The sequence below is a fragment of the Amblyomma americanum genome, chromosome 1 (assembly GCF_052857255.1).
Source record: "Amblyomma americanum isolate KBUSLIRL-KWMA chromosome 1, ASM5285725v1, whole genome shotgun sequence".
In the NCBI taxonomy this organism is placed as follows: Eukaryota; Metazoa; Arthropoda; class Arachnida; order Ixodida; family Ixodidae; genus Amblyomma; species Amblyomma americanum.
In genome coordinates, this window is record NC_135497.1 from 407444746 (window position 1) to 407504023 (window position 59278).

At 44.1% G+C, this 59278-nt stretch overlaps 1 protein-coding gene across 1 annotated transcript; it reads left to right on the forward strand.

The window, feature by feature from the left end:
• Window positions 1-384: 384 nt before the first annotated feature.
• On the forward strand, window positions 385-58830 carry LOC144115768 (uncharacterized). The gene is made up of 5 exons (XM_077650273.1): window positions 385-456; window positions 30005-30119; window positions 36991-37124; window positions 39635-39730; window positions 56879-58830. Exons 2-5 carry the CDS (start codon window positions 30015-30017, stop codon window positions 58137-58139), a joined length of 1596 nt encoding a protein of 531 aa, XP_077506399.1. The 5' UTR covers window positions 385-456; window positions 30005-30014; the 3' UTR covers window positions 58140-58830.
• The last annotated feature ends 448 nt before the right edge of the window (window positions 58831-59278 follow it).

The window sequence follows — 59278 nt, forward strand, 5'->3', positions numbered from 1 at the left end:
TTCCTACCATTTTATTCTGTGAATCTTTTGTGCACCTCTCTTGAAGACGAAAGGCATGCGAAACCTTTGCACAGTTAGGTGGTAGCAGCAGCACTACCATGTTTATGTTGGAAGGCAACCTTACCTTCCTTTGAAGTCGAGCTACAGGAAAGCCATTTTTTGCGGCACTTTTGTTTGTAAACGTCTACCCAACTTCTTTTACACTGTGGTCTTGCTGGTCATGTTACGTTCGGCTACGTTTTCTTTTTCCTGTTTCATGTCCGCAAAAGCAAACCTTGCTTTACGATGGTGATCGCATTACATTCGGGTAAATATGGCATCTGGCATCTTGGGTGTACATGTTCATGGTTGTTATACTTGTCTTCTATTTTGTTTATTTTTCAGAGAGAAGGGCGGTGCTTATGGAGTGGGTGTTGCTGTTCGCCCCGCTGGATGTCTCAGCTTCTACTCGTATAGGTAAGCCCATGAGCTGGTGCACTCCTTCCTCTGGTTTCGTTGTGTGCACATTTCGTATGCATATTCTTCCATCTTTTTTCTCTTGCTGGCATCCACCAATTTTTGTCCACTGTGAAACAGATTTTGCAGCAGAATTTGAATTTCGGATTACAGATGTTCAGGTACTGTCTTGGACCTGAAAGAGTTGTGTTAGTGAGCTACCTTAAACAGTATAAGCTCTTGAATGTTTTTTAGTTTCTTGATGCAAAACACTCATGTGACACCTCTCGATGAAACATGGAACTTCATGACAGAGAAGCTGCAAATTTTTTGGGAGGCAACCTAAATGTTATCATATTAATAAACCTGTGTATTTTCATTTTATTTAAAATTACCTTGTCAACTATACAATAGGTTTTTCCGTCTCTTGTGCCTATCTTCCTTGCGTTGCTTTTAATGCGATAGCATTAGGAAAGCCATGAACATGAAAACTGTCTCCGCCTGCCTACCGTCTCCTCTCTCCCCCTCCTCCTATAGGGGAGAGGAGGAAGACGCTGGTTCAAGAATGACTCTGCAAAATTGAAAATGACGTGGACAACAGCAGGCATATGTGCAAAATACAACAGCCTCCCGGAGAACTGTCTGTGTAAAAATGAGGCTTGCAAGAGACATTCCTTCTCCACATTGCTCGGCTTAGGCTGACAAAACTTTATTGCGCGTAAGTGTAGGGGATTAAGGCAAGTTAGCTAGCATGCCACAGGCCGTGGAGACCTTTGGTGATGCCGGCCCATTCGACGGCCTTGGACTGAATGTCGGGGTCATCGCTGGACCTTAGCTTATCCCATGCTCCTTTGGAGGGATCAGGCAAGAGTTTGGGGGAGGCTTACGGACTTGGCACACCCATATCATATGGTCGAAGTTATCTTTCTCAACACAAAAGCGGCAGGAGGGATTGATATCCTGTTCGTGTTCGTTCCGGATAACAACGTCATTCCTCCACTCACTAATATAATTTCTTCTCCAGCAATCAGTGATGCTGTCATAAACACTGATGGCATCCTAAATCTTGTATTAAACCTCGACGTTAAGAAATGTACCGGCCCAGATGGAATACATAATGCGTTCCTGGTTCGTTACTCCATGTGGTCTTCGAAATATCTGACCATCATATTCAACAAGTCCTTATCATCCGCTACAGTTCCTTCTTCTTGGAAATTAGCCAAAGTGCTCCCTCTTTTCAAATCTGGTGATAGACAGTGCTTGTCGAACTATAGACCGATTTCATTGACATCACAGTCATGCAAAATGTTGGAACACATCATTCATAAACACATCATGCTTTTTCTTGAATCCAATAATTTGCTATCTAACTTTCAGCATGGGTTTAGGCGCGGTTTTAGTACGGTAACACAATTAACAGAATTTGCTCATGATATATTACATAACCTCGATGTCGGTAACCAAGTTGATGCCATTTTTATAGACTTCTCGAAAGCATTCGATACTGTTCTACATTCCAAGCTTCTTGCTAAACTAAATGCTATACTAAACAATCCTCACTTGGTTGATTGGATTTCTAGCTTTCTCTCATCTCGTTCCCAGTTCGTATCCTATAATTCTTCTCATTCTACTGCTGTTGATGTAACGTCAGGTGTGCCTCAAGGCTCCGTCCTTGGACCACTACTCTTTTTAATATATATAAATGACTTGCCACATAACATTTCTTCTAACATTCGTCTTTACGCTGATGACTGCGTTTTATACGAAGTAATTAATGGCCCTAATGATCATCGTCACCTCCAAGAGTCATTTGCTATGTTTTGTAGTTGGTGTAGTACCTGGCAAATGAGAATTAATTTCGACAAAACCGTCCTCATGTCCTTTTGTAACAAATCTTCCGTTTCCCATTTTAGTTACTCTTTCAATGGCCGTGTGGTGGATAGGGTCTCGCAGTACAAATATCTTGGTGTCATATTCACGCATAACATGTCTTGGTCTAAACACATTGATTACGTATGTAATAAAGCACTAAAAAAACTAGGTTATCTACGACGCACGCTACCCAATTCACCAAAAGACACAAAGCTACTGTTGTATAAATCTCTAATCCGCCCTGTTCTTGATTACGCAGCTGTAGTGTGGAACCCGTACAAGCAATTCGAAATTAACATGTTAGAAGCAGTCCAGAAGAAAGCTGTGCGTTTTATATGTCATCGTTATGATCGCGATTTCTCACCTTCTTCTACACTTCTCTCATTGAATTTAACCACGCTGTCTGTCCGTCGCCACACTGAATCATTAAAATTTTTACATTGTGTCGTCAATTCCTCAGTAAGGCTGTCAGCTAACCACTACATTAACTTTGCACCATTATCATCTACAAGAAGTCATCACGAGCTTAATTTGTTACCGTATTTTGCGCATGCTAATTTGTTCAAATTCAGTTTTTTTCCCCGTTCAATAGAAGCCTGGAATTCTCTACCCGGGTCCATTCGTTCTTGTCCATTTCAAAACTTTGTTACTGCCATTGAAGACGCATAATAGCTGTGTATTCTTACCCTGTCGTTAACAGTTCCTTTCTTGTTTGATATTTCATTTGTGATTTTAACTTTTTGTAGTGCTCACTTTGTACATTTTGCTGCATTTTTGTTTCCTTGCATTTTTGTGTTTTCCCACTCCTGCCATAGCGCATATAATTGCGCTGCAGTATGTATAAATAAATAAATAAATAAATAAAATTTGTGAATTTAGATATGTAGTTTGGGTTGGGGAGGGTCCCCGTCTGTAGTAGTCGCCACATGGCCTGTTGTCTGGTCAGTGTTTTATGGGGTGCTGGGAGTGTTCTTTTTAATGCTTTGTAATGTGCTGTGAGCTCTTAGTATGATATGAGTGGCTCATTGAATGGTTCCGATTCTTGACTTTTGCGCCACCGCTCGGTCGGCTAATTCTCGAGCGTGTTGGTGGGAGCCTCATTTCCCGGATTCCCCACGTGAACAGGGGTCCATATGAGTTCAATATCTTTCAAGTGACAAGAGTCTCTTATTTCTGTGAGTATTTGAGCGGCGGGACCGGTGACCCTACCTCTAGCGAAGTTGCTGATCGCCAACGTCGAGTCGCTTACTATGGTAGTGGCGTCTGTAAAGGCAATGGCCGGGGCGATGGCAGCCTCCTCCGTGACCAGCGGTCTAGAGGTGGAAACTTTCTCCACCATAGCCAGTCTTGCTGGTTGATTGCTGGGGTGTGTTACTCCGCATACAGAGTACTTGTTCTGGTTCTCCGTGTCTTCTGCGGCATCGACGTAGAGGACATCCTGCAGTCGGTTCAGGTTCTTGTGCAGGCTCTTCGCTCTGCTTCTTTTCGGCCTTGGAGTGCGTGAGGGTTCATATTTCGGGGGAGAGGTTTGACGGTGATCCTCTTTCGGATGTTGCTTGGGATAACTTGGGGGGGATCTTGTAAGGGTTGACCTTCAATCCCCAGCCTGTCGAGTATTCTCCTGCCGGCGAGGTTGCTAGACAGGCGCCTTATTTGGGCAGTTTGTTGAGCTTCCTTCAGTTCCTCGTAGGTATTGTGGACCCCGAATTTAAGAAGCTCCTCGTTGGGAGTCGAGTGAGGCACGCCCATGGCTGTTTAATAAGCCATTCTGGTGATGACGTCGACTCTTTCCACCTCGTCCCTTCTGAGTCTTAGGTACGGGACCGAGTATGTAATTTTGCTTATGATGAAGGCTGTTAGCTTGAAGAGGTCGTGTTCTTTCATGCCTCTTTTTCTAGTAGTAATTCTGTATATTAGTCTGGCAGTTTGGTGGACTGCTCATTTAAATTTATTTATCATGGAGGCGTTGCCCGAGTCCGTTTGCAGCCTGATCCCCAGGATCCTAATCTCCTGGACCTCTGATTTCCATGCCTTGTATAATGACTGTCGTCAAGGGCACGTTTAATTTATTTTTGTGGAAGTCCATAAGCTCCGATTTTTCAGGGGAGCGTTCGAGGCCTGCTTTCCTGGCCTTGGACGCACAGCCTGGGTCTCACAAGCCCAGCCTATGGCTGTGTTTGAAACAGCTACATGCTGATGCTGTGGCGCATTGTTTAATCACTGCACCACTGCGGGGGCAGTGGTATGAGGACTCCTCGCAATCTGTTAACGTTACACGGTTTGCGTAGTTACCACAGGCGGAGCTAACAAAGAACCAGAGATGACAAAGGAGCGCAGAAAGGAACCACTAGAGAAAAAGATGACTTTCTTTGTATATCAGATGCAGATTTGGAATAGAATGTTTTAGGTTGGCGATGAAAAGAATGTGATTGCATTTCCTCCGCATCAGTCCTGTTGATCGCCTCTAAATTTTCTCAGTCGCTGTTCTTGCTTTCTGGGGTTGTGGTCTATCCAGGTTGTGCCCCCCCCCCCTATAATTTTTGGTTTGGTTTATGGGGGTTTAACGTTCCAAAGCAACTCAGGCTATGAGAGACGCCGTAGTGAAGGACTCCGGAAATTTCGACCACCTGGGGTTCTTTAACGTGCACTGACATCGCACAGCACACGGGATTCTAGAATTTCGCCATCATCGAAATTCGACCGCCGTGGCCGGGATCGAACCCGCGTCTTTCGGGCCAGCAGCCGAGCGCCATACCCCCATAATTTTTAGTTTTTTCCTCCTCATCCAACCCCTCCCCAGGCCTGCCCTGCCTCGGTGGGTTAGGCAACGTTTTTTTGGAGCAGGCTATTGTAGAGAAGTGCCACGTGTTTGGGGTTTTGTCCCGCACTTTTGTTGTGAGGTCTCGCCCCCTATGCAATCATGTCCTTTGTTGCCCTCCGCATTTCTGCACCTCATTGTATGAAATAAATCTTCAGTTGCAAGTCAGCGTTCTTACATACGTGTGTCTTTCACTGTGTTCAGTCTCTCCCGTGAACTCTTCGCTTTCCTTTCGAGACGAGACCTAGCTTCAGAGTTTGTGCGTCGTTCCTTTTGATCGAATTTCTTTACCGCGAGGACGTGGCAGCAGGAAAAGCGCAGGCTGGGCAGATCGCTTGGTAGAAGTCGGTATGTGCGATGACAGTGAAACTAGCCAGGGATGTGGCAGGCAAGCGATTCTACTTCCGGGGTCTGATACATTGAGTGCACTGATGGTGGCCCCAATGATGCACGGCCCAAGACCGCTGGCATCTGTGACACCACATCTGCCCCACGGCTATCACCTGCAGCCCGGTACTGTTCCTTGCGATCCCTGTGCTCTCCCAAACCCTTTCTTTGTCTGTGTGGCTCGATCTCTGCATCTCATCTTGTCCTTAGTTTAGTTTCGTTCAGTCGCATCACATTTATGCATCTTTTTTTAATCATTACACCGGTATTACTCATAGGTTAGTTTCACCATACCTTCTTTTTCCTTATCTATGCGACTTGGTAAGTTGTTAGTCGTCTATGCTCCACTGCCTTGCCTTTTGGAAATTACGTTGTTACTCTTTAGCACTATATGTGATACAGTCGAGCCCACTTATAATGGCTGCAGATGTAACGAACACTCGCTTATTATCAATAGGTGCGGTGCTACCTTAAAAATATGCAATAGGGCAATGGCAATTCATCTCAGATACAACGAAAAACTTTAGTCCCACCACTCAGCTTAGCTAACAAGGAGATGCCGCAAAATCCTCCCCGAAGTTGAAGAGGTTGCGTTTTCACGAACCGCGGAAAATCAAACTGTCTCTCAATCCTCGTGACTCCACCCCAGATAAACATGTCGGCCTAAAAATGCGATAAAATGGCGGTATTGAAACAGTAATTGCCAGCCAAGCCCGCGCCGATGGCCTACAAGCGCGGTCATTGCCTGCGTGTTCGCCAGCTCGGCAAAGCATTCCAAGTGGAAGAAGTGCAGTGCGAGTGTAAAAGGGGGATTGCCGAATGCGAAGCTACTGACCATGGTTGTGGATCAACTAACAGCAGTGATTTGAGAACTTTGAATGTCTCGCTGTCCAGATGTTTCCTCGGGTGACTACGTTCCTGTGGACCACAAAATCGCAGAGCCGCGTGCTCTGATGAACCTGTTGAACGCCAAGTACAGGGAGTCCCCTACCAACAGGAATCTGATTTATGTGGCCGACTTGCCGCCAGCTTCCGTGGACGCTTCAACCACAATTAGATATATCCCATCCCTAAAGTTGATAGTTGGCAGCAAGGGTCTTGGCAAGGATAAAATAACCACCCTGGAGAGCCTAGAAAGAGCTGCAGTAGGCACTGCTTTGCACAAGTAGGTGCGCATAATGCAGTGTTATAAGAAATGAATGCCACTTTTGACGGCCTTAGTATTTTTGATGACTGTTATACAGAGAGTCCACTTACAACGAATAACAGATATAGCGAATGGAATCCGCGTGACCTCCAGGTTCGTTATAAGTGGGCTTGACTGTAGTCATTTGTTACAACTTGATTAAATATAACGTTTTTAGTGTGCTAGCACTAAATAGGTCACTAACGAAAAAGCTGTGATGTGCGGACGAAGCCTCGAAGCAACTTGAGTAAACTGGGAGGAGCATCGTGCCAGCTGCAGCCAATGGGAGGAAGCTCAGATAAGCTTGGAAGAGTGTCACTCCAGCTGCAGCTTACTGGAGAGAGGGCATGAAGATGAAGAGTGAGAAACAGGGTTGCTAGCACATGCAGATGCCAGAAATAAGCTAAGGATGAAGTCGCCGAATGAATGTGCACTGAAGCAAATCATGGGTGCTTCCAATCCTTTGGCCGGTTATGAAGCGGAATGACGTACATGGTGAGTTGAGCACCAGTGCAAAAGAAGAGAGTGCCAATGTGAGTCAACTGATTCAGTGGATATAAAGAGGCGGCAAGCCAAGGCAGAGTGGCAAAGACAGTACCAACTTGCTAAATGGGATGCAGAGACAGTTCTAGAGGAAGAAAGAAGGGGTGAATGATGAAGTCGCAGGAGGAGCGTGCAGTATAGAGACATGTACAAGTGTATTTAGAGACCGCCAAACATGGGGAACGGTGACTCAAACCTCGAGTAGCTCATGCGGCTTATCGCAAGAGGAAAGCCAAGGAATGACTCCAAGAATGTTTGGATGCTACTCGAATTTTCAAGCTTATAAAAAGCTAAACAGAGATAAACAAAGCTAAACAAGGGCAAACATGCTGGCAAACCAATTCACATTTAACTGAACCAGATAAATTGGGGGCCATTTTTTTGTAGTTCAATCTGCTGCGTGTGCCCCATGCCTCTGGTCAGTGGCTAATCGGGCATTACCCCTAGCACCGTTCAGCAGTTTCGATCTCCCATGTTCTACACATAGAGTAGAGCAATTTGTCAGTCTTCCCCCTCCAAAGTTGTGGAGTGTGCAGTGTTGGGCAGATCAGCCCGATTAACTATCGCACTGTATATTCTACTGGCACTCTCTTCTAATTTGCTTCTTAGGGCTTTGTGAGAATTTTTTTGCACTCTTCACAGAATCTCCCGGCACAGTTCATTTTAGCCGCTGCCATATGTACCAGACTGATCCGGCTCTACCAGTGATCGGCTACAGCATGACCATGGTCTCTGTGTTATTTTTTGCAGCCAATCTACTGAGGACTTCGAAGTGCTAAGCAGGATCCATGCGGCTCGACACAGCGGAAAGCAGACGCAGTGAACAGTAGTTTGCACCTAGTGAGGCTCAGTAATTCGACACATATCTGTAATAAGGAAAAGTAACTCGAATGTTAACAGTGCCTTTTGTGAGGGCGAGGGTGAGGGTTACAACGAACAGAGGGTGAGGGAGGGCCAAGGATTTAGTGACGAAGGTGAGGGAGGAAAGGCAAAAATAAGGGCATTTGCCCGCCGCTGGCATCTACTAGTACAAGAAACATCTTTCCCTTGAAGTGTCCTGCATAGCCCAGGTACATGGGTTCCCAGTATTTACTTTGCTCAGACAGAGTACTGATTCTGCCTTTTGTAGCATATCAGAAATCTTCAGGCACTGTGCACATCGTCGAGCACAGTCTTCTGTCTCAGCATGCACCCTAGACCACCAGACCAATGGCCTTGCCATGCTTTGCATGATAACCATCCCCTGGTGGGTCTCATATTGGAGGTCGAAGATATGATTCTGTGCAGGAGGTGGCATGATGACCGGGATGTCTTCTGGCTATCCTCCTTTCACCCACTGCAGCACTTGGCTTAGAGTTTGTTCACTGCTAGTGAGGGTACTGTTGCAGTTGCTTGACTGCCACTGTCAGCTCTTCCAGCCGTGAGAATGAGATGAACAGCTTTGGCAGCTCTGGTGTATCTTTGTATATAGCATGCTCAGTGGCAAGCTGCTTGTAGCATTTGCTTTCCCACTTAGGCGTTGTTGTAACTTGTAGCGGCTCAGTGATATACGTGTAAGCTTCAAGAGGGAGTGCCGAGCATTGGTGCCTTGAAGCCGCCATGAGTGGAATGTCCTTGTCTCATCGAAAGATGCCCACTAGCAACTTGCACTCAAGGATCAGGACAAAGAGTGAGCTTAGCAGACATTCTCTGAAGTGCATAATACCAGAAATTACAGCTAGTAATTCCTTTCCCAGCTGCGAGCAGTTTCACTTCAGTGATGTGAAGGCAAGATAACCGTTGGTCCTTTAAGGGTATTTTATTTATTTATTTATATAAATACCCTAAAGGCCCAAGTGGGCATTACATAGGGGGGGAGGGCATGAAAACAACACAATACAGATTATTGGCACACAGTAGTTAACAAATACAAAGAATAACTATATATACAAATTGCAAGTACACATCACTGCAGTCGCTGAAAGATACATAGGTTGAGCGTATGAGACTTAATGCTTCAACAATACTGAAAATATCACGGTGAATTTTGTAGGCCAAGGTGCGATGAAAGTTTTGTTTGGAAATGTGATAACTCAGTTTCAGAAACTATGTCAGCCGGTAACGAGTTCCACTCTGCCATAGATAATAGTAAGGGTGATGTTTGATATTTCAGTGTTCGTGCGAAGATGGGTTGCACTTTGTGGGAATGATCAGACCGGGATGAAACATGATGGGCAGGGGCGATGCGATCAGCTGTGAACGGGGAGCCATCGTAGTACAAGGAATGAAAAAACGATAAACGAGAGAACGGAGCGGATTCCAAGGGAAGGCAAGTGTAGCAGGGGCGGCAGAAAGTTAAGTGGGCGGACGAGATTAAGAAGTTTGCGGGCATCCGGCGGGTGCAGCTGGAAAAGGACAGGCTTAATTGGAGAGACATGGGAGAGGCCTTTACCCTGCAGTGGGCGTAGTGAGGCTGATGATGATGATGATGATGGTGATGGTGTGAGGATTCAGTCAGTTGTAAAAGCACTGCACCAAAATTATGTGGTGACATATAGCAAGCTCCCAAGTTCTTTTATGGGTCATATTGCAGCAACACTTTTGCTTTCGGGATGACGTCTTTGGTCTTGACGAAAGCTTTTTGTTCCTCATCTGTCCACCTCCAGCAGCTGTTCTTGTGTAGCAGTGGATATAAGGATGCCATGAGTATGGATAGGGTTAGGAGAAATTTTCCACAATGCAAGAGGAGTCCAGTGCAGGATTTTACTCTGCTCACAGACTCCTTGGGCTTGGATGCTTGAATGATGGCTTCTGTGTTTTTCTTCAATGCGTGGAGTGCAGCTGCATTGACCTTAAAGACTAAAGTTAACAAGAGACTGTCTGGACTACTCGCAGATCTTCTGTGTGAGTTTCACCCCTAATTCTTAGATCCTTTGGAGAACTTGGGGCGCTGGTTTCAGAGACGCTCAGTGTCTCTGCCTATCGCTGAAGTGTTGTCCGCACACGTATATATGCTAGGAATGTCGTGAAGGGCTTCCTTCATTCCTTGACCCCGCAGGGGGGTGTCTGCAGGTTTCAGGCGTTGGTGAGTGGCGACACCACGGGTTCCCGAGCATCCGCAGGGATATCCCCGCAAGGGGATGGTGGTGAACAGTGCATCACCACGGACCCGAGCACCCGTGCCTAGCCGTGCATGGCATCGCCGTGTCCGGGGAAAAGGGGGTCCTGGTGGTTGAGCCGATGCCGAGCGTTTGGACCCTTAAGGCCCCTCAGCAGAGGCAACACACCACTTTGGCCCTAGCTTCCTGTAGACGGCACCTCCGGCCTGACCTGACTTGGGGGGGGGGGGATGCGGCAGTCGCCTTTTCCTATTTTCCCCTCCATCTTACACTTTCCTATCTCTTTCTCACAACTCTCCTGTCTCCTACTCACTTCTTGGTTTTCCCTTTTTCCTGGCAGCGAGGGTTAACCTTGTGTGACCAATTACCCTGAGTTGCATCATATTTGGTTATAGTTGAGGTGTACAGCTGGCGTGGGCAGGACTTGCTTTCAAGTTCCTGTCCCTTCCCTTTGTTGGACTTGGTGGTGGGTGGTTGGCACCATGACCGAAAAACAAATTTTTTTATGGCTCCCCTACTTTCGAAACCAGATCGCTCTCTCAAAAGAGGGCGGAACGAGGCAGACGAATTCTTTTAGAAAAGAAAAGTAACTTTTCCCAAATATCACGGGATCCACAGTGAAGAACAAGATAAGCAGGCAAGAATAATATCTCCCTTCATTGTGTCAAAGTGCTTGACAGAAACCTTAGGCATTAGCTGTAAGCTCTCAAAAATGGCCAGCGACGATTTATTGCTCGAACTGTGCGACAATGTCCAACACTCCGAGCTCTCCAACCTAACGTCCATAGGGGAAATCCCTGTCTCCGTGACTTCTCACCGCTCACTTAACACTGTCCGAGGCGTAATATCCGAAAATGATTTTGTTCACATCACTGAAAAAGAAATGCTCGAAGGGCTCACCGACCAAGACTTCATAGATGTGCACCGAATCAAAATCCGGAAGGACAATAAGGAAAGACACAAAACACTTGATCCTCACGTTCAACACCAGCACATTGCCCGACAAAATCGACGTGGGATATTTGAAAGTCAATGTAAGACCATACATACCCAACCCTCGCAGATGTTTCAATTGTCAAAGGTTCGGCCACGGCTCACAGAGCGACCGGGGTCACAAAACTTGCGCAAAATGTGCTTCAAATGATCACCAATCTGATGGATGTGACGCAGCCCCACGCTGTGCAAACTGCGAAGGAGACCATGCTGCATACTCCAGGGCATGTCCGTCCTGGAAGAAAGAAAAAGAGATAATCACCATAAAGACAAAGGAAAGCATTTCATTTAAAGAAGCGAGAAGGCGTTTTGCGCTTACAAACACATTCTCCTTCACAGCAAAACAAAACTTCGCTGATGTGGTGCGCAGGGGCGTAGCACCACACAGCACTCCGGCACCTGCCAAGGCCGATTTCACAGAGCCTATGGCAGGGCCATCCACGCCCCAGGCAGGGTCAGCGAAAGCTGCCCTGTCATTGCCAAAGCAGGGAGCGCCGGTTCATGGGTCAGCATCCCGCACGACCTCCCCCCATCGGGAGAGGCCTGAAACTAACACAACCGCAGCTGTGCGGTCCTCCAGCACCTCTGGCAAGGTGATGGATATAACCCGCAGTCCACCCGCTTTACAGTGGCAGAATAGCTCTCCTGAGTGAAAAAAAGACAGGCCCCTCATAACGGGCCCACCACATAATTAAATCCCCTTTCATTTACTCTCAAAAACATAGACATGGCTTTTTTAATTCAGTGGAATTACAGAGGACTTATGCTGAATTACGGGGACATAACACATATTTTAGGGTCAATGTTACAAATAGTTTTATGTCTTCAGGAGACTAATCTTGGTCCACAACATGTGCATATCCTAAAACATTATAAAACTTTTAGATGCGATCGAGAGCAGGCAAATCGACTCGGGAAGCGTCGCGATTGTCGTTCAAAGCGGCGTCCCTGCCCAAGAAATCAAGCTCAAAAAAAAACTTGAGGCGGTAGCAGTCAGCATCGTCAGGTACAAAACACTAATAATCTGTTCCGTATACATTCCTCCACACTTTACATTAAGAGTCCATGACCTACAAGAACTGATAGATGAACTTCCAGAGCCATGTCTGGTAGTTGGGGATTTTAACGCTCACTCCCCTTTTTGGGGAAGCGAGCGCTGCGACTCTAGGGGACAAACAATCGAAGATTTTATTCTCACAAACAATATATGTCTTTTAAACACGGAAAAGGCCACATACTGCTCTCAAACCTCAGGCAATATGAGCTGTTTAGATTTGTCTTCTAGTTCACCATTTGTTTTTAACGATTTTAGATGGTATGTTATCGACAACCCATATGGCAGTGATCACCTTCCTGTGTTAATAAGTTGGACATCTGCACCAAAAATCGTCCCATCTAAACAGCGAAGATGGAAGCTCCATTTAGCAGACGGGGAAATTTTAGAGCTCAAGCCTATTTAGAATATATAGTTTTAGAATATATAGTTTTAGAAAACCTCAGTATCGATGAGTTAAACGAAATGTTCACGAACTGTATAACTACTGCCGCACACTTAGCTATTCCTCGGTCTTCAGGAGTGGCGCGGCAAAAACACAAAGTGTGGTGGACAATGGAATGCAAGGAAGCAAAAAAAAACAACAAAATAAAGCTTGGGGCAAATTTTGCAGGTACCCTACACATGAGAACCTCTTACGTTTTAAAAAGGCAAGAGCAAAAGCTCGGTACATCCGTCGTAGTGCCGAGGAAGCCTCTTGGCAGAGTTACATTTCATCTATAAGCTGTCAAATAAAAATAATGTGGGAACAGGTTAGGAAATTGAATGGCAACTTCTCACCATTCACGATTCCTCTTTTGACAACACCTGGCATACAAACAAGCATAGGGGAACAGGCAGACATTTTGGGGGAACACTTGGCTGCAGTTTCTAGTTCATCTGACTATACGCAGTCATTCCTGAAATACAAAAGTATTGCCGAAAAACAGACTTCCAACAAGTGGAGGTGCAAACCAGCAATACAACAATTTAATCACTCTCTAAGAATTCAATACTGTACTGTCTGTCGGCAAAAAAACTGCTCCAGGACCCGACCAGATACACTATCAAATGCTTTCCCATCTTTCCCAGCCTGCCATAGAGGCACTCTTGAATTTTTTTAACAAAATATTCACAGAAGGAAAAATACCTAAGGAGTGGAAGAAAGTCGTCATAGTGCCATTCCTGAAACATGGAAAACCACTGACTTCGCCAAGTACCGTATTTACACGATTGTAAGTCTGCTCGAATGTAAGTCGACCCCCCCAAATCGCATGTCCAAAAAAAAAAAGTCGACGTGAATGTAAGTCGACCCCTGCAATCGCATGTCCGAAAAAAAAACACCGGTGGAGCGCTTCAAAAATGAACATTTATTGCATAGATGGGCTATTCATCCTCACTTGAGTCATCTTCAGTGGTACTGCTGTCATCGTCGTCGTTGTCGCTGCTGCGATCCCACAGCACATCGTCCTCTATGGAAAGCCCGGACTTCCTAAATGACCGCACCACGACATCGCGTGGAACGGCCTCCCAAGCGGAAATCACCCACCCGCTCACAGCCGCCAGGGAGGCTCTCTTCACGCGCCCCATTGGCGTAAGTTCCCGCCCTTCTGCCGCCAGCCACTCGTTGCACTCACGCTGGAGCAAGTCCTTGAATGGCTTGTTAATGCCAACGTCTAGCGGCTGCAGCTGCCCTGTCAGACCGCCGGGAATCACCAGCATATCTGTATCTTCTTTTCGGAGAGCTCTGCCTTCACTTTCGCTGTAAGGTGGCCGCGAAATGAGTCCAGCACGAGGAGGTTCGGATTGCGATTTTTGAGGGATGCCCTTGGCCTCAAAAGCCACACCCGACGGTACCAATCAATAACTAAGTCGTCCATCATAAAGCCTTTTTCGTTCACTCGCACAATCACACCTTTCAAGAACATTTCCTTTGGCATAGTTTTTCTTTTGAAGACCGGATCGGGCACTACTTAAGCAAAGTGGCTGCGCCAGCCACTTGGGGCCCGACACCGTTCGCTGCACCATGTTTACGGCCATCCTCCTGTTCCAGGTTGGTTACTTACCTTGTAAAGAATACCGAAGTAGCAACCGCTGCCTTGTCGCGGTGTCGTGTCCCAATTTTGTCGACTGGCGTGGTGTTATGCGTCTTAGTTGTGATATGCTGGCGCTTGGAATGTTGTCGCGATTATTGCTCTTGCTGTCAGGTGATGTGGAACTTAACCCAGGCCCTCCCAAGAAGGATGATAAAGCTATCCTGGACGCTCTGCAGCGCCTTGAGGAACAACACGCAGCCTTCAGTACTGAGCTGAAACAGCTACGTACTACCCAAATAACCCATGAAAAGTTAATATCCTCACTAACAAACCGCGTGCTTGCGCTGGAAACATCCCAACAGAACCTGAGCATACACACCAACCTGAACGAAACAGGCGAACTTAAACATGAAATAGCAGTCTTAAAGGCCGCAAGTATTGATACCAGTAATCGAATGCGACGAAACAATTTGCTCTTCCTAGGCCTTGAAGACACTGAAAATGAATCCTGGGCAGAATCTGAAACACAAGTCTTGTCATTCTGTTCGAATGAACTTGACATCGAGATAGACCCCACCAGCATCGAGCGTGCCCACCGTTTAGGTAAATTTAATGCTGAAAAAAACGTCCTATCATTGTTAAATTAGCACACTTTAAAACCAAAGACACCATCCTAGCCTGCGGTCCCAAACTGAAAGATACAAGTTACGCCATCAGAGAAGATTTTGCTTTTGCCACACGTCTCGCTCGCTCTAAATTGATACAGTTTATTCGGCCTAAAAAATGCGCATTCAAGCTTTACGTTGACAAGCTTCATGTAGGGCATAAATGCTATGTGTACGACCCTGTGTCTGATAGCGTAATTGAGTCTGCAAAACAGCCAGCTGGTCGTGCTCAATCCGAGCACCTCTCCTACAAACCATCACAAAGCACCGATTGACACCCCGCAAAACATGCTACGCCACCAAATCGCCCCCACCCTTCACGTTCCAAGCATCTCAATATCGTCCTCACTAACATACGGAGCATTTTACCAAAGCGAGATAAACTGCACAGCCTTATCGACGACACTGGTGCTGACATTGTCCTACTAACAGAAACGTGGCTACACGAAGGCGTGAAAGATACTGAAATCCTCCCTTCAAACGGGAACTACGTTCTTTATCGTCGTGATCGGCGCGGACGGAGGGGCGGAGGAGTGCTTATCGCCATCCGAAACACCCTATCATCATCACTCATCTGTCACGACACCAAACTAGAACTAACCTGGGTATGCGTGCACAACTTCGGATTGAAAGAAATATTGGGCATTTGCTACAGGCCACCAGACAGCGATTCATCCTTCTGTGACTCCCTTCATGACGCATTAACGACGATTAAAAACACATATTTGAATTCGAACATCTTTCTGTTCGGTGATTTTAACTATACACATATAAACTGGGCTTCCCTCTCTGTATCTAGTCATTCACCTTCCAAAGAATCGAAACAATTTCTTGACTTAACACTAGACTTCAACCTGCATCAAACCATCACACACCCCACAAGAGGTACTCACACTCCTGACCTGTTACTGACATCTTGCCCAGACAACATTCACAGTGTAACTCTGCTTCCGGGCCTCAGCGATCACATGTTTCTGCACATTTGCACGTCATTACATTCCAACAGGCGATCACCTACGAAAAAATTAATCACTGACTATAAGCGAGGTAATTTCGATTCCATAAATAAGGAACTTTCATTCTTTTTCACCGACTTCCTAGGTTCTTATCTAACCAACACAGCTCACGAAAACTGGGAAAGTTACAAGTCAACAATGTTGCGACTAAAAAATAAGTACATCCCAACCATTGTCGTCAAATCGGATTCCAACAATATTTGGTTTAACAAAAACTTGAAGCACCTTCTTAGTAGGAAAAAACGGCTTTATCGTTCCGCTAAACTAAGCCAAAAACAAGAAGCATGGGAAAGATACCACGCCTGCGCGAGTAAATATTTAAATGAATTGAGTGCTGCGAAAGATAAATTTTTCTCTGTTGACTTGCTATCCATTCTCAAAACAAATCCCACCAAATTCTGGCGTATCCTCTCCCCTAAACATAAATCTAATCGGTTCGATCTTGTAGGACCTGATGGCGAACCAGCTGATACTAATCAATGCGCAAAACTTTTAAATGACTACTTCTCATCTGTGTTTTCGCCTGTCAGCAATTCTACACCCAACGTTTTGCAAACCAATAGTCAAAAAGAAATGCCGGAAATTCAAATTAGCCCCGAAGGAATCTCCAAATTAATCAGTTCACTCAAGCTGTCATCATCTGCAGGATGTGACCAAATAAACAGTAAACTACTTAAAAACACTCTATCATTATCAAGCCAGATACTACACCTAATATTTACCCAATCTTTGGACACCGGAAACATTCCTGACGATTGGAAGATAGCCCAAATTGTTCCCATTTTCAAAACAGGTGATCGCGCATGCCCAGCTAACTATCGTCCAATATCCCTTACTAGCATATCTTCTAAACTTCTAGAGCACATTATATCATCAAGCTTAATGTCTCACCTTGATTCAATAAATTTCTTTTATCCTCATCAACATGGCTTCAGGAAATCATTTTCATGCGAAACCCAGCTGGCAGAGTTCACCCAAGACATCCTTAAGGCCATAGACGATAACCTCCAAATAGATGCAATCTTCTTAGACTTCTCGAAGGCATTTGATCGCGTACCTCACAACCATCTGCTTGCGAAACTTTCGTTCCTGGGAATTCCTGCTAATCTGATATGCTGGCTCGAACATTTTCTAAAAGGACGCTCGCAGTTCACATCCGCCAATAACATCTAGTCACCCTTAACAGATGTAACATCTGGTGTCCCTCAAGGGGCCGGGTTATCACCATTACTCTTCTTAATATACAACAACGACCTGCCCTCTAATATTCAATGCAAATTGCGACTCTTTGCGGACGATTGTGTCATCTATAATGCAATAAGTAACCCAACCGATAACCTCACTTTGCAACTGGACCTTGACGTTATTGCATCATGGTGTGAAAAGTGGCAGATGCCTTTAAATCTTACTAAGTGCAAATCGTTGTCCTTCACTCACAAACACACCTTGACGAATCACACTTACAGCATTTCATCAGTCCCTATAACCGTTGCAAAATCTTACAAATATCTAGGTGTACATCTCACATCAACACTTTCTTGGGTCACCCACATTAGAACCATTTGCTCCGACACTTCACGCACACTTGGCTACCTGAGAAGGAATCTGAAATCTGCATCCCCTAACATAAAACAACTCGCGTATGAAACATTTGTGCGGCCAAAATTAGAGTATGCATCATCCATCTGGCACCCATGGCAATCGTATCTCACCATCGAATTGGAATCAATTCAAAATCGTGCAGCTCGGTTCATCACTTCATGTTACTCAAGAGAAGCCAGTGTCACCGCCCTCAAGCAGTCCCTCCGTCTCTCAACACTGGATTCACGCCGCGTCGTTTCCCGCCTATGCTTACTTCATACATTTTATCATAACACAAGATCACGGCACGCTCTATTAACCGCCCCACTACGAACGTCCTCCCGGCTTAGTCACGGTAACCCGATAGCACGCATCAGTGGCCACACGTCAGCTTACAACTCATTTTTCCCCAACGCAATAGCACTATGGAATTCACTGCCTAACGACATCGCTGCATGCACTGATCACAAAACATTCCGCGAGAAAATAAAAATTCACCTAACATAAATCTTGATCACTTCTGCGCCCTTTTGTAGCGAGTATTGCTTGACATATCTTTGTTAAATGATGTATCACTTGCTGGAAAACCCTGATATGACTACAACCCCTTTTATGTTTGTTTGTATGTTTGTTCTTTTTATTGTTATGCATGTTCCCATCATCGCCGTTGGAAACCAATATGCCCCCCCTTATGTAATGCCTTCGGGCCTTTAAGGGATCAATAAATGAAATGAAATGAAATGTACGGTCGGAGCTTTGTGCCATCTGCCAAGCATGATAGCATAACAGTGAACCGAAGTTTCTCGTTTCCTGTCGTGAGAAGCTTAACCTCGCGAGCTCCCCTCACGCTCACTGTTGTGTTGCTCGTCATGTCGAAGTAGACGGGAGTCTGGTTTGGTTTTTGGTGGAAAGGAAATGGCGCAGTATCTGTCTCATATATCGTTGGACACCTGAACCGCGCCGTAAGGGAAGGGATAATCCTGGAGTGAAAGAAGAGAGAAACAAATAGGTCCGTAGTGGAGGGCTCCGGAATAATTTCGACCACCTGGGGATCTTTAACGTGCACTGACATCGCACAGCACACGGGCGCCTTAGCGTTTTTCCTCCATAAAAACGCAGCCGCCGCGGTCGGGTTCGAACCTGGGAACTCCGGATCAGTAGTCGAGCGCCCTAACCACTGAGCCACCGCGGCGGGGCGGGAGTCTGGTCCGCATTGCCGATTTGGCCGAGCAGGTATCGCCGTGAGTCGCGAAGCATGAGGTAGTGCCTATGGAAGGCGAGAACTTTCTCCTCATAAGCAGCAGGCAGCTTCTGGCATACACTGGTACGCCGACGAAGAGAGAAGCCAGCCCTCTTCATAAATTTTGAAGCCCAAGTCCTGCTGGCTTTGAAGTCTGTTCGGAGTATTCCAACTTCCGCAGCAAAGACCCGGGCTTGTTGCGTGATCATTTCGCATGTCACTGGAAGGGATCGATCACGTATTTCGGTGACATACACTGGAAGCTTGACCTCCAGCTCCAGAAAGCGTCACGACTTCGGCCCACGGAAACCTCTTCGCTTGGAGTCGCAATAGAAAATTTTGTCTCGCTGCTTCCGCCACTCCCGCACCAACCGTTCAGAAACGTCGAACTTGCGGTCCGCCACGCAGTTGGTTTCTCCGGCGTAAATGATGGCCTCCCTCTTGAACACTGCTGTGAATGAGCGCCGAATGCTTTTCGAACCTGGAGAGCTCATGGCGAAGCACGCGGCCAGCAGTCGAGTCAAAATCACCAACTCCAAGCACCACCAAACAAAGAGTGATCGGTGTCGGGGCGTCGGCTCTTCCAGCAAACATCGGCATTCCCCAGAAGCGCCGCTGTTACGTATTGCGCAACCAACTGAAATAGCGGCTCTTCCATCAGCTAGCGACACTCCTGGGCGCTGGCGCAGACTCCGCGATTGGAACAGCGGGACAGCGGCTCTTCCCGCGAGTGAAATGAAATGAAATTGGTTTTGGGGGAAGGGAAGTGGCACAGTATTTGTCTCAAATATCGGCGGAAACCTAGTTGTAAGGGAAAAGATAAAGGAGGGAGTGAAAGAAGAAAGGAAGAACGAGGTGCCGTAGTGAAGGGCTCCTGAATAATTTCGACCACCTGGGGATCTTTAACCTGCTGTACTGACATCGCACAACACACGGGCGCCTTTGCGTTTCGCTTCCATCGAAACGCTGCCGCCGTGGTCGGGTTCTAACCCGGGTATCCTGTTCAGTAGCACTGAACCATCGCCATCGCGGTGGGTAACGGTGTGCGCAGTAAAAATAAAAAAATGAAAAATCCTGGCCAAAAAGCCCGCGGAATACCTGAATGCTACACTTGGAGCCGTAGAGCAAACAAAAACTTCTAACATCGCAGTAGCGTCCCTGATTGTTTTTCTTGCTTTTATTGGCAGTTCAAGGTTTCGTTTCAATTGTAAGTCGACCCCCCCCACTTCGGAATTTTAAATTTCAAAAAAGGTTCGACTTACAATCGTGTAAATATGGTAGCTATAGGCCGATAGCCCACTAAGCTGTCTCACGAAATCTTTTGAAATTGCCCTTAATATAAGATTAACATTTGCCCTTGAATGCCGTGAACTTCTTGATGTCCATCAATGCGGTTATAAAAAGGGATGCTCAACAACAGACCATTTAGTTATCCTCGAAAACACAATAAGCGAAGCTTTTATACACAAATAGCACTATCTTGCCGTTTTCTTTGATATGGAGAAAGCGTATGATACAACCTGGAGGTTTGGGATCCTCCGCGACCTGGGCGACCTAGGTATTCACTGTAGGATGTTAAACTGCCTCAATGTCTTTCTTTCCGACCGCTCATTTCAAGTTTGCCTGGGATCAACCCTGTCCAGGAGCTTCGTTCAAGAGAACGGGGTTCCCCAGGGGTGTATTTTAAGCACAACACTTTTTATTGTAAAGACGAATTCCATAAGTAAAGTAATCCCAAACTCCATCCTGTATTCAGTGTACGTTGATGATCTTCAAATAGCCTGCACATCCTCAAACGTAGCAACATGCGAGAGACAAATACAGTTGACAATGAATAAGTTAGTGACATGGGCAGATCAAAACGGTTTCCAGTTTCCCACACAGAAAACAGTCGCCATCCTTTTCTCGCTGAAACGAAGCATACAATCCAACCCATTCATGCACCTGAACGGAACACAGATACCTGTCAAAAATGAGCACAAATTTCTTGGGATAACTTTTGACAAAAAACTCAATTTCCTGCCTCGTATAAACGCACTGAAAAAGAAAGCCTCCGGGTCCCTAAATATACTCAAAGTACTGTCACATAAACGTTGGGGTGCTAACAGGACATGTCTTTTACAAATTTATCACTGCGTGGTACGCTCTACCTTCGACTACGGATGTATAGTTTATGGGTCAGCGAGACCTTCGTACCTCAAACAACTAGATCCAATACATAATTTAGGCTTGCGTCTTTCCTCTGGTGCTTACAGGACGTCACCCATAAATAGTCTTTATGTAGAAATTAGGGGTGTGCGAATATTCGAAATTTTGAATACGAATCGAATATGTTTGATATTCGATTTGTATTCGAAAATTGATATTCGTGAATTTCCGAATATTCGAAAATTCCCTAATACTCGCCAGCGATTGTATACTGCGCATACTTTCATAAATTCGACCGTGGCAAAACCACAATATCTGGACAAATTAGCCAATAATCGAGTAAAAAATTCCAGGAAAAAATACAGAGGTCGTATCCACTTCCTGCTACGCCGTTTATCACGCGGACCGACCGCGTCCCGACGTCGCAAGGCTTCACCTCGTGAGATTTTCCCCAAGTTGGCTTTCCCACATATCACCCGTGCTGCGAACAAGATGGCCGACGGCCCGCTTCGAGCAATCGCAACACGAAATCGCGCTTTTTTTTAATCCTTTGGTAATACGTTACGTATTTAATGCCCGCATCCGAAGAATGTATCCTGTCGCCTTCATAACTCTCCGATTGTGACTTCCGCCATCCCGTTTTGTAAACTACGCTATGCGGGAAAGCCTACTTGCGGAATGCCGCGGGAGCCTCCTGAAGGGGCGCGTCGAGTAGTCACAATAGGGCAAGCGGTCCTGGTAAAATCCCGCCTATTGCATGGTGCATTGTAACCTGCACACCTCTTTAGTGGGCGTAACGGCAGGCGTGACAACGATCGGAAGGCTTTGTCGCTAGGGCAAAAAAATAGCCTGGCTGCGTAGTTTTGGTTTCTGAGCTTCACCGCTGCCCCGCGGCAACTTCAAATGCCGGTCCGCGCATTCGCCGATAGTCCAATCCCAGCTCCGCATGGCTTAATTCTTTTTCCTTTTTAGAAATTGCCTCGCCGCTCCGACGCCGGTGTGTGTTCCCCGGCCCCTTGCTTGCTTTTGTATTGTTCTTCCAGCACTCCAAAACGGGTGGCTCGTCACGGGCTTACAGGTGTTAGCGCGATGGAGCCGCCTCATAAGGCCTTACTGCATCATCAGCATTTTCGGCAGCACTTTTCTTTTTTTTCGGGGGAGGGCACCGGCAACTTTATTAGGCCTTCAGATGAACCGGGCATTTCTTCCGGTCCTTTGAACTCCGAATGAATGAGGTTTAATAGTCATGTTATTTTTTTGTTGCCAGTCTTGTCATTTTATGGATTTTGTTTTGCGTGACCTCATTATAGTTTGGATACTGTTATGCTGTCTAATCAAGTAGTATAAATTTCTGTGCACATCATGTTTGTTGGTACTGAGGCAGTCTAGTTTTGTTTATTTTAGTTGCAAAGACCTTACACTATTTTGAAAAAAATAATGCCAACAAAACGTTTGCTTGCTCATCGTTTTCTGAAATTTTTTTGTACTGAACAGATATTCATTTCGATATTCGAGGCCATTTTTTCTTCATATTCGTATTCGATTCGTATTTGAAAATTTCAATATTCACACATCCCTAGTAGAAATCAATGAACCGTCACTTACAGATAGAAGAACCATGCTCACAAGCTCATACATTTTAAAAATGCGTTCACTGCCCAAACACCTATGTTACCCAATAGTCACAAAGTGCCCATCTAGAACATTGTTTAACAATAAGCTGCTCGCTATCAGGCCACTCCTCCTGCGTATTGAAGAGATGTGCCAAAACCTCGGCGTACTAGATACATTACCTGACATTGCTTGGAGACGAGATCCACTACCTCCATGGTACAATTTTCCTGCAATCTATGATCTCACTCTTATTCAGTTCGATAAAAAGCAAACCCCGCAATAGCATATACTACAAGAATTTCTTTGCACTCGAAGAAAAATACCGTAGTTTTACGCAGTTTTATACAGATGGTTCAAAAACGGACGTTTACGTAAGAAGCGCAGTGGTCCAACGAAAGTCTGAGAAAACAGTAAGACTTCCACAGTGCTCATCCATCTTCACTGCAGAATGTTACGCAGTCTGTGTAGCCGTAGAAAAAATAGAAAACGAAAACCTCACCAACAGTATTATTTGCACAGATTCCCTCAGTATACTTACAGCTCTGCACTCTAGAAATGCAGTCACTCCGATTCTTGGTGACATTATACAAAAGGTAGTAACAGCGACAGCTCGGGGACAAAACAAAATTCTGCTGGGTTCCCAGTCACGTCGGAATAAGAAGCAACGAGAGGGCAGATTTCTGCACTGGTAAAGCTCGTGGCAAGGAAAAAAAAAAGTAAATATACCTTTTAAGGATTGCATAAACTTAGTACAGCGTAAATTAAGAGAAAAATGGCAGTCCGCATGGAACGGCGAAGTGAATAATAAACTACACTTGGCAAAACCGGTAAATTAAATCATCTGTTCAGCAGGAACGTTTTAAGGAAGTGATTTTATGCCGTCTTCGGATAGGCCACACGCACCTTGCGCACAATTTCCTGCTAACAAAACAAGACAAACCTGTTTGCGAATGCGGAGATGACATTACTGTTAAACACATTTTGTTTTCATGCGTGAAACTTGAAACACTAAGAAAGAAGTATTTTACTCAGTTTGATAATGAATGCATTCCTTTTCATCCAGCACTGCTCTTAGAGGATAATGCCATTGTTAACATACCTTCCGTTTTTAGCTTTTTAAAAGAAGCAGGGGTACTTGAAAAACTATATTTTGAACCATTGGTTCACTTTATTGCATGGTACACCTCAGCCAGTTTCTCATTCCTGAGAAGAAGGCTGAGGCTTTTTATTTGATTGGTTGGAAGCCTCAGGATCCTTGCCCAGTCAAGGATAGCCGCTGAGGCTACGTTACCTTATCTGGGGCTTTTACCATTAGCTATTTCCAGATTTCTTCTTCCCTGTGTTTTACCAGGCAGTTCAATATTTTTAGGCCGTCTGCACCATCGACGATTTTTTATATTCCTAACATTCTACAGAAAACCATTTCTATACCTTGAGCTTGGCGCATGATGGCCTTAGATGCCTATGTGCCATAAAACCCAACACAACACAATACCTTCATATCTTGAGCAAGTGTGGGACTTTCTTACAGTAGTTTAACATGGAGAACTTGACTTGGCTTTGCAAGGATGCAAAAATGTTTCCCCTTGTAGGGAATGGGTTTTGTCATGACTGCTGGTATTGTCATGACTGCTGGAATGGGTATTGTCATGACTGCTGTGTTGTCATGACTGCTGGATTCAGACCAGGCTTTAATCACCTCAAATTGACACCCTTGCCGTCTGCTTTCAGTGCTAGCACTATCAGGGACCGCAGTGGTGGCCGAGTGGTTGAGCATCCGCCTCGCATGCGGGAGGTTCAGGCTTCGATCCCCAGTGCCGCCGGGTACCCACCGGTCATACAATGGGTACAAGCATTCCCTTGCCCTGGTGCTCGGCTAGTAAGGGGTGAAATGCTTGCAAAGTGGTTCTTTGACCCCACCTTGAGTAATCGAAAAATACCTTGTGCCATGGCGCTCTTTGGCCATAGACGCCCTTGCTCCATAAAAATCCATAATCATCATCATCGTAGCACTATCAGGGATGCCGATTTAGCATGGCCCGCTGCCGTGACAGAGCCTCCTTGTTCCAGATGCTTAAATTCTTGCTCCACCTTGTCTCCACTGGGGTATGAAAAACTGTGGTCATTCATCCGGTCGACTCTTGGCTTGTCCTGTTGTTCTTTCAGTGTACCACAACCCGATGTGAAAAGTCTTCAAACTCCTGGAGCATTTCCAGAACTCTGCCTTTGATGCCGCATTCCTCCACTTATGCTGAGTTTACTTCACATTATAGCAAATCAGATGTGATCAGCCTTTGTCTGCCTACGAAACTACAGTAGACTCTCATTAATTCAAGCTTCAAGGAACCAGAGATTTTTGTTTGAATTATCAGAAGTTTGAATTGTCAGAAGTGCTCCGTAATGTGGACCAAGACTAAGTGTGGTTTGCTTTATGGACATGTATTCATACAAATAGTGCTTTGCAACTATTTCACTGTGCAAACGTAGCTTAATGCTTTGGCATGACATAAAATATGGGTGAAAGGCTCTGGTGTCTTTATTCAGTCAACAGTTTCTGACTGGTTGTATAATTGAAAAAAAGTTACCAATAATGCATTGGTTTCCCAATAGAGTAAAACCACATTAATTGGGACCTCAAGGAACCAAAAAAAAAAGGTTTGAATTATCTGAAGTTTTGATAATCGAATGGCTACAAAAAAAACTTTCACAGAGCAGTTTTACAATGCAGCGAACTTAACTGATGAAAAGATAAGCAATGGTCGTCTGCTTTTTACTGAAAACTCTGGGGCAGTGATGGTTTTTCGCAATTTCGTCATGGTGTACTGCATGCCCACTGTCATGAAATCAAAGCAGAGATGGTTCAAAATAGTAAAGCCTTCTGCAGCCTCCTTCGCAGGTGTGGCGCAGTAGCGGTAGAACCTCCACACAGCAAGCAGCTCGTGTTGACCATGTGGAGGGAAGAGAGCTGAACATCCATTTGCATTTGCGCCAAAACAGCGTGGCACCTAAAAACAAAAAAAAAAATACCAACGTACTTCAGTCAGCATTTGAACAAGTGCGCAGCTGGTCTTGGCTGCTTGTGGTGCAACCGATAGCCAATGTCATTGTGGACTGGTAGCGAAGCTTGGAAAATGATATTATGCTGTGACTGTCGACTCCAATCGACATGGCCTCCGTGCGGACCGCATCTGAGTTATCGGAGTGGAGGGGGTCGAATTTAGAACTTTTGCAGCGCCGCAGAACTCGTGTATATAACCTCAGCCGTTGCTCTTTTGTGTGCCAAGAGTGCTGGAGCAAGCCAAAAAGTTTGAATTCAATTAATTTATGAGAATCCCCGGCACTAATTGAGCAACTTTAAAATGCATTGAAAATATAGCCAGCCAACCAATATTTTGAAATTTTTTTGAATAACGAAAAGTTAGAATTGTCAGAGTTTGAATTGTCGTGAGCCTACTTTAGGTCTTTTTCAGGCAACTGCCAAGAGTGCCTACTGACTTGTAGTCTTGCCGAGGTGCACATCAGCAGCAACAGTTTCCTGTGCTGGCATAGTTCCTAATTCGTATTTGGATTTGAGCGTGATGTCTCTCTTGATTAGCCTTGGTAGGTACCCATGTATTGGTTGAAGGTGTCATTGTAGATGAGCAAGACAGGAGATCCTGAATCTAGCTCCATCTCTAAAGGCACTCCATTAACTGTGAAGGCTACTGGGGGTGACTATGTGTGCAGAGAATACAAGTGCAGTAAGAGGTCGTTAATTTGGAGTGAGCAGATATTCGGTAATTTTAAATATTTTGCCGAATAGTAAAGTATTCGGTATTCAATTTAATCTGAGTGTTTGGTGTTTGAAATCTCAAATTATTCGTCTTGAGCAGATAACGTTTCTGGAGTGCTTGCTTCATGTGGTTTCAATTCAGTGCACTCCGGGATGGCACTGTGGAACGCGCCCAGCCAAAGCCCTGACTTGCTAGGTGTCCACGCCGCATGCTTGTGCACCCAAGCCAATATGTGCATGTGAGTGGCAGCAGACACGGGCAGGTGCAATTGTGGCGCTTAGACCTGTACCTGCCAGATATCTGCACATCCGCGCTTCCGCAGGACGAGTCTGAGCTGACTGCAGCTGCCTCTGCCGCTCTTTGTGTGAAATTTGCTAATTAAGCATGATGGCGTGGGTACAGAGGGGAGCTAGAACGAGGCACGTGGAGATGGGTGTCTCTTTCCGACGCCTGACACAGGGTGGCTTTGGGGCGCACGGTGCATACTCCTAGAAGGTGTTCATGGAGTCACCGCTTAAAAGCAACAGGTGTGCAATTACGCAATTGCTGTTAAGAGCAGCAGTTGGAGGGCCCAAAGATAGGTCTCATATCCCACAAATATGTCGGCACCGCATGCTAGTCGACTCCCCCATTTTCTGATAGCAATTTTTGCAGGAAGTTGACACAGCTTCAGTGAGTTTGACAAAGCTTCAATGCACTTTCTCATTATTTCATAAAATGGCTTTGTGTGTTAGAACAATACGTGATTTTGAAAATGGTTATTGTGCTGTACAACTTTTTTTTTGCATTCCAGAAGTATTCCAAATATTCACTTCAAAATTCTTCGAAGAAATTTACTATTTGCTTCAAATTCGTTTCAAGCCAAAAAACTACTATTTGCACACCCCTATCGTAATTCATCTATAGTTAATTCATAAATCTGGACAATTAGCACTGCTGGCGCACAAGCGCCACCGCCTCTTGGGGGCTCCACTGCTGCCACGTCGCTCCTTCAAAGATACTGGAGAGGCCGTTACCATTTTGAAGCAGTTCTGCTTTGACGCTCTCAACAGTGTGCATGCAATAAGACATTGAAGGAAATGTGAAAAATATTCAGTGTTGCTTTGTTCTTATCTGAAAAGCAGGCAACCGTTGCCCAATCTTTCAATAAATAAATTTGCGTTGATGCAAGCAGTTCTTGTCAGTTTTTTCAAGGTTTGTCTATAATTCCAACATTGCATAATTTGAGCATTTTTTCGGTCCCTTGAAATTCGATAATGATCCTTTACTGTAGTGCTTAGGTAGCCTGCTGGTCGACTGCACAGTGCGACTTTAGTTGTGGACTGCTTCTTTACCTTGCCTGCACTAGGCAGACAGCAACATGTCAGGTGACCTACTTTACCACACTTAAAACACCTTGTGTTGATATGCTTGCAGTTAGACGATCCGTGATCTCGAGAGCCACAGTGAATTTAGGGCCTTGGCTTTGTCCTGATGCCCAGGGCCTGCTTTTGCTCCTTGGCTTCAGTCCTTGCACTTTCTTTCCACTTGGCCGTTTTTATGTGCCTTTTATTGTGGTGCTTAACATGGTTTGCCATACCCACTTGAAGGGCAGAAGTAGATTTGTCAATATGGCTTTTTTGTAGCTCACTCGTGCTGTGTTCCACCACCTCCACTGTTCTTACAAACACAAGAGCTATTTCTAGAGTGGGCTTTTTTCACCACCAACTGTTGTGACCATATGGCTCTGTTATAAATCTCACTCACAGAGTGGTCTGTCAGCGTACAGTTGAGACCTGTTCTGAAGTAAAACAGAAAGTTGAGTCAGTTGGTACGTCATCTTGGTATAAAATAGCACGAAAGACACGGACAAGCGATGAGACAAGCACTTGTCTAGTCTACATGTAGTGTTTTGAAGTCGCTGTGTTCTATCTTTTGCCAAAGTTCTAAGACAAACACCACGATGGTTTCATTCTTAAACTGTATTCTTGTGTTGAAGCAAAAAGCTTTCTGTAATATTGTTACATGGCACCAAGCCGAAGAACTGGGTGTGATGACAGATGGTGATGATATGATTTAATAGCTGTGGGCTTAGCACGAGCGCTCCTGCCCGCTCCACTGCCCAATTCGTCGTCTTCAAGTCCGTCACGTGATCGGGGGCCACGCAACGATCATCCTGATCGCGCAAACTAGAAGAATGGCAATGACGATGAAATGCAGGACGCGACAATGGGCGTGGCAAAAGGGATGAACAGAGAAGAGATGAAGGGAGATGAAGAGATGAAGGGCTTTCCATCACGATGAAAGAGATGAGAAGATGATGAGCGGGTGAAGTCAGATCCACGAAGACAGAGGAGCCACTGGTCGCCGGAAGCCAATGCCGAGGCCTGTGGACTCACCTAATGGCAGGGGCTGGGGTGCTGTGTTCTCGTGTGGGCAGGTGGGTCAGTTGGGTCTCTGGTCTTTGGCGGCAGTCTCAGATCAGTGGGGTTGTAAGTCATCGTGACTTTAGGTCTGGGCTTGAGGCAGGGCGGAGGAGAGCGTAAAAAAGGGAAACTTACACGAACATGATGGAAGTAGAATGTGCTTCAGAAGACATTTATTTCAACACAAATACTTTGTGTGAATACTGTGAAAAAAATGGGCAAACACACAAAAAAAGTTGAAAATCTAGGAAAGGTTATTGGCAAGACAATATGTCTTGGAGAAAAAGTATTAAAAACTTTCTGGAACTTGCAAACGTTTCCAGTTTATTATTAACTAGCCACCAAATGTTTAAGTTTGTATCACAAAAAATGTTCCGGCTAGAAATGTCTTTCTGATACTACAATAAAAACACACCATTTCCAAAGTGTGTTTGATAGAAATTTTCTGCAGTGAGAAAAATAATGTAATATATCAAACTATAGCTTGATAAATGTACTTTTCAACATTTTTAGTTTACTTACAACCAGCATCATGCCTCCACGAGATTTCACATAACCAAAATAGCCACACATTTCACGTAGCCAAAATTTGTGTTATAAAATTTCTCTAAAAACTATTGCTTAAGAAGAAAAATTTGGTCAGCCAAGGAGCAGCAACTGAGAGACACTTTTCCATAGTTTTACGTTTGTTTCGAAGCCACTCGTGGCAATTGCAGAGGCCGTAAAAAAACCGAGTGGCAAACTTGTGCTGGTTGGCTTCTCCGCAAAGCACTTTAGCATGCTATGGTAGCTGAATCTCAACTTCAAAGGTGTTTAAAAAATCACCGCCTTCCGAGAAAAATACAAACTACTCAAGAAACTCACAGTATAGTGTCTAAAAAACAAACTAGATAGTGCGAAAAGTCCTCAACGACCCTGGCAGCGCTGAAATCATGCTTCGAATTCGTCGACCACCAGTAATTGATGCATAGTGGCATGGTAACAAAAGAGTTAATCGCACACCACTGCGCCAGCAAGGGTATGAGGACTCCCAGGGATCGAGGAATGTAAAGTAGAGGATGACCTTCTGCATATATAGGAAGTAACCCATTACGCTGTCGCGTCATACCCTTAAGGCGGAGCTTAAGTGTCCCCTCCAATTTTTTCTCTCCTCTTCTGAAGGGATCCTAACATGGAGAAAACATTGGATGTGTTTTGTGACTCTGTGGCATGGCTCACAAGAGGAGAATTCACTGAAGAGGACCTTGAAGAAGCCAAGCTAGCCTGCTTTGCAAGGGTGAGTGGAAAGAGTAGTGTTGTGGTGCTTACTATGTACTTAATCTGCTTGAGATTTACTGAATTCCGTCTCGTTTGCACTCATTCCTCTTTGTAGATTCTTTCATCAGTGTAAATGTCAGCCCTAGCTGTTAAGTATCGAGAAAGTGGTGACCAAGTATACCGTATTTACCAGGGTAATTTGTACACTTTTTTTTCTTAAAATTCAAGCTTCAGAAAGGTGGTGGTTCGCAAATTACGTGGAGATTTAGTGAACACGTCCTAGAAAGTGATGGTAGGACTGCACGTGTGGCTGAGTAGCAGCGAACAGAACAGCCAGTGGCTTGGCAGTTTCGGTTTCTAGTGCGACGCACGCTCCGGAGGTTCCCGAAAGGAGGTTGCCAGAAAGCGACTGCTGGCGCAAGGGGGCAGGTTAAATGGCATGCAGTTGACTTTTCTTTACTGGAAGCAGTTTACAAACGAAGTGCTGACTTTCTTTGAAACCACTAACTCGCCTTTCGCAGCCACACGTGATGACAATCTTCTGAAGCCTGCCTCGTGCACACCCGTGTGCATTCTAGTCTGCTTGCACAGGAGGGAGCGCAAAATATACGAGTGAGAAGTTCATTTCTATAAATCCGCGTAATAAATTAGGGGTGCGCAAATTACGAGTGGGCGGAAATTACGTGAGTAAATATGGTATTTGCATCAGGAACCTAAGCCACACAGATACACCTATTGTATACTCTGGCTGCCATAGCAGCTGTCTGGCCGCTATGTAGTAGTGAACACCCTTTTTTTTTTGTCCTTATGAATTTTTGTCTGAATATTTAATTGTATAAGTTTGCACATTCCATCCATTAAGTGCATGCTTTTCTTCTGTGCTTGTTTAGGCAATCCTGGGTGCTTAAAATCAATAGCTGCTTTCTTTGTGGCACTGGGAAATGAGTCTTATCTGCCGTTGAAAATGCAAAACATCAGTGGTAGCAGAGCCAGAAGCATGTGAACAATGACTCAAGTAGGTGTGTGCGAATAGTACTTTTACAAAACGAATTGAATACGAATTCTAGAGAGTTTTAAAATAGCGTATGAGCGCTTACGTATGCTAGACGCAACCATTTAGCGGGAGGTTTCAGTGGAAATCGCATAAGCACATTTAGTTTATCGTATGCCAACCTGAATGCAATGATAACGCAGGACGCAGTGGCGTCATCCAGTGTTAAAATGTGAAAATATTTTGTGACACATTTTTCACATTTAGTCAAAGTTATCCAAGTCGTATCGTGTAGATAGCCAGTTCCATGGCCAGTTAAGTCTAGTCAGGGCCCAATTTCTTATGGGTATCTGAACCGAGCTAGGTTTTTGATAATGTCATGTTGAGTTCTTTTGGGCCCTTCTGCCTACTGCCGAAATGACTGCATTTGGCAAGGCTACCTTGGCGTAAAAATCCAGATCAAGGCAATCCGCAGTCGGTGGTGTCTTGTTACGGTTAAGAACTGCACATTCGTTACACAGAATCAAAAAGTGGGCAAGTTTATTCCTCATTCGTTATGCTGTTGCCGAGGGGAGGCAAAGCGAATATCACGTGTCCCATTTGAGGGCAATGAATATGCCTAAAAACCCAATAACATTGACGAATTCTCTCCAAAGTGGATGACGTGGGCACCGCCATCTTGACAACGCCATTTTTCCTAGTGTAAGCAAGAGCATGCATGCTAAATTAAAAAAAAACAGGGTACGTAACACGCACGTACGTTAAACCTCTATTTGGAATAGCGTTTGGCACGTGCGCAATACGAAGGATGCTATTTTATAGCGCTCGCTATCCCTTTGTGTATGTCTGCGTATGTTATACTAAAAGTCTCTAGTGTAGCTTTGCTACGGCATCAAATGTGACTAGTTTAGCTGAAAACCAAATCGAATACAAATTGTATAGTGAGAGAGCTGAATCAGATACGAATAAAATGTTTTGACGAATATTTACTGCTTGTGCGAATAATCAGTGAGCAGTTTTAAAGAACAGTGAAGCGCTGCTTTCGCAGTTATAGCTGTATTTGTTAAAAGACGCAATACTGATCTTGATTTGGGGAGTCGCAACACGAAGTCAGCTTATTAACTTTATCATTGTCGCGTTATGCTGATGGAAAAGTACCTTTTGCTGTTGATAATAGAAGATAATAAAATAGTGCCAGGTCTTAGTGCATGAGACGGGTGAGAACTTGAGTATGAGGCATGGCCTCCAAGGTTAGGCATAAAGGCTGGGCTTGCTAAACCTGCCTGGGCCTTGCTGTGTCGTCCAGTCTCTGAGGCCATGTATGAGGATTACAAACACCGCCACACGAATGGACCTCACCATGGCACTGAACGCTCCATCCCACACATACCGATCACGGCAGCATGTTAACGTGGTGTGTATGGTCCCTTTTTTTTGAATAGTCATGGAAGAAAAATATGGCAGGACTTATTCGGACTTCGCGCCAATTATTTGACAAGTATTCAAAAACTTGAGGGCATATTCGATTCAGTTCTAATAATTTTGAACATACACTATTTGATTTATTCTAATAAGCAAATACGAGGCTATTTGATTCGGCATTCGAAATTTCCGAATATTGATGCACCCCTAGACTCAAGTTATTTACAGTGCCCTGGAAGTATACCTTGAGGCCACTGCTCTTACTTCAGTCACCAGAGTAGCTTGCAGGTCATAGGGCTTTGCTGTGCTGCTGTTTTCTATATGTGCATGTCCATACACTTCACCTGTTTTCAGGGTCTGTCCCATCCATGCAACAGCAGCACCGTATATGGTGGCTGGCTGTGGCTCTGGAGGTCCGGTGGATGTTCCTTGCAAAGCTTGAGCATGGGTTCATAACTTTCTGTTAAGGCTCAGTGCTGGAACCTGTTATCAGGCTAAGCTAAAGCTTACCTCTGCATATGTGTAGTGACCTGAAAGCATTCACCATTCACTTTTATGTTCCCTTTACAATTTTGGAACATTGTCACCAATGCGCACTTGTTGCTTGTGCTCATAGACACCCTAAGATGTGTGCGGATAGTGGTTTCTTCTCTCCATAGATACTCTCGACTCAGTTTGGCAAGCTCAGCCAGAAACCAGCCACCAAGTGACAAAGGGGGGTGGTGGTCGTTTAGTACCCTGCGTCCGCCTGTCACAAGCCAGAGAATGGGTCGGAGTCAGGTTCACAAATAAAACAAACTTTATATTGAAAAGAGAAGGTACAGAGGAAATTCTAATTACTCGTAAAAACACATGCAAAGTAACATGTAACAGAGGCTACAGTGCAAGAGAGATGTTGCCACAACAGTGCACTGAAACAAGTGAGAGGCGAACACATAAACACAAATTGTTCACTGGGCTCTGCGTCAGTCTGATGACTGGAGGATCACCAAGTAGCCATCCCCAAGACTGGCACACGCTCCCTCGCTGGTCTGTGGCTGGGTGTCAGAGGCGTTGACCCAGGAGTCATGTGGGAGTCATGTTTGTCGCTTAACACCAAGGCAGGCTCGCACCCACACATAGCATCCACAATACAATCGCTCTCTCACCCTCCCGCCGAGGCTTCAGTCGTCATTAGTCATGCCCTCGAGAGAGGTTTCCAGAAAGCTCGAGTCATGTTTTTTTTTACCTGGCGCTGCTACGCGTGAGCAAAGTGGAGAGGGCATCTCGATGTACGCTCAAGGTTACGTGCTTTCTGTTGGCAATGAGTAAAATTTTCTCCAAGGCTCTTGAGTCGTCTGCGGCGCGCACGGCCGAGATCCCTTTCTTGCTGCTCCGGCTTCCAAATGTGCGCCGATTTTTTTATTATTATTATTAACAAACATACAGCACAGTACAAGAGGTGGACATGAGAAGGACAAGAAGCACCTAATTACTAACTTCCAACTGTTTAATATAAAGAAACGAGCATAATATATAGGTACCCTCTGACTAGAAATACAGTAAAACTTCATTAATTTAGACTTCAAGGGAGTGGAAAAAAAGCCCGAATTATCTTAAGGTCGAATCGTAGAATGGCTTCAAAAAAGCTGCCAAAAACTGCTAGCATGATAATTAATTTGTTTGGTGAAAACTGGGCAAGGATTGTCTGCTTTTGAAATGAAAACTATGCGGCATGAATGATTTGTTGCAGTCCCGTCAAATGCCTTAATGCATGTACACACTATCGGAAGCGTCAGCAGCAGAACTGCTCCGTATGATGCGATCGAGTAGTGGTGCAGCCTCCTCATGAGCCATGGCGTTGCACGTGAGGAGGTTTTACTGCGCGAACAGCAAACAGCATGCGACGAGCCTACACTTTTGGCACACTGGAGGAACGGAACAATCGCTCAGACAGAAGCGAGGAGAGCGCGAATCTGCTCTGGACTGGTGTGATGCTTTGAAAAATGAATATAAAAGACCAGCAACAAGTTAACCCGCCTTCTAAATGGCCACAGAGCCTCCATGTTAACAATGTGCAGCTGAGCTTTGCTGCCTGGCTGGCTGGTGCACGGCTGAGAGTCGCCACGAAACACCAAAAATGAAACTGCATGGCTGCACTATTTCTCGGCCTATATGTACTGGCCTTCTCACGCATCTGAGGTGCACGGGGAACAAGGCCTGAGGATAGATATTTGGACGATTGCTAGCTGAGCTGGTCATACCTCGACACGGTGCCCCTCTGGAGCTTGTCCAAATTAACCAGTGCAAGCCCTGCAGTGTCCAAATTAATGAGCATCCAAATTACATGAGTGTTCTCTGTGGGATTTGGAATTTCTAAATTAACAAATTAATGAAGTTTTACTGTAGCGTACGTGGAGTTCCACAGTGTAAATAAAAAAAATGGCCACCCTGTTTGTTTACATTGTAACAGTACTCCCAAAGGCATTCTTTCAAGCATCTTTCACTGTGGCCCTTGTGTTTTCATTCACAGGTCAATTAACTACTGTAGGAGGCTGATTCTGCATATTCAACAAATGTTCTCTTGTGTTTTATTGTATATCCAAGCTTGTTGTTGGGGCTCGGCTTGATCATTCTGCACACACTCTATAGATTATTGGGTGCAGGAAAAACAATTCTAGCATTTGCCTGTGACATTCAACTGACCTGTGAACGAAAATACATAGTGCCATTAACCTTTGTAATGTTTGTTTCTTCATCTTCTGTGTCAGAAGTGCTGGCATACGATGTTATCATTTTGTTGTTCACTGGAGAGGTGGCCAGATTTCTCTGGAATTATTGTAGCCGAGCGCAGCTTTTTCTGCAGTGTTCAAGGTTGTTGCAGATGTTGTAGGCACCTCGTTTCAAAATCTCTGTCACCTTTTAACTGAGCGCAGCCGAGAGCAGGGATGATTCTTTTCATTGACAACCACTGGTCATGCTGCTGTCACCACCGTCGAGCTTAGTTCATTTGAAGGCACAGGTTCGCCCTGTAAACAGTTTCCTTTGAAAGCTTTCAGTTGTCTTCTTGATTATGATGCAGATTTTTTTCTTTGGCGCAAGGGCAGCTTCGGCCAAAGAGCGCCATGACACAATGTGTTTTCCTATCTACTCAAGGTGGTGTCAAAGACCCATTTTCCAAACATTTCACCCCAGTTAATTCGACCACCAGGTCAGGATAAAGCTTGTACCCATTGCATCATCAGGGGGTACCCGGCGGCTCTGGGGATCTTACCCCGCACCTCCTGCATGTGAGGCGGAGGCTCAGTTCACTAGGCCACCACTGCGGTTCAGCTCTCTTCTTCCTGCCCTGCTTCCATCGCCACCACGTGGCATCTGACGGAGATGCCGAAACTGGGAGGCACCTGAACGATTACGTTCGGAAGTATTGTTACAGTCTGAAGAAACAGAGCGGAGGGTTTCTTGATTTACACTGGATGGTGTGTGGTTGTGGTCTAATACAATTTTGGAAGTGCACTGTTGTCGTAAAGAACAGTGGCCAGCTACACATGAGAGGATCAAGGCAGACAACGTCAACAGTTCAGGTTGCCCATGTGCATCAAAGCTGTCATTCGCTCTCACTCACAAGGAGCTGCAGTATGCGCGATATAATTGAAATTTGACTTCTTCATGAATGCGCTTTGTTTGGCTATGGGTTGCCTGTATAGTATTCAGTTTTTCCCTTCATAATAAACAATTAAAATTTAATGATTGTGAGTCTTGTGTTGTGCCATAAGTTTCAGATCACGCTGCATCAACTCACCCAAATTGCCATCTTGATTTCCTTTCGCACCGGTAAAAGAGGGTTGCCGCCGTGGTGGCTCACTGGTTATTGTGCTCCACAGCTGACGCGAAAGATGCGGGTTCAGTCCTGGTCTTGGCAGCTGCATTTTGATGGAGGCGAAATGCTAGAGACCCGTTTACTGTGCGATGTCAGTGCACATTAAAGAACACCAGGTAGCCGAAATTAAGCCCTCCACTGCGACGTCCCTCATAGCCTGATTTGTTTTGGGATGTTGAACCTTATAAAACCATAAAACCAAAGTAAAAAAGGGTGTGCGGTGTACCATTTAGTGCTGGATGTCTTTGGTGTTTTCTGTGTCCACACAAGCTGATAAAGTGGCAATGCTTTCTGGAGTCTTACTCTTTTGATATGCCACATATTGTCTGTGTCCTAATGCATGGTAATTGTGCAGTCCTTATTCAGCTTGCATGTAGCACAGTTGAACTTTGGAACACCTTCAGGTGCCTTCAATTGGCTTGCCTACTTTAAACATTGCAGTTATGACTAATGGGTTTATGCAGCTGTCGTAAAGGGTAATGGGTTTATGCAGCTGTTGAGGAAATCATTACTAAATCTTTCTGTGATGGTGACAGAGGTATAACTGCTGTGTGGATGGAATTTCATTGTGTCACTTTGGGCTGTGTTTAAGTGGTGTCATCATCCTGGTGAATCCAGGTTGACAAGCCCATCACCCCGGGTGACTGTGGAGCTGCAGCATTTCTGCATGGAATCACTGATGAGATGAAGCAAGAGCACCGACAGCGATTATTTTCAAGCACCAAAGATGATGTCATTGCAGCAGTCAAGAGGTGCGTGATGAGCAACTAGAAGCTAGAGAACTTTCTGGGAACTCATTGTCATATTGCTCAGAGGATTGTTGTATGCATGTGGAACTGGTGGTAGCATGAGCACTCTACATGTGTTTGCAACGGTCCAGAGAATGCACATTTTTATTGTTCTGTGTAAGAAATGGCAAGGTGTGTACAAGGTATTCACATTAGTACTTAAATCAATCTCTCTCTAAGAAAGTGTCTCAGTTTGTGAGAATAACTCTGATGTGATAGTTACAACTCAAAATCTTTCTCTTGCGGGGCTGTTGCTTGCTTTAACTCAGGGGTTCTCATACTGGGTTCTGTGGAATCCAGGGGCTCCTTGGAGGGCTTTTTGGGCTCCTTGAGTACCTTAAAGGGGGATGTGGTTAATAAAATGTCCAAATTTGTCATAATTTTCAATTTTTCAAATTTTTTTTGCGAGTCCCTCAGGTCTTCATTTGTCTCGTAGCAATGCGTAGAAGTGAGAAAAAAATGTTTTCTTTATGCATGCTTGTTGAAAATTGTGAGCGAATCACATTTCTGGTCGCCTCCAGGTCCCTAGTGCATCGTGGATTCTGAGGCTTTCTTTATTCTTTATTCAGTAATTACCCCGCATTTCCCGAAGGCGTTACAGCAGGGGGGTTACAAATTTGCAAAAAAGACATCTTCATTAGCAGAGCACACTTGCACTTCCGATAAGTGATTCCACTGTTGCACACTCTTGACAAAAAATGAATTGGCAAGCAAGTTTGACCTGGCATGGTACTCTCGAATTTTGCAAGAATGATCATGTCATTTTGAAACGTAAAAGGGCTGTTTAAAATAAATTTCCCGATTTATGCCGGTTCTATTGTGAAATATTGAGTAGAATAATTTTAGCTTTAACTTCCCGCTACGAGAAGCAAGGGATTCCCATTGCAAATAATTTTTCATTTCCGTACAACTATCTCTTCGCCCGTACCTTCCCAAGACAAACCTTGCTGCCCTGTTGTGGATTCTCTCTAGCTTGTCAATCAACGATTGCTGTGCAGGGCCCATACAACACAGGCATATTCCGTGATAGGTCGCACACACGGCATGAAAGCGGTTTTCTTGACAGATTGCTGCCATCTTTGTACCATTATTTATCACAGTGAAAAGGAGAGATCAGAGCTTTCACTGGTCGCAATGGTGCATTTCTCTGACGAGAATCAGAGGCACTTTTTCTTCCTTAAAAGGGCCCTGCGACATTCCATGAGTGATACGAAACTTCTAGCTTATGTCACACTTATACGACCAGTCTTGGAATACGTGAACATACACGCTTGTACAACCAGTCTTGGAATACGGGAACGTATCCTGGTTCCCTTACACCAAAAGATAACGTTAGAGCGCTCAAAATGGTGCAAAGCCGTGCAGTTTATCTTCAACTGCTATTGTCATGCACATTCACCCACGCAACCTTAATAATCAGCAGGCCTTCACACGCTGTCCAGCCGTGCTAAATTACATCATCTCAAATTTTTTTATTTATTACTTAATAACTCATTAATGATGTCCTCTACAGACTTTGTTCATATTAACCATTGAAGAGCTACTTGACACAAGCATTGCACTCACCCTTGAAGAACTTTTTGTTTCAATAATACCTTCCAATGTTAATTTTTTCCACAAGTAGTCAGAGATTGGAACCACTTGCACCCATCAGTTACAGTTCAGCCTACTGTGGACAAATTTATCAAGCTAGCTGAGAGCTCTGCTCTCACATTTGCTTCGGCATGAATCAGATTTTTTTTTCTTTTTTACGGCTGTGCTCTTTTCCAATGTATTGATGATATTCAAGTGCCATTCTTGTTTTATGACTTGAGTCCCTGTTTGTCTATGCCACATGAGTTCCCTGTGTATCATCCTATTGTTAAGCCTCAAACTTTCATCTGTGAAACTGCATTGGTATGCCATATGTTCTTGTCCACTCCTGTAAAAATCCTAAAAAGGGCTTGACAGTATTCCAAAGTAAAATAAAATAAAAAAATGAGGCAATGATAGAGGCGAACAAGAAAGTAAACGTTAATTTTGATTTTCTCAGCTAACACTTTTTTCCTGCATTTTCTATCACTCATTCTTTTTGCGTTTCATAACGAATGGCAGTAGAATGATTCTGATTTTTGCTGATGAATCTTGAGACATTGAGGAGTGCAATTGCATTATATTGCTTCTACAAATTATTGCAGGCTATTGCAAGCACAATGTGAAAAAGGACTGTCCAAGCATGACAAGCCTCTGCTAGATGTTTTCAATTCTGGTAGCAACAGTAACATGTGTGATACAAGTGGTTACTGCTTTGGCATTATGGGAAATTGTGTAACTCCATGATTTTGTTAATTAGCTGAAGGTGCACTATTGGGATATGTGGTTTCAACAGTTGTGGAGGTGGTATTGTAGTTCTGCTTGTATTTCTCTTGTCAGAACCGTTTACAGGTTCATCTGTAACACTACAGTATTCTTGATTTCTCTCTCTTCCCACTTAGATGTGCCAGTGAAGGTGGCTGCACATCAAGTGTTGCTGTTATCGGCCCTGAAAACAAGTTCACAGAGACTGGGAGACACTGGCTCGTCCACAGAGAGTAGGTGCCATTGTCCACAGGATATTTAAGGCCGTCTGCTTTTTTGCACCCAGGTCTTGAAAATTGAACTCTCACATCCACAGGTCTACATTTGCGCCTATGTGTTAGCTTTAAGGTTTGTTGCATTAATTTGTGCCTTCCTTCTTCCTTTGCCAATCACCTGTCAGCTACAAGAACAACTGACAGCAAATTTAATGCTGCCACAATGCTGTGCCTCTCAACCCTAGACATTGTAGCGTCATAGCAACAGCATTCTGAAGGAGGCATCAGATAGAAGTAATGTACTGCTATTCAGTTGTGTCCTATGTGAAGAGCTGTACACATACATGGGTGATTTTATTCTTCTAGTTTCTATTCCCGTTGAAATCAGCAGCTGTAGAACACATTGAAGAGTTTTATCTGGAGGAGACCAATGCACATGCATAGCTGTGCTGGAGTGGAGGGCTATTCCAGTTTTACTTTTATGAGTTTGCTGCGTGGCAGTGTTTTTCAGTTTTATAAACTTGCAGAAGGATTGTGCTGTAGTTAATTTTTTTTTACATTTTTTAGCAGTTTTAGTGTCATAGACACTGAGTTTTTTAAAAAATTGACATGTAATGTCTTTGCCAAAAGTAACCAAGCCATGGGGTTTGTTTCTTAGCTGTGTAGTGGAACGTTTATGGCACTTCTTAAGTTCATAATCTGCATAAAGGAGATCTCTTATTCACAACTTTCCAGATTTTTTTGTCTTAAGAGATGCTGTGCGGGCTCCATTATTTGGCTGAGAAGCAAACCGTGCTGCCTGGTTACTTTTGGCAAGGACGGTACATTTTCCTTCATCGCATGCAAGGCAGAATGTTGCTGTGTTGGTCACTGAAATGTCCTGAGAGTGTTTTTTATGCTAATAGGCCCACGATTATGGGAGACTTCACAAGTATGAATGCACATGGATGTACAGAGTTGGTCAAAAGTTCCCAGGCCATAATGGTCTGCTTTCGAGCACTATACTCGGGTAGTTACAACACCCACAAAGCCTCCCAAAAAAAGAGGATAGGAGAAGTATCATTCTCAGCTGTGAGAAACTTGATTCCTTTATTGCTGTCATAAGGGGCAGAATATGTCGCTGAAAAGCAGACCCTGAGGCCTGGGCACTTTTGAACAACACTGTACATAGCATTCTAAATGCATAAGTAACTTCACAAAGCTTAATAAACTTCAAGTGCTCTTAGGTAAATATTTTTCCAATTTAACCTTGACTTGCCTCAGGAATTTTTAGAAGCCAGCAGATAGAAGGGGTAGACGATAATGACAATTGAGCAGTATGGTGTTGTAGTTATAGTAATGGTAGATTCTGGTAATGTGAGGTTGTTGTTCAGGTGTTGTTAATTTGGCCTTTTTTTTTTTTTGTCATAGTTGAATTGTGCTCAAAGGTCCCAGTGGGCAGTCATATGCTGGTATGAAGGGAATAGCTTATTAATTCACTCTCGAAATGCTAAATTCTATTTAATTCAGTCAAAGAATTGGCTGCTGGCAGTATAAAAAAGTACATTGGCAGTGCCAAGTGCAAAAAGTGTGTCTTGAAATCTTGTACTTAAGAGTGCTGTTCAAAGAGTGATGATCAAAGCTATCACTTACAGTTGTGAATTAAGCCATTCAATGCATATGTGAGGGGCTTTGTCACAGTATCCGAGACATCATTTGTTGCTGTAACGTGACATACTTTGGTCGAAAGTCAGTTTTGGCTTCTTTTCCTTGTTCTTACAATTTTGTAATTGTTCTCCGTATTATTTTGGAACACTATTCATCGCACCTATGGTAGGAAGGTCCAAGAGATATAATGTGATGGTCTACTTAACGTTTCAAAAATCCTATGGAGCTGGCCTTTAACAACAAAAGCTAACAGAGCAAACTACAGAAGACTTCGAGACCATTGACAAGCACTCAGTCGCAAAGCTTGGAGGTCACACAGCTATGTAATATAGTTGCCACTGCCGCTGAACCCAGAGATAAAACCCCACCCCCTTCTCCGGCCTCCCATGATGCACCTCCCATGATGCTCGCAAGCTGTTTTTATAGCTTCTCCTTATCTCCTCCAAAGAGGCAGCCTTGCAGGTTTGTAGCTTATTGGTATATAGCATTGCGGGTATGTAGGCTTGTTGGTGCATAGCCTTGCGGGTGTATAGCCCTGCTGGCTGTGTACCCAGACTTCCCAGTAAGAGCAGAGCATTGTTCAAATTATTGGTGGCAAAACCGATTCGTGTTCAAATTTCCAGAATTAAATGACCAAGTCGTATAGTTTGAGTTGCTTGAAAATTCAAATTAATGAAGTTCAAATTAATGGGCATTCACTGTATTAAATACCTATTACTGGCGTTAGGATATAGGCTAACAGTGTTACTCTTTTCCACTGCGTGCAGCTAACAAAGAAAATGCGTATGCTCACTTTGTCTTCCAGGGCCTAAAATTTTTAGGAGGCATTTTAAGTGAATAAAGGTGCTTTTTGATGGGAAGCTTAAAATTTTACTTGCTGTTTGAACTACTGTACTTACTTATTGTGCTGTACTTTGTTCCAAGGGCTCTACCTTTCTTTATTTCCCAAATTTATATTAGTATGGACGGATGGAAGGCCATGTGTAGGCACCAAAACTGTCCATGCCAGTGGTTCTCAAGTGAGGTTCCATTGGTCTTTTCTAGTATTTAATGCTATTTCTGGGTGATTTCAAGCTTTTGGTCTATGGTGAAGCCTCGTAGCTTTTTTGCAGGATGGCATGACCTGAGGGAACCTTCTGGGCTTCTGCAAGTCATGCATTTGAATCGAAAGTATATTTTGTGTGAAAAGTGTTGTGGCACAACACATGAATGAGTTAGTGAAATGGTCTAGTGCAGCATTTCTGTTTATCTTCTGTGCATGTCCGTAAAACAAGTTCAGCTGACTGCCACAACTAGTGGCATAATCTGTCCCTTGTCATCATAACACTTTCACTTCCTCTTAGATTCCTCAGTGCTTTACACTGATACTTAGGGAAAACCAGTGCACTCACGAGGAGGGCACATTCACTCAGAAGTGTACATTCATTCATACAGCTGAGTGGTGTTATTCAAGCTGTGTAATTTAAGTGTGCTCCTCTCTTTTTATTTTTGCGCTGCTGTGTGCTGTGTTGTCAACACATTTATGGTTTAGAATCACTAGTTCTTTTCATATTCCTAGATTAATGTTCAAGAAAACTTGATAAATTTGTAATATTTAAATTGTAATGCTTTTACACTGGGGGTCATTTTTGTTGGAATGTGTGTTGGGTTTAATAAAGTGAAACCTCGTTATAGCGAACTGGTTTTTAAAAAATCCTAAAATAGTTCGATATAGCCCGAAATTGTAATATAAAATGTCGCCAAAAAATTCGCAATGAAGAAGCTAAATTTAGTCAGCAAAAAAACGGCATCTCCTGGAGACATTTTCCGTAGCTTTAGCACCATTTCGAAGCAGGTTGCGGCAGTTGCGGAGGCCGCAAAAAACCTAGCGGCAAGCACTAGTTCAGTTGACTTTTCCGCACAACACCGCAGCACGCAGCGGCAGATCGAAAGCCAGCTAGGGTGGCGTTCCGGATAGCCAACAACTGTGCATGTCGCTGGTTCTGCGGTACTATCGTCGGGTACGAGAGGTGCAAACGAGTGCTGACTGCCTGGCTACCAGCGTTTCTCGCCGCTATATCTTCTGCATCGCTGTTGGCAAAGTGAGGTAAAGTGTGAACCATGGCGCGAACGCTTGCCGCTCCACCACCAGTCACTTGTGTAGTGAAGCAAAGCCTGTCGCCTGCCATTTAACCGGCCACAGATTGGCACTCGGCAGTTCGATATATCTGTTTTATGGAAAACCGCGTTCAATACATAGAGTAAGAAATGCATGTGTTTCCTGAAAATATTTAGGAACAATTTGATATAGCCAGTGATTTGTAATATCTGTGTTCGTTGTAATGAGGTTTGACTGTATGTACTGTAAGGGGAATGTGTGACATGATGTAATGCATTACATCACATAGGGCTCTGCTAGCTAGAACTAACCAAAGTGATTAATCATATTTATGGGGGTTTTGCCACCTTGTTACAAAATTTGTTACGAAAGACCTGATTTTGAGCGACAGTAGTCAGCTATACATACATGGCATGGTATCATATGTCGCTCTTGAAGGTCTTATTGTAGAAAAAAAAAATTTGTTAAATTTTGTTATATATACAGCTTTGCTGTTCTCAGAATTTTATTAAGGTTTTCTCATTATTTTTGTTTTGTTAAGACATTTGTGGGAATTGTGTTGTACACGGTTGAATAAATTGTGCCCATCACTGACTTGTACATGTTGTACTGCTTACCTTTGCACACAAAACATATTTTTTGTTTTAAGGCTGTTTACAAGGATACCATCCATTAATGTAGTGGAGAATTCTCTTTGATCACTGTTTCATTTCGCTGGCAGTTGAAGTAAATTTGCTGGCTGTTGGCCTAACTCAAGCAGGAAAATGTGCAAAAATGTTGTGGATGGTGAGAAAGTAGCCACAGGAAGAACGAGAAACGTGCTATAGCAGGATATATAGTTCTTTCTTTGTAGTATAATCCAGTGCATGAAAAGGCTATTAATGTATAGTAAATCTGTCTTTCATTCATCACACTTAGCTGTGCTGCTTTTTTTACAATGGTGGAGGCGTTGAAGAAAAGAAAGTTTGGGAGGTAGCTCAATACATTATGATTACCAAATACAACAAAAGACCTAGTTGTCATGTTCTTGGCGTAAATAATGTAATACAATGGGATCTCAATGATGTGAATCTCATGGGATCATGAAAGATATTCGTATCACAAAATTCGTACCCTCAGGAAAGAACAAAATCTAAGTGCTGAAGTGAGGGAAGTGCACTCTCACAAATCCGTTTAGGGCAGCTTTTGTGCTCACAAATATGTTCACGGCTTACACATTCTAATCATCTGTAGTGCTGCAGCAGTGTTCAGAACACACTAAATTCTGTGCGTAGTGCCCAGTGCACTTCAAGCTGGAAATTTTATGAATTTTAGAGGTGCACGATGAATCGAAATTTTGAATATGAATTCATTATATTTGTTACCTAGTTCATATTCGTTTTGAGAAATTAATATTCAAGAATTTTCTAATATTTGCCAGCGATGGAATACTATGCAGACTTTCATATTTCGGATCTTGGCAAAACCACAGTATGTGGGCAAATTATCCAGAGGGCAAGTTTAAAGCGTCCGGAAGACAGTACGAATGCGTCCTCTTTGCTATCATCTCTGCCGTTTTTCAGTGCACCGACCAATCACGTTCTGGTGTAGCTAGGCTTGGACCTCATGCAAAATTCCTGAAGTGAGGTTTTTCATGTATCACACGTAATGAAAACACGACTCAATTCAATTCAATTCAATTCCATTTATTTTCCAGAAAATTCTGGCGGCTGCCTGGACTAAAAGCTGTAGGTATACAGCTTGACGAGGCCCAGGCAGCCGTTACAAGGCATAGAAGCAGACTTTGTTGAGAACATTTACATACACACACAAAAAAAACGAACACATAGTCAGGTTACAGTTTTCACAAAAAACAGGACAGCCAGAAAGCACAAAATCATCAATAAATTACAATAGGGAAATACAGAAAACATATTTACATAAGATACAAGGGAGCAGCTGTACTTGGGCGCGAATTATAGTACGTCGGGAATTATTTTTGAAGAAATAATTCACGCAATGCTTTCTTAGTAGGGTTATTTATGTCTTTATATCTATTTAAAATTACTGGAAGATTGCTTAGCACCGGCTTTAAACTATCGCAACGCGAAAGCATGCATTTTTTTTATTTATTCTTCCTTACATACTTGACGCCACACACAGGGTACTCATCCTATCACCTTCACAGCTGTTCCAGCGGTAGCTCTGCCATCTCGTTTTGGTCAGGTACGATGTGAGGATCTTCAGAAAGGACTCTTGAAGAGGGGCCGAGTCTAAGTGCCACTGTCAGGGCAAACGATCATGTAAAAATCTCACCTATTGCATGATGCATTATAGCCCGTGCATTTCTGACATGTGCATAGAAGAAGGAGGACCCCTGTTGCTAGGCCAAAAAATATCCTGGCCGCACTGGATCAGTTTCTGAGCTTCATTGCTTCTGGGCAGTGACTGGCGTGTCACTGTTGATTTCTTTCCTCTTTTTAGGAGCAGTCTTGCGGTTTCGACACCAATGTGTGTCCCCTTCTTTTAAGTCCGAGTTCTTCTTCCAGCACGCCGAAACTGTGTGGTTGTCAGGGGCTTTTTGTTGTTTGTGCATTGGAGCCTTGTGCATTGAAGCTTGCTCCTAATGCATGTGGTCTTGTATGGGTCGGTGCGTGAAACATTGAAAAGTTTGTAGAAGTATCTACAGCTTCAAGTGGCATATTTGTGAACAGTTTAAAGTTCCCAGTTAGCGGCACCTTTGTGTGTACCTTTAAGGGGATATTAGGCGCAAATTCTTTGCATGTTGGTGTTTTTACCTTGATAGATCCGTACAGTAGCCATGAAAATAAGCCGGAGCACAGTGTGGCTAATTCATTACTAACCATTTTTTCACCATCAGTTTCGATTTCAGCCAGTGACAGCATGCAGCTCCTATTTTTGGCACATTTGACATACTGCAGCATCAGTAAATACGCCCGCCCAGAAATCTTCGACACCATGAAAAGTTCATCTGGTTGTGCCTTATCCAAGTGCTGCCAAGCAGCCTGCCACGTTCTTAATGGCCATTTTTTGATAGACAGATTCAGGGATGGTATGGTATTTGATTTGTTTGAATTGCACGTCACTTATGTCAATTTTCATGCATTGAAAATCATATGTTAAAGGACATTTCACCTGATGCCTTGCTGGATGGCATCCATATATGCTGAGGAAACAGATTACATCCTTTGCTGAAATTTCGTGTCTGTACCCCTTTGAGTGCAGAGGTGAAGTTCTGCACTGGGGCATTTTCTGTGGTGTAACCATGCACATCCCCATAAGCAAGAGGAAAGAAATGTGCATGTGAGTTCTCGCACTACACCTCGCTGAGGAGAAGGAAGAGACAAAAGCTAACTTGATGAAGCTGTGAGACATGCAAGTCTGAGCATGAAAACAAGAAATATCAATTGCAGCTGCCAAATTAGCGACTGGGTATTACTCCGACTGGCAGCGTTGAACTGACATGACATTCACTCATGTTAGGAGCTTTGGAGGGTATAACCATAGTGAATGAATTATCCAGTCTGTGCTACCCAGGCCACTGAAACTGCCCGATAAAATTTGCGTAGTAATTTTTCGGGCTGCTGGAAATCATTCACAAAACCGGTTTCAAATTATCGAGGCTTCAGTGTATTTCCTTCAACAGTGTAAATTTGTCCCTTAATGATGGTAAAGCTGAGCAAGTGATTAGTCAGTATTTTGGTGATTAGCAGTATTTTAGCCACAGCATCACTCAAAACTGCAAAAATGTTTCATGTTTCTTCACCGTGTGGTAGTCGTTAAAATACAGCTTTACGCACTCTGCCTGGTCGCATTCTGCATGCATAAAATGGGTGTCTGCTTTCTGTTTGGGCGTCAAGTCATTAGCATACACGCGGTGTCTTCATTGGGTGTGGCTGCCTTGAGAAGGGGTCTGAGACACCCTCCTTGGAAAGTGTTCCGCCGTTAGTCATGACTTGCTCTCTATGCTTCGTCTCTGGACTTAGGTCGTTTGATCTGGTTCTGGTGGTGTTGTAATCCAAGTCGGAAGATCCATCGCTCCTACTGCCCGGAAAGAAAATGGCGTGTGTGGCGGTAAAGCAACTTTTCCAGGCATCTGACTCACTTAAAGGAAACTGAGTAAAAAAAGCAGAGAACAATAACACCCTGTGGGCGTTGGTAATAATGAACCAAGGACAGTGCTAGTCAAGTTAAAAATCAACTTTTGTGCACCTCCACAAGACCAGGTGACGCATATGGAGGAGTTGAAACCATGCAAGTGCATCTTCGTAAACCTAGTTTCTTTTTTTCCACAAGAAGGTAGCACAAACACTTTTATAACAATTCTTGTAAGCTCTAGGAGGTGTTAGCATCTCCTGGTGAGCATATATTTTCAGTGTAGTGCAAAATTTGAAACAGTATCATCGCCATATATGTCAAAAGCCCTATGGGATAGAAATTCGCTGCTGTACACATGCAACAAAAACCCTCAAAGGATTAATGTCGAGCTATCTACGATGACATTACTCCTAATTTTTGTAATGATTTATTAAGCTTAATTTTATTACCACCATTATTGCTACTACTATTATGATTACTTTTGGGAATCAGAAAACGTGAATCTTAGTTCATCACTTATTGATATCATTCTCCATAGATTTCTAGTTTGCAGTGTGCAATGCAATCTGCAGGACAATGTGATTGATGTATAACCCACAGCATGGCCATTTGCTTCTGGGTCATGCAGTGTGGCTTGTTTTGCACTTCCCGTATTCTAGATCCCTTGAAGGTGAGAGGAAATCTCAACATCACCCGTCCAGAGCTTAAGACTTCCAGGGGTGCTAGTAAGATCTGCTCTCCAGTTTAGAAGCAACCCCCCCACCGGGCTATATATATTTTGTAAAGTTTTGTAAAGGGTGTACATTAGGATGATATAAAAATAGGGTGTGTACCAGATTAACTTCATTCAGGAGTGGTTCTTAAATTGAGAGCATGTTGTCCGGCAGAAGTATTTGGAGGAAATCAACATAATGTTGTGTGCAAAAGTTTATAGTTCAATACTGCTGTCTGTGTAAGAATTGAAATCAGACGGCATTTTTTTCTGCCCAGGCTATTTGCCATGGTGTGGCCTATTAAAGTACTTTTGATCCTTTTCGTTTCATCTTGAACAAGCCATCGGGTGTGATTTTGTACTAGTGCTCATCTAGAAGATTGCTACTGCGAGTACCTTTAATGTGAGGATTATAAATTTGCTAGTAGAAGCCCCTTTTTTTTTTAGTAAAAGTCCAAAGTACTGATAAGATTATTAGCGTGTTCATTTGGGTTGAGTTGGGTCTTTTTCTTCATGCGACCAAAGGATAGTGGCGGCAGCTTTCAAGGTGTTATCTTGCTCAGCTGGGTCGACTGTGAGTACATGCTGCCTACACGAGAAGGCCTGTTCATTGGATGTTAAAGAAAATAGTTTAGTGGACTGTTGTGTCTATCGCTCGTGCTTTTAGCATTCGACAGCGCCACAGAGTGTGGGATAGCGGTTTCAATGCACATATAGTAATTGCATTTGATAAGTTCCACTCTATGACACGATCTCGCCAATTCTATTCACCGCCTGTTTACAGGAGGTATTCCGAGACATGAGTTGGGAACAGTTGGGAATAAGAGTAAATGGAGAATACCTAAATAATCTTCGATTCGCTGATGACATTGCCTTGCTGAGTCACTCAGGAGATGAACCAGAAATCATGATCAACGAGTTAGACAGGCAGAGCAGATGCTGGGACTAAAAATTAGCATGCAGAAAATCAAGGTAATGTTCAACAGTCTAGCAAGGGAACAGCAGTTCACAATTGGCAGAGAGAGCCTGGAAGTTGTAAAGGAATACTTAGGGCAGGTAGTGACAGCTGATCCGGATCATGAGAGGGAGATAACTAGAAGGATAAGAATGGGGTGGAGCGCATATGGCAGGTTCTCTCAGATCATGAGCGGCAGATTACCAATTTCCCTCAAGAGAAAAGTGTACAACAGCTGTATCTTACCGGTACTCACCTACGGGGCAGAAATGTGGAGGCTAACGAAAAGAGTTCAGCTTAAGTTAAGAACAACGCAGCGAGGCATGGAAAGAAAAATGATAGGTGTAACGTTAAGAGACCGGAAGCGGGCAGCAGAGTGGGTGAGGGAACAAACGCAGGTTAATGACATCCTAGTCGAAATCAAGAGGAAGAAATGGGCTTGGGCAGGGCATGTAATGCGAAGGCAAGATAACCACTGGTCCTTAAGGGTAACGGAGTGGGTCCCAAGAGAAAGTAAGCGTAGCAGGGGGCGGCAGAAGGTTAGGTGGGTGGATGAGATTAAGTGGTTTGCAGGCAAGGAGTGGAAGCAGCTGGCAAAGGACAGGGTTAATTGGAGAGACATGGGAGAGGCCTTTGCCTTGCAGTGGATGTAGTAAGGCTGATGATGATGGTGACTCTATGACACAAAGAAGACATTAGTACTTTGTTAACCTCTGTTTGATTGATGAAACTCATATCTTTGTAAACTAGTCATTTAAGGCAGATAGACATTTTATAGCCCGTTGCTTATGTAGAAATTTGAATGAAGGCCTTTACATATGCATGACTTTTGTAACATTCTTTATTCATATTTGTTGCGTCATATTTGTCAGAGAGTATTCGGAAATTCTGAAGCAATCTGTGTGGGGAACAGTGAGGTATGCAAAGTTTATTGGCTAACACTGAATGAGGGAGTGAACAAGAGAGGAAAAACATCGGGGAACTTGCCAACATTTCGACAAGAGGACTTTGTCTTCGTCTGGGCAAAGCGTTCATCATTGGCAGGGTTAAAATAGGTCATCCCTCCAAGGAGGAAGGCCGGTGATGAGCAGGAGGGCATGAAGTGGGAATGGCTTTAGGATGGGGAGGGTGAATCTTGTCCAGGCATGATGGCTGCTAAAGATGATTAACTGGTTGACCTGCAAAACTGAAGAGAAAAGGGCCAGCAGCAGAAAGGAATCCGTGGTTGTGGAGCATAGAGAAATAACGAGCATGGCCTTGAAAGGCTGTGTGTCCAGTTGCAACAGTAGGCTTGGTATGACTGGCTGTGTTGACCTGAGCTGGGTTGACCTGTGTAAGGAACTAGTCAGCATGGCGGAACAATATACCGGGGAAAAAAAGGATAAAAAATAAAAATAAGGGAAAAAAGAAAACATGGGGCGAGAAAGCATGAAAGGAAAGGGGGGAGCCAAGGATTCCTGAGAAATCATGGCTAGAGAAGTAGGGCATAAGCTAAAGATAAATTGCAGAAAGAGAAAGAGAAAAAAAAGGTAATTAAGGGGGTAAAGAACAGGTTGGGGCGGAAGGGTAGCGTGAAAGAAACAATAAAGCATGAAGTATGAAGGTATAAGGTATAAGGTATGGTATGAAAGTATAAGGTATGAAGTACTGAGAAATGCTCTGACCATGTGCAAGACCTGTTTAAAGAATTACACTAGTGCCGGAACGTGCCTGAGAGATTCTAAGTGTCCTCTGGATACGTTACTCCTTGCTGGTTGTAAAGATTGAAATTTGTGGATTAGGAATGCCTGTCTGTGTTATCTATCCCTTGCAGATTTGAAGCTTGATTGAAGAATGAAAAGTTAAGTTCGTCGAAGTTGTGACCACGTTGATTAAAAGGTTCCGACACTGTCTTCTGTAGGTTCCTTGCTCTGTCAGCTCGATGACCATTAGTCTGGCGCTCATTGATTGTCCGGCTTCTCCAATACATTGTTTCTGACAGGAGGAGCATTGAAGCATGCAGATAACATTTGATGATGCGCAGGTAAAGCTAGTCTTTATATTGAAGCTGAAGTCGCTTGCCGTGCTTCTAACAGTACCGTTACTTTGTAGATGCTTACAGTATAAGGACGTTATTCATTGAGGTTTTGCAGTTGCGCTCACAAATCGAAGCCCTCATCAAAAAGCTGCCATCACGAGCAGCATTTGCTTGCATATCGAAGCTTATTGCATACGGGAGCTGATTTCATTATGTGATAGCAGGGTAAAATGTCGCAGGCGCTGTAGAACCTTTTATATTATTTTTACTTCGACTGCCACGCTAGGCTTCCTCTGCTTTATGAAACAATATTAAAAAAAGTAAACCTTGTATAGTCCACACCTATAAATAGTCATCACGATGCGAAATTTAAGCTTTTAAGTATGTATATAATCTGCGGGCTATAGTGCCAAGAATACGATAATACTTATGCCTCTAGTTATTGTGAAACAGCTCTCGGGCAGTATGCTTGTGAGTGCATTACATATGGTCTATTTGAATTGTTTGAGTTTGATAGAATAAGGCATCGAAATTATATAGAGAGCACAAAATGTTAACATATAGGTAGCTTGTGTATTGGAGCACTCGCAAAGAGATTTGTGCAGTGAAATTTTTGGCCGAGGCAAAATGAATACTTTGCAATATAAATGCAAAAGCTAGCAGAAATTCAAAATGTGGAGTTGTTATGCAGGCTATTAGTTCGCATTTTTTAGTGCTTTGGTGTTCTGTTTCTGCATCATTATTTTCATGCTATGAAGGTCAAAGGTGCAGATATAGGTTGTAGCTATAAGGAATATGACTGTGTTGAAACACCCTGCGGTGGTGCTGAGTTCAATATCTTAATGCTCTTGAAAGGGCCATATGTGGGCACTTGTGATTTGTTGTTTCCAGAGTCAAGCTGGAAAGCACTAGAATGCACACGTAAATTAAGAATCTTTTTTACATTTGCTCAGGCTGACTCGATGCTCTACAGACCAAACATTGTTCAACATATTCACAGTCCCTTGTAACTGTTTATCTGAGCTTGTGATCTGTCATGCATTAGATAAATGACAAGAATCTGATATACTGATACCAGCTCATTATTTTCTATGCATTGGGTGAACTACAAGGAGCCGAGATTCTGATTGTAAAGTTTGACAACTGAAAAACATACGATGCTTTGATTTTGTATTTGCAAATATTTATTAATATGCTTGACTTTACATCTTGATAATCCAAACTCAAAGGGTTCAATAAGTTTGTTCAAATTAGGCAGAGCTTAAATTAATGGGAGCTTTTTCAATAAAAAGCGTAAAAGTTCATAATAGCCATTGAAGTGAAAATGGTATTATGGTGCATACACATCATTTGCATACACATCATATACATACACCTCGTGGTGCATACACATCATTGGCCACTGATACACCTACACCTACCATGAGAGGGTTCTCCAAAAATTGATGACATTGCACGCATTGTTTTATTGTGAAGTTTACATACTGCAGGGCTAGTTTGGAACTCTCAGTGGACTTAAGATTGACCAGCCTAGTTTGTGCTTGAATGCGTGTACAGGGTGTCTAGTGATCTGGAAAACTTGAAAAACCTGGAATTGTCAGGGATAACATCAAAAAAGTTAGCCAAGTCAGGGAGAATGACCGACTGAAATTAACGTGGTGGTCTGAAGGGAATTGTGACAGTACAGTGAGTGCTAAGTACGTTGTCAGTGCATATTTGCATGACCTTTTTGCTTTGCAGTTATAAGGCGTGACATCATGTCTGCCAAGCTTAATTTTATGTCTTTTCCTCGTCGTCCACAAAGCAAGCACTGTGTATATTTGGTTTCTTCTGTGCTGACTTCTGCACTACTCGCAAAATTTGTCCTGGTGCTGATCATGAAACTAAGCTGCATTCAAAAATATTTTCCATGGAAGAAGCTGAAGCCAGTAGTGTGCAGAACTAACTTTCTCTTTTACGTCCTTACTGCAAACATCAAATGTTCAGAAGTTGAATAAGATAGTTACTCTTGTTAAAGGGGCACTGAGGATAGCTCCATCGAACTTTTATTCTTAGTAAAAATCGATTCGATACTTCGTTCTCGCTATGAAGATGCTTTTTCTGGCAGCAAAGGACGCATTAATAATAACAAAGTTGGATTTAACTCATGAGATCAAGGCCCTAAAGGCCTCCGTGATCACCATTTGAAAGTGAATGGCGGTGTAGCCTAGCCTTCGAGGTCCACAAGTGAAAAATCACCTTGACTCACCACAGCTTGCTTGTGAAAACAGTAGGTGGCAACGATGCCCATGTTTCATTTCCGATGCTTTCTAGTGTATAAAAAAGTTCTGTTTTTTAGTGTAATTTAGCATCTTTTTAATCAGTGCGGTAGTCTGTTGATACAGGCCAACTTCAATGCGTCCTTTGTCTTTTTAAAGAGCTGGAATACAAGAAGCAGTGGTTGCTGCGTAAGTCGTAGCTTGAAGCTGGGCTTCCTTTAGGAAAAAAAAAAACAATCTGTAAAACAGGTAGAGCAAATCTGTTTTCAATATAGTGTTTTAAGTTTCAGTTAATAGTTTTCTTGCTGTGAATAGTTCATGTACTGTCTATTACCATCATCCACTAAGTTTTTCCGCCTCTTCAGTGGCCAGAAAATTTGATCTGAAATATTCGGGGAAAACATGGCAAAGTCGGAGATCTTGAAAAGGGTAGCTCAGTAGACACCCTGATGTAAGAAGTATGGACAGCGTGAGTTTTCCAGGAAAATATTATGCTGCTGATGATAGGGAGGCAGCATTTAGAAATGGATGGATGGGGCGTCAGTTAAAACGATTTATTGTACTGCTGAAACTGAACGGTTTGCGTACATAAAGAGACTCCGTAGCACCTTTTATCTCGATGCAAAATCTGTCAAGTATGAAGGGCACGACTTGAGAAATCACCTGTACTCCATCTCAAAAGTAGTTAGCAGTGCTGTGAAGGCTGTGGCCATTAGAGCTGATCAGAACGGCGTGCGCTGCAAAATGTCATCCACGCCCCTCGTCCCGCAGCTGGTGGCTTCGTCACTGGGAAAGAAAAAGTACCAGTGTCCAGCTGCTGTGCGTAGTGTTCCTGTATACAGGAACACTAGCTGCGTGCTACAGTACTGCACGCACATGTGCGCGCAGGAGACTGGGCCGACTTGGCAGGTGCCATGCTAGCCACGTTTGCAAATGGCAGCGCATTACTTAGCAGCAGGCAGGCCACCGCAGTGCTGTGCTCGTGCGGACTTTCTCTGCTAATTTAACCAGTGAATGAAACGCTCGCTATACTTTCAAACCGCCATCCTGAACTACATTTTCAATTACTGCAATAACTGAAAAAAAGTCAACACTGCTAAAATATTTGAGGTATTTATGTTAGAAAGAATGTGAACCAGACAGACCTCTTTCGAATGTTTTCATTTGAAATAATTGTTGTCTTCCTTGACCGCGATTTGACGAGAGAGCTCTATCTTTCACAGAGCTGCAAACAACTTGTGGGATGAGGCATAATTCATGAATTATCTGCTGTTCCTAACAGCGATCAGAGTTGGCAGCGATCAGAAATTGCCCTTCGGCGTCCCCAAACGCTTTTGCTCGGTTCCAGTCATTTTTACTGTAATAGCTCTTCTCGTCATTCATCCCTTCTGTAGACTACGTGTTGTAGCCTGCAGTGCGAAATGCTCGCATGATCTGCCCATTTTTTGCGCTTTTTCTGCTTTTCGGCCCATAGGCTTGCGACTCGCCGAATTTGCTCGGCTTTCTCTGCCCCGGTAATTGCATTGACTCCTGCCTCTAGTGGTGCTCAAGGAAACCGGCTAACGGCTGCCATCTGTGCGCTGTGACGTGATTCCTGTAAAAAATGACATCATAGTAGTACGAAATTAGTGCGATTTGTACGAGTAATGCTACTCGACTAGGCGTGGGAAGTGGCATATTATGGGAGCTAGATAGTAGCATGCCTGCTGTTCGTAAAGCAGCTGTATTTGGATCAGGTACTTGCCAGCACAAGATCTAATGCTTTGGCTGGCTAATTAACGATTTTAAGAAAGTGCCATCATGGCCGCTTGTGCTCCTGAGTTGGGGCACGGGCAGCCTGAGTTGGAGCAGCCTCTTTGCATGCACATAGTGTGTGAATTGCAGTAAATGCCTTTCTTGATCACGTTAAGAACCCTCAGGAGGTTGGAACTAGTTGGATTTGAGTGCTCACCCCCAACCTGCCCTTCTAAAAGTGACCGGCCCCCCTTTATGATGCAAGCCATCACCATTGCACTGAAACCTTTTCTCTAGGAGTTCTTTAGGGAGTATTTTCAGTGGCCGCCATGCTGGTGTACATTAAGAACGACCACAAACGCCGAAAGGCAGTGCGCTGTGTCTAATCGGCCTATCACCTCCTGCTCTGGCCTGCACCGTTGAAGCTGCGCTGAACACCAAAATGACGCCCGTCACGTCAACTGAATATGCTGCTCTCCATAAAAGCTCGTGGTATTTCGCCTTGTTGCTCTGAACTCCACTGTTGTTGGTTGTCAGGTGGCGATAGCACTGAAGTTTGATTCGTCATGTGTACAGACCCTCTGAAACTGCTGCAGATTTACACCCCTAGCCATGGTTTACTGCTGCTGCGAGCCTACAGCACCACTGGCACTAATGTAGTTTGCGATTCCTACTAGAAAACTTCGCAGAGCCGGTAAATTTAGGTTGGTGATAAAAGCTGGTTTACGGCCGCAAGTGAAGGAGCGCAGTCGTAAAATGAAGGAACTGGCCTATTGTGCTTCCAGAATTGATTTGACGACTGCCTCGGGCTTAGCCATTTCGCAGTATAAGTTTGAATTTCCAGTGCGCGTCCGTAGTCCCATGCACCTGCAGCAGGCTCAGAGCTAGCTTTTTTTCTTATTTCATGGGCCTACTTACATACTGTCTATCGGACCTTCTATAAGTGACACGAATAATGTTGGTGCAGTAATTATTTTTTTATAGGTTTATTGGCAACAATATAAAGAAATGGGTAGACGTATTTGTCAAGGAAGGAAATTGCTTGTATTGAGAAATTCACACCACCGCCGCCAAAGCCCGTTTATAAGCTGAGCTGAAGTTTGCATTGCGACAGCCTTGTTATGTATCAGTGTGCACAATGGTTCATCGTCATATGTGATGGCCCGTCATTTACCGCGAAAGAACGAGGCAAGTACTGCCATCGACATGAATGCAAAGTCGCGTCTCTCTCGAGGTGTTGGAAACTGGTCACGAGTGCCGAGCACAGAAGTCCCATTGTTTCTATTCTTTGAAAAAAAAAGAGAGAGAAACGTCGGAATTCCCGCGACTACGCCATGCTTTAGTGTTGTTGCTCGCTTGGCTCTGCTTAGATAGATACTTCATATGAAAAGAACGACAGATGCAAGCATCCAAGCACCAACGGGTGCTCTTGCACGTGTACCTGTTTTTGACGTCTTCTCAGTGTGGGGATTTTGCTTTCTTCAATTGTCAAGGCTGTGTAGTACTGCTCGCAAACCGCCAGGACACTGTAAAGCATTGTTCTTTTCGATTTTACAGCAGCAATAGTATTAGTAGCAGCTGAACTTGCTTCCGCCTTCCCAGTTATGTCAACCTTTGTCTTGCTTTTCTTTTTCTGCACTACGATAGTGGAAGCAACAAGCCTGGAGAGGACCTTGAAGACGGCAAGGAGGCGGGGCAAGTGGCCGAGGAGTCTGCTGCCCACGCACAGAAAAAAGACTCGTCCTCGAAAGGTGACAGCAGCAGCAGCAGCAGCGGAAGCGATAGTGACACCAGTGACAGCGACAGAGACAGCAGCGCTGACAGATTCTTGCTGAAGATTCATGACCTTCCCGAAAACATCACTGCCGAGCAGGTTGCCAGGCACCTCAAGCAGGCTGGCGTCAGAGTGTCGGGAGGCAGGCTGGGCATCCTCCTTTTGACCCGCAGCAAAGGCGACCTGCCTATCGGCAGGGCCTTTGTTGAGGTGGCATCAAAAGAAGACCAGGAAAGGGCCCTCAGCTACGCGTGGGAGAGCGCCAAGCTGTCAGGTCACCGCATCAAGGCCTTCCGGGGGCAAGTGGACGACGTCCGCCGCTATGTTATGTCGAGAAGGCCAGCTTTGAGCGCACTGCACAAGGGCGTCACATCCAGTTGTGTCGTGCAGGTCCGCAACCTGCCAGTGGGCGCAACAGAAGAGAAGCTGAAGGAGCTCTTCTCTCATTGCAAGGTAACGCAAGTAGAGCGTGAGAAATTCAACTTGGGTAGGGCCCAAAGAGCGGCGTTCATGCGCTTCATGTGCCCCGACGAAGCCCAAAGAGCTTTGGCCGTGAACGGAAGGAAGCTAATGGGCCAAAAACTTGAGCTGTGCCTCGTGCCGGAAGACTACGCCGACAGGCTCTTAGAAGGGGATCTTCTAAATCTGGCGTCGTATGCAGAACAGAAGGGTTCGCGGATTGGCACTCGAAGAGTGTCGGGCACCGCGCGACGCGCTGCAAAAGAGGCCAGCCTACGGGAAGGCGCGACAAACTTCCGTTTGGCAGAGCCACACGAGCTGGAAGCGATCCTTCAGACGTCAGAGGGGCAGCACAGGGTGGTCGCCGAGGGCCTACCTTTCAGCATCGCCCAGATAGAAAACTTTCTCTGGCCCGCGAAGCCAAGCCTGGTGGTTCGGGTTCGACGCGCCAGCGGCGTTATTGGGGCAATAGTTGGGGCAATAGTTGGCCCCGTAAATTCAGTAATTTTACAACTAAAATTCATTAACTTTTTATCGGCTGAAGTTAGTGGGGATATTTATATTGAGAACTATTATATTGAAGATGTTATGGTGAGGCAGTTGCTTTTCAGTGCTATTCCATTTTGTAAAATTTTAGACGTGTGCATCTCAGCTAGGACACAGGCGAGTTACTAAAATTTAAAAAAATAGAATAGCCCTGAAAAGCAACTGCCCCACTATGACATCTTCAATATAATGGTTCTCAATATAAATATGCCTGCTAACTTCAGCCAATAAAAATATTATTAATAAATTTTAGTTATTTACTGAATTTATGGGGACAATTACTACCCCAATTTGTGTCCGCCTGCCCGCACCGCCGACATGCAAAAGCAGCATTAGCGTACGGCAATTCAAATTTTTTTTTAAATCAGTAAAGTTTAATTTTGAACATGCTGTATAGATTGGAAGTGGGTATCGTTCTGTGCACAGGACAGGGTTAATTGGAGAGATATGGGAGAGGTGTTCTGGGTTTTTGGCGTGCCTGTTCCGCAGAATTCGGTCCATTAGCTCATTTTGCTGTCAACTCTCGTCGGCCCCTTCGCTATCAGGAACAGGTCAGTCGAGTTCCGTTGGCGAAGAGGCCGCACTTATCTCTCAGAGTGAGTGACAAGCTGCAGCTTAAACCGTCACGTATCTAGGTGTACTTGGAGACGTAAAAGCATTCGCGATGTAGTTCGTAAAGCGACATTGTTTCAGTGGGAAGTGTAGTGTACATACTGTAAAAGAAGGTACTTCTGTGCAAAAGCAATGAGTGATATGCACTGTGTCTGAAATGAGTTGGACCAAAGTTGAATAAATGTTGCACATTGCAAATATGCATCAACTCTGTATCCACTGCGATGGCTCAGTGGTTACGGCGTTCGGCTGATGACCACGATGGTGCGGTATCAAATCCCGACTGCGGCGGCCACGCTTCGATGGATCAAAATGTGAAAGGCGCCATGTGCTCTGCGATGTCAGTGCATGTTTAAGATCCCCATGTGGTGGAAATTAATCTAGAGCCCTCCACTACAGCACAGCCCCGAAATTTTGATTTGGTATAAATGCAACTTTATTTTCGATTCAGCTAGCTAACATTTTTTTCTTGTAATATTCGAATATAGCGAAGCCTTCTGGTTGGAAAGCTCTAGAGCTTCAAATGGAACGCAATATGTCGTCTAAAAAAAAAACGGGGCTTTTTTAACCAGATTCTTAATGAGAATATGCGATAAATTTTGGTTGCCTGCCATCTACAATGAGTGTCTAATGTTCTTGCGATTTTCCCGGCAAAA

What these genes read in the sequence shown, in the direction of transcription:
- LOC144115768 (XM_077650273.1), top strand. Translation starts at nt 30,015, where the DNA reads ATGGAGAAAACATTGGATGTGTTTTGTGACTCTGTGGCATGGCTCACA. An exon ending in AGCTAGCCTGCTTTGCAAGG is followed by an intron (nt 30,120 to 36,990) that starts GTGAGTGGAAAG and finishes TGGTGAATCCAG; the next exon opens with GTTGACAAGCCCATCACCCC. An exon ending in CACTGGCTCGTCCACAGAGA is followed by an intron (nt 39,731 to 56,878) that starts GTAGGTGCCATT and finishes GCACTACGATAG; the next exon opens with TGGAAGCAACAAGCCTGGAG.